General features: G+C 31.7%; 5 protein-coding genes across 7 annotated transcripts; 3 read left to right on the forward strand and 2 right to left on the reverse strand.

The window, feature by feature from the left end:
• Positions 1 to 10256: 10256 nt before the first annotated feature.
• Positions 10257 to 13471, forward strand: LOC133678141 (uncharacterized). The gene is made up of 4 exons (XM_062100353.1): positions 10257 to 11009; positions 11393 to 11473; positions 12892 to 13031; positions 13125 to 13471. The coding sequence occupies exons 1-4, from the start codon at positions 10692 to 10694 to the stop codon at positions 13372 to 13374; spliced, it is 789 nt and encodes a 262-aa protein (XP_061956337.1). The 5' UTR covers positions 10257 to 10691; the 3' UTR covers positions 13375 to 13471.
• A 10685-nt stretch (positions 13472 to 24156) lies between these two features.
• Positions 24157 to 29268, forward strand: LOC133678704 (aldehyde dehydrogenase family 2 member B4, mitochondrial-like). Of its 2 annotated transcripts, XM_062101158.1 has the most exons (12): positions 24157 to 24431; positions 24497 to 24671; positions 25470 to 25604; positions 25748 to 25890; positions 25982 to 26135; positions 26214 to 26443; positions 26858 to 26947; positions 27582 to 27755; positions 27836 to 27973; positions 28372 to 28509; positions 28622 to 28683; positions 28870 to 29268. In XM_062101158.1, the coding sequence occupies exons 2-12, from the start codon at positions 24599 to 24601 to the stop codon at positions 29141 to 29143; spliced, it is 1611 nt and encodes a 536-aa protein (XP_061957142.1). In that variant the 5' UTR covers positions 24157 to 24431; positions 24497 to 24598; the 3' UTR covers positions 29144 to 29268. The 2 variants fall into 2 exon arrangements, with proteins under 2 accessions (XP_061957142.1, XP_061957141.1); XM_062101157.1 differs by having other exon boundaries at positions 24157 to 24671.
• Positions 29269 to 40373: 11105 nt separating this feature from the next.
• On the forward strand, positions 40374 to 42775 carry LOC133678195 (U-box domain-containing protein 19-like). The gene has a single exon (XM_062100431.1). The coding sequence runs from the start codon at positions 40487 to 40489 to the stop codon at positions 42539 to 42541; it is 2055 nt and encodes a 684-aa protein (XP_061956415.1). The 5' UTR covers positions 40374 to 40486; the 3' UTR covers positions 42542 to 42775.
• A 5146-nt stretch (positions 42776 to 47921) lies between these two features.
• Positions 47922 to 52414, reverse strand: LOC133678768 (serine/threonine-protein kinase STY13-like). Of its 2 annotated transcripts, XR_009836040.1 has the most exons (7): positions 51798 to 52414; positions 51375 to 51496; positions 49700 to 49896; positions 49395 to 49569; positions 48933 to 49067; positions 48484 to 48818; positions 47922 to 48188 (listed from the first exon to the last, which is right to left on the reverse strand). XR_009836040.1 is itself a non-coding variant. In XM_062101258.1 (6 exons), the coding sequence occupies exons 1-6, from the start codon at positions 52105 to 52107 to the stop codon at positions 48612 to 48614; spliced, it is 1146 nt and encodes a 381-aa protein (XP_061957242.1). In that variant the 5' UTR covers positions 52108 to 52414; the 3' UTR covers positions 48322 to 48611. The 2 variants fall into 2 exon arrangements, 1 of the variants encoding a protein (XP_061957242.1); XM_062101258.1 differs by lacking the exon at positions 47922 to 48188 and having other exon boundaries at positions 48322 to 48818.
• A 5657-nt stretch (positions 52415 to 58071) lies between these two features.
• On the reverse strand, positions 58072 to 58881 carry LOC133678031 (transcription factor bHLH162-like). The gene is made up of 2 exons (XM_062100180.1): positions 58546 to 58881; positions 58072 to 58414 (listed from the first exon to the last, which is right to left on the reverse strand). The coding sequence occupies exons 1-2, from the start codon at positions 58879 to 58881 to the stop codon at positions 58346 to 58348; spliced, it is 405 nt and encodes a 134-aa protein (XP_061956164.1). The 3' UTR covers positions 58072 to 58345.
• Between the last annotated feature and the right edge of the window lie 13208 nt (positions 58882 to 72089).

Genomic DNA, 72089 nt, shown 5'->3' on the forward strand with positions numbered 1-72089 from the left:
AAAGATAGATACAAAACTGCTTTTACAGTTCCCTTTGGTCAATATGAATGGAATGTCATGCCCTTTGGTCTAAAAAATGCTCCATCTGAATTTCAGCGCATCATGAATGATATTTTCAATGCACATTCAAAATTCTGCATTGTTTACATTGACGATGTGCTTATTTTTTCACATTCCATTGATCAACATTTCAAATATCTACATATTTTCTTTCATACTGCCAAACAAAATGGTCTCGTTGTTTCTAAAGCAAAAATTTCTCTCTTTCAAACTCGTGTCCGATTCCTAGGCCATTATATTTGCCAAGGCACTGTAACACCAATAGAGAGGTCCCTTACCTTTACAAACAAATTTCCTGATAAGATCACCGATAAAACCCAATTGCAAAGGTTTTTAGGCAGTCTTAATTATGTTCTGGATTACTACCCAAATCTTAGCCGTCTAGCAAAACCCTTACATGATAGGTTAAACACAAACCCCCTTCCTTGGTCCGATCTTCATACCAACCTCGTCAAAAAGATTAAGAAACAGGTCCAAACCATTCCCCTCCTCCATCTAGCTAACCCGTTAGCTCCTAAGATAGTTGAGACCGATGCCTCTGACATAGGTTATGGTGGAATTCTCAAACAAGTTCACAATGACAAAGAACAGATCCTCCAATATACATCTGCCCACTGGAATGATTGCCAGAAAAATTACTCTACTATAAAAAAGGAGATTCTTTCAATTGTTCTCTGTATTACAAAATTTCAAAGTGATTTATTAAATCAAAAATTTCTTCTACGTGTTGATTGTAAATCCGCAAAAGAAGTTCTGCAAAAAGATGTCCAAAATCTTGCTTCAAAACAAATTTTTGCCCGATGGCAAGCTATTTTAAGCATTTTTTATTTTGATATTGTGTACATTAAAGGAGATTCAAATTCCATTCCAGATTTCCTAACCCGCGAATTCCTTCAAAACAGGTCTTGATGCCTCCGAAAGCAAAGGCCAAAGACAAGGGGAAAGCCCCTCAAACCCAGCCTCCAAAACCAGAGAACCCCAAACCTTTTACAAAACTCATGTCTTCAGCTATCTCAGCTGCTCAACCAATCAAATCTTGGTATAAGGCAGTTATTGAAGAACAAGAAGCTACAAAACCCCAACAGGACCAAGCAGACGCCGTCCAGCATTGGGTCGACACCATTTCCAAATCCCCAGAATTACTCCTGGCACTACAAAAAGTTTCTCAACAGACCTCCGGTGATTCTGTTTCTCAAACAGGTAGTATTTCTAAACCACTTTCAAAACATCAAGGAGGCATTTCCACTTCAAAACCCCTCCTTTCTTTACAACAAACCAGTTTTCCAAAAACCAAATCCAAATATATTTTCAAAAATGCTTTCCAGAATATTTTAACTATGGAAGAAGGATTTTACCATGAAAACCCTTCCATTGCTGCTTCAAAAATATTCCCTCCAAAATGGCACTATAAACCTTGGAATTTAGCCCAACCACAATCCTATTATGCAACTATCCTTGAAATTACCGATTCTGTCAAATTCAAACACTTCAAATTACATTCTGATCACACTGAACCCGCATACTCTACATGCATTATTCACAAAGTCATCCACCCTAAAGATTGGGGACAACCTCTGTATCAACCTGTCTCCTTCCCCATACAATACCGCACAAGTCCCCAAGACTTCAATACCACCTACACATATTGGGATTACCAATAGGCATGGTTTAATGCCTTCCTCATACAAAATCAAAATCATAGCCATTCTTGGCTCTTCTACTTTCACAATACCATGAATACTACAAATCTCCCCCTCTGGTTCCTTCAATGGTGGGACTTTTATGGTTGTCATGTTGACTACCTTAAAGAACATCCTTTAGTTGAAAATGGTTATCTGCATTTCAAAAACAATTTCCAACCGGCTCCCTCTGAAAGAAAGTTTTCTTCCCTCCTCATCTTCTGTATAAATTTTTTTGTTCCGTGGGTATGTTCATGGTTCTTTGATTATAATTTACAAAATGGACATCCAGTACTTATTCGCAAATTCAAAATCAAGTGGTGGGATTCCTTTGCAGCTGAGTCCAAAAGTTCAAAATTAGCTGTTACGGAATGGTTACACAAACATCAAACAACCCCCATCATTGATCCTCATCCTCAATCAAAGTTCTTAGCTAGAAAGGCCCAAACAGCAGCTCTCCTTGCCTCTGCTAGAACTGAAGAAGAATACCTACAAATAGTACAAGGAATTATACAAAGCCAAGACCCAGAAACGGTCTTGTCCCAATCCAGCTCATCTGGCTCAACATCTCCTGCCATTTCCCTCGGCAATGATAATGAAGATGACTGTTTTGGTATCCTGCCATCTATCAAGCGACATTAATAAAAATATATAATAATAATAATAATAATAATAATAATAATAATAATAAAACTTTCTTAGGCTCATCTGTTCCAGAGCCCTATTTTTGACTCACCTGTTTTGAGTCCTTTTCTATTTTAAGCCTGTTTGTTTTAGGCTTTCTTTTTACAAATATTACCTGTTACTACAAACAACCAATATCAGTGTCGGTAGCAGCAAGACAACAGATGAAGGTCCCATAAAAAACATGGGCATCTTCCTTTCCTGTCACCACATGGGCATCTTCTGTCACCACATGGGCATCTTCCTCTTCTGTCATCACATGGGCATCTTCCTTTTCTGTCTCCAGGCATTTTGGCTTCTTCCATGCCAACTCGTCTATAAAAGGGGACTCCAAATGCTTCAGAAGACAGACTAATCTTTTCCCTAGGAAATTTTATTCTCGCCTAAAAATTTGTAACCCATCTCCATTCTCCTCTGTAACCAATATCTCCTGTCTTAATTTTGTTACAAATTTAAGTAAGATAATCTTATTTTTATCTACGTTTTTGTTATATCTGTTGTTGTTCTTTTATTCTTGTTACATTTAAGTATGCTCTGTGTTTAATCAAGGATCCTGACATTGTTGGTCTTGCCTTGATCATTCACATCAGAAATCTGTTTATATTGTTCTTGTTCTTTTATATAATCAGTATATAGGCTGGAAACCTGTGACCCGATCTTTTAAGATCATTATCAGGTCTAACAACGCCACGTACTGTTTACTATTTATCTTGTTTACTATTTATCTGGTGTGTATATATATATATATATATATATATATATATATATATATATATATAAAGTATATAAAGGATCATTTTATTAAGGTTTCTCTATCCTTTAAATCTAAAAAATAAAATAATGTCTTGCATTTTAATGCATTATATAAAAAGGTAAAAAACCAAAACCCTACTTAAATATTTAGGACTAAAAAAAGCTTTACTGGTTATGATTGAAATCCATGAAAAAGGTATATGGTGCCTACCAATCTAGCATTAAGATGAGATGGATGGCTATGAACCATAGTTTCTATTGCTAGGGATCATAAAAGATTACATGATTTATGCTAAAAAAAATATCCATCTTGCTAGAGACATAGACTAATCTAGCATGTTCTAACAACCAATTTCCATGCCATTGTCAAGCCTTAGCCTTGTAGAGGTTGAAAAATGGATATAATTAGAAAGATATGTCCATGTTATTAAAAAAAATCTATTTTATATTAGTGGAAATGAATTACTTCACTAAATAGGTAGATGTCAAAGCTTATAAGACAATTACTTGAGAAACAATATACAGTTTATTAACATAAAATACTATATATAGGTTTGACCTTCTAGAATCTATTACTACTAATCAACGTGCTACTTTTATAGGATAAAAAATGAAGAACTTTGTAGACCAATTTAGGTTCAAAGTAGGCAACTACTTCTCGCACCCGATATCGTGATGACTTTTAAAACTTTATATGAAAAAGAATAGATATCTGACATCTTGTTCTTAGAGAGGAAAATGTTTAGTATAAGGAGTCACTACCTAATATTGTGGTCACTAGAAACCGTAACTGGTCAACAAATATTCTTTTGTATGAGACTGGTTACGCAAAAAAAAAAGATATCGCACCCCTTAGGCATTCTACCTGAGGTAGGCTGCATTGCTGGTTTGTCTTAAATTGCTAAGAGTTTGTTGTATTATGCTTTTCATGGTTTGCCTATGATATTCCTAACTCTGGCGTTAGTGAATATTCGATTACGAATATTTCCAACTTCGACGTTGATAAATATTACGTAACCAAAATATTCTTGACTCAAGCGCTAGTGAATAAACTAGTAAAATTTGAATTGGAAGCAAAAAAACATTTTTATAATTTTTTTTGAAAAAAAGAACAAACAAATATGTATTACATATTAGATTCACATTTTATAGTATAAGTTTGCAATCTAAATACTCAGTAAAGTCACAAAAAAGCACCAGAGACCCACAAATAAATTCAAAAGGGTCCATAATTTTTTGTTTGGAATTTTTTGATATCTAAAGAGATCTATTTAACTAGATATCAAAATAAAAAGGAGTGAAATCAAAGAGAAAAGATATAAGAGTGTGTTTCGCTATACACACCCTTAGCCCTAAAAAAATTAAGCTTGTTGGGCATGAGGCCCAAGCCTATCCAGGTCTTAATGGTTTTTTTTTTGGAGCTCGATCTAGCCCAGCCATACGGGTTGAGCTTGATCCAATCAGCCTAGTTTGGTCACTGCCCAAGCTAGTGACCCAGCTGACCATTGTCAGTGGGTAACCGTGCATGCATAGTAGAAAGGTAATTAAAATTCAAGGGGAGGGAAATGAGACTTACCTGGTTTGGTCGTTATGGGAGATGAAGACAAAGCTTGAGCGCGATGGTGGTGGGTGGTGGCTAATGGTTGTGCAACTTTCTGAACGACTCTCCTCTGTCATTTCTTACGTTCTTTTATGTTTCTTCTTTCTCTCTGGTCTCTGTTCTAGTCCCTTTGTCTTTTGGTGTATTTTTCTGCCATCTGGTTTTCTCTTCCTTTCTATTCCTTTAGTCTCCCCTCTACTTTTTTATGTTTTTTTTTTTTGTTTTTGGTTGGATTAGCGATCTACTATAGGGGAAAAATTGAAATTCCCTTTGCTGGAGGAAGGCCACAAGTCTATCTGGCTTCTCTGTGTTTTTGTTTTTTTTGTTCATCTTGGTCTCTCTTTATTTTCATTCGCCCTCTGTGTTTTTCTTCATCTGGCCTTTCTCTAGCTTTTATAGGGTGATAGAATGCCCCGGTGGCTCGTCTGATCTCTTCCAGGATAACAATATGAGGATAAACATGGCTCGTTCATTCTTGTTTGAGGAAAACAGGGCACCAACAGTCCTGCCATTATAGGATTGTTGGAGATGAACCATCCTTGCATCAAAGGAGCAACATGTGGGTGAGAGAAACTGAGACCACTAGCAGGTTTGGTTAGAAGATAAATGAGATCCATATTTTGCATCAGATTTGGTGTAGTTTTGGTTAAGTCGGTCTCTCCTGCGATCAGGACGAAGAGGATGAACAATTTGGTTTAAAAACAACATCGTTTTTTTCTACTAAAATGAACATCTTCAATTTGCCCCTTTGAAGTTCTGCCATTTAGCAATCGTTTTTTAAATTTTTCCCTTGGATCAATTGCAATTGGACCCCTGGATTTTAGCGCCATTCATAAACCAGTCCTTGGTTTCCAAATTAATCAATTCAATCCTTAATTGACTCCTCAACTTTTAATTTTTTCAAAATTACCCCTGAAAAAATCAATTAACCCCCTTATAGTATCACCCCTATTCACTTCGATCATTGGACTTTAATTTCATGCAATTTTGACCCAAATTGACCTTAAACTTTGATATTTCTTCAAATAAGCCCATGATTTCATTAATTAAACTAATTCAAAGTTTAATTAAGTCTATAAACTTATCAATTCTTTTAAATTTTAGGCAAATTAACTTTCAAATTTATAATTTCATCCTTATTAATCCACAAACTTTCAATTTGTGTTGTCTTGATTTAATTTTCAAATTATTTTTCATTCATTCATTTTTTATTTTTTTGAAAATCAAAAAATTAAGTTATGACACTACCACTACTAATAAGATATTAAACCTCAATAACCATCTAGGTAGTGGCCCAGTGGTAAGAGCTTGGGACCAAGAGGTTTGCTCCCTCTGTGGTCTCAGGTTCGAGTCATGTGGTTGCTCATATGATGGCCACTAGAGGCTTATATAGTCGTTAACTTCAAGGCCCATAGGATTAGTCGAGGTGCGCGTAAGCTGACCCGGACACCCACATTAAACTAAAAAAAAAGATATTAAACCTCAATATATAAAAAATGGTAGGAAAAAAAAAATCCTAAAACCTCACATCAAGCTTTATCCAAAATTCTAGAGACATATAGAACTTCAAGGAAAATGACCTTGGGAACCTCTCCTTTCACGCTTATCTATGGACACGATGCCATGTTGCTAATATAATAGGTCGTCCAGTTATTGAGAAAAGCATATAACAATGTAACATAAAATAACGTAGAATATTATCAATTACTTATGTTGGAAGATTTAGAAGACTTATACTAGGTTAGGATGAAAGCAATAAATCATCTTCTAGCTCTCCAAAAAAGAAAAAGAAAAAAAGAGAGTGAAATGAGCTTAAAACAAGAAAGTTTTGGAAAAGTTATTTGTAGAAAGAGACTTGGTATGGAAGGTTATTTCACAAAATGATTAAAATAGTTGTGACCAAAATTTTATCTCATTAGCTTTTATTTAATTTTATATAGTTTAAAATATAAAATTAAAATATCAAATATTTATTTTAATAAAAAATATGATTTAGTAGCTTGCGTGAAAACTAGGAAGTATAATACATATTTTTTATTTTATTTTTATTTTTAAAATAATGATAATTATCTATTTTTGAATTTAATTTTAAATTTAATTTAAATTCAAATTTCAAAAACAAGAATGAATTTAATTGAAATTTTATTTCTCACTAACATTGAGATTCTTATACAAAAGAAGAGAGGGCCATTACAAGAAACAAGAAACCCTTGGGTGACGAATATTAAAAATAATAATCAGGAGGACACAACGCAAAGGAGGGGAACTGAACCCTAGATTAGGTGGCTCCCCTTCCCGGCCCCTGGGTTCTTTAGTTTCCTTCTTCTTTCAGCTCCCCAGCCTCTAGGGACCTGGACAGAGAAGAAACTCTGTCTCCCTGCCGTCCCTCTTTCCCTTCTTTCTGGCCTGGAACCACCATGATCATCCGGACCCCAGCCACCTCTTCTTTGCCACGAAAAAAACCACTGACCACGCCTCCATCATCTTTTCTCCACTGTAAGAAAAAAAAGAGGCACACCTTCACTGTTCTCTTCCCCTCATCTTCACCATTTTTCCTTGGCTTGGAACCCTAGAAGGCGGGGCTCCCTCAGCTCATCCCCGTAACCCATACTGAGCAAAACACAAAAAGAAAGGCCATCTTCCTCAACCAGAGCAGACCCCTCCATCCTCACTATCACCGTCCACTGGTTGCTGCCAAAACCAGCAGCCCTCACTCCCCTTTCTTTTTCCTTCGATCAATACTGCCACCATTTTGACCAACCTGTGACAGCCCCTCGCAACAACAACTTCTCCTTACACCAGCCACTCTCTGCAAGACTGCACCCGCTATGAACAGCGCACAAACCAGCAACCTACACTCCTACTCCCAAGCAGCAAGCTTCCTCTCTGAGGACTAGCACTGCGCGCCTCCTCCAGCTCCATCAACATCCAGAAACCACCACTGTGGACCATGAGCATGCACCGGCTATAACAGTAACAACCTTCTCTTCTCAGTAGAGACGGGATAGAGGAAACCAGAGAACAAGACAGGAGGAACACCACTGTGCACAGACTCAGAGAGAGAACATGCGACCCAAGAAAGTGAAAGACGAGAAGAAGCAGAGGAGGGAGGAGGAACAGAGGGATCCAAAGCAAGCCACCGTCTTCGACTTTGCCTCCCTGCACAGGTAACCTCTTCATTTCCCTCTCCTTTGCAATTATAATTACATGGGTATTGTATATATGCAAATTTAATTCAATACTTACTGTCCAGCCAACATATAATTCACAGGTTTCTGCGTGCACGCGTGAAGTGACTCTTTGGTCACTGGGCTGACCAGTGACCAAGCCCGGGTTGGCTGGATCAAGCCCAGTCTATACAGCTGGGCTAGATCCAGCCCTAAAAAAATAAAAAAATTGTTTCTTTTTATTTAAATTTAAATTTTATGGATTTATTCAATGGCACTAGAATTAGAAATATCGTATTTTGTGAATTGCACAATATTTATCAATGCTAGAGTTAGAAATATTTATAGGTATGTATTGACGTCAGAGTCAAGAATATTATAGAATAACCTTAAAAATGAAACAAAGACAAACTCTTAACAATTTAAGACAAAACTAGTAATGCAGTTTACTTCAGGTAGAATGCTTAAGGGTTAATAGTATCTTTCCTTTTGCGTAACTAGTTTTGTATTATAGAATCTCTGTTAACCAGTTAGATTTCTCAGTGACCATAATACTAAGTGATAACTTTTTAAATAAGATTTTTTTTTAAAAAATAAGATGTCAGATATCTATTTTTTTTATGATAAATAATTTTTAATTAATCACTGCAATATTCATGTATGACAAAAATAATTTTTTTAAGTGGTTACCAAACCAGAAAGGCCTATTTAAAAGTGTTTACCATCTAACTAATAAGTGACCCTTCAATGAACAATATATAAAAAAGTATTATCCTTATATATAGTATATCATTAATAATAAAGACTTTGAGGGATACAAGGAAACAATATGGAGGGCGTGACTGGTTGTATAAAACTTAGTTAGCATAATTGATTTTTTGCAAATTTCGAGCAAACTTAATGACCATAATTGGCTTTTTATCAACTTTTAAATAAACTTAGTGACCATAATTGATTCCTTGTCACGTTATGGTGAGGTCAGTGACCACATCTTGGCCCTCTATAACTTTTACATGTTGATTTTTGTTTGTGCTTAAATTTCAATAAACAAGGGCAATATTCTTGACTATAAATGTTTTTAGGATTTCCTTTGATAAAATAATGGCAATTCACTCATGATAATCTAAGATGCAATGGATGTTCTTATGCATACTAAATGTAGTATTTATGTAAGAATAATAGAGAAGAGATGGGTAAATAAGAGTAAATAATTATAAATAATATAAATTAATCAGTATTCTTTAAAGTTACAAAGATTTAAAAGCTTTATATAGCTCATCTTTAAAACATTTCCATTAGCAAGTAGCTACTTTTTCCTTATTCTTAAACCCAGTAAAATTGAAGAATTTTAAATTAAGATAACCTTTAAAATCTATTTCTTGATTTTTTTTTATTGCATTTTAGCCTTAGCATGAACTTAATGATTCTTTTTTATCAAAAGCTAATTTGGTTTCAACTAGGGGTTTTAACTAGACTTTATAATTCGTTTTAATTTATTTTTTATTAGGTTATCACAATCTCATAATCTAAATCATGAGTTTTGAAGATTAATTTAGGTTGACTTAGGTTATTATATTGTATTTTTTTTTTAGATTGAAAATTATGTTTCATAATTTATTTTGATTTGCTTTACATGAGGTTACTCTAGCTTTATGATATGAGTTGCAAGTTTGATAGGGTAATTCGGGTTGACCTGAGTTGTGTTTTCGATTTACTTTCTGTAAGGTTATCTCGGTCTATTAACCCAGATCATGAGTTTAATAGGTTGACTCAAGTTATTTTTTATGTCTTTTTTAATTTGTTTTTTCAATTTTATCCTTTAACATTGAGTTGATTGAAATTAAGTTTTATACTTTGTTTTAATTTATTTTTTATGGTATTATCATGGTCTTATCATCCAAATTATGAATTTAGTAAGTTAACTCTGGTTGACTCAAGTCTTCTTCTTTTTTTTTTTTTTAATTGATTTTTTTTTCAATTTCATCATTTATTATTGTAATGATAGGGAATTGAACTTCATAATTTATTTTGATTTACTTTATATGAGGTCATTATGATCTAATAACTCAGGTCGCTAATTTTATAGGTTAATCCAAGTTAATTCGGTCAATTTAATATATTACCATCTCAGTATTAAAAAAAAAAGATTTCATCTTGAATTCTTCTTAGTTAAACTATGTTTTTAATGGTTGTTCCAGTAGCTTTTGGATCTATCAAATCAACTAAATCAAATTAAATCAATCCCCATATAATTTTTGTTGATTTTTGTTATTTTTTTTATTAGAAAAAACTTAGCAATGCTTGAATATATTTTCATATTAAAAAAAACTTGATTTAATATGTAGCATTCTGCGAACCAACAATCTATTACTCATCAAAATCAAGATATATTTTTTTAAAATATCCCAAAACTTTAATATACATAGTTTGTGTAAAAAACTACCTTAGTTTACAAAGAAATGAAGTTTAAAAGTAACTAATCTAGATAAATAAGTTTTGAAAGGACACTAATTTGGGAAAAAACAGTCGCCGGAGTTTGGAACCAGCATCTTACATTGATAAAAATATTTATCAGTTACCTAATTCAAATCATCATTAATGTGTTGTTAGTTTTAACAACTTGCTAACCAAAAAAAGAAAAGGAAAAAAAAGAAGAAAATAAAGCTCACTAGCTAGCCATGCTGATCATCAAACTGTCCTACCAAGCAATAGGCAATAGCGTACGAACTCAGCGCTCAGTCGTCAACAATGCCAGGCCCCGGACCGCACTTGATGTACACCATGGCTTCGGGTCTGGCCCTTACCACGTTGACCAGCGGCCGGTTCAGCCCTCACCACACCCTCTTTTACACCATCAACGCCTTTTTTGGCCCAGACATCGGCTCCTTCTCCGAGTGGCTAGGCTCCATCCTGGGTTCTTCCTTGCAGCTTTTAGGCTCTTCACTAGCTGACTATATCCACGACCCCTTTTACTATATCTTGATTTTGGGTCTTCCTTTGTGTGTTTTGTACACCTGGGTCTCTAAAATTTTGCTTCAAAGGAAGCTGCTTGATTCAGTTTCTGGGGTAAGACAATAGACTGTTGTATTTTTGAGCTTTTGTTAAGGTTACCGTAGTTGAGCTGAGGAATTTGGATCATTTGGGCTATTTTGGTTTAAGGTTGTTTTAATTGGGTTTGGTTTAAGAGTCCTGATTAATGATCTGAATTGACCAATTAAAATGTGGTGTGATGGGGTTAACCTGTGGTGTTGTTTAGGGGGAAAAAAGGAAATTAATCTTGAAGCTTATTTCTTTTTGTTGTTTGGTTTCTATTGAGTCTGGAAAATTGTTGTAGTCATTAGGAATCACTGCATTTGGTTCACCAATCTATTTCTAATATTGATGTTGCTTTATATTAAGTTACTAGCAGTTGGATTTGTCATCTGTTGGTGATTTTTATTTTTTTGCAGCTGCCCCTTTCAAAGAGGCAATGCTTCTTGTTGGTGTCCGCAGGAAGTTTATCACACTTTTTCCTAGATCACTTGTTTGAGGTAACATCCAATGGTTTATATTATGATTCTCTGCTTAGCATTATTCCTGTGCTTCATGTGTGATGGTGTGGTGATTTTTGAGATTTTGATCAATGGATTCGAGTATGTTTAATGCATTGGAAACGTTTGTGTGATCTTTATAGCGTGAAATACTGCCAAATGATCCATTGAAAGTCTATTGAAATCCTGGAAATATATTAATGTTGTAACTTGACATAGCAAGGGTTGTGGTAAACATTTCAGCACAGCTTAGAGATTTAATTTGTGAAATAAAATCCAATTTTGGTATGCTTATAGTAAATGTTTCCTTCAATAGGAGATAGGAAAGTGAGTGGAGGTTTGATTAGAGAAGAAAGTTAAGAGTATTTACTTCTGGGGGGAAGAAATAATTAAATGATTATACCACTTATTTGTTACACAACATGCCATCTCAACGAGTAAAATGAGTTGCACCTTATTTAAACAGCAGTAGCCAACATCATTTTATGATTGCCATGATCTGTGTCTTCTAAAGCTAGCATGTGAATACAATTGAAAGAAATGAATTGGAATGCTATATTATATTGGTATATAAGTGCATCTTTGCAGCAACAGGTAGCTTGTGTCCTAGTGAAATTAGCAATTTTCTGATGGAAATGACTTCCAGAGCATTTCAAAATGCTACTGCTACTACTTGCATTGTTGTAGGTTGATGGAAGAGTATCATTTTAGATTGTCCAAGCATGTTGTAAATAAATATAGCGTTTCCATCTTAGACCTGAAGATTTTAGTGTATGGCAATGCCCTGACCTTTGGGTAGGCTACAGACCCTACATCTGCATGATTTGGGTTCGTTGACATTATTGTAAAGCAGTTATCATTCTAGTCTTTGATGCAGTTCTGTAGCTGGCTTAAATATGATTTTCTTTCTTCTTTATCTAACCTGGATAATAAAATGGAAGTGAATCTACAGTATAAACTCGCTGATCTGTTCCATACCGTGGCCACCATGCATTAAAATGGCTCCATACAAATTTCAATTCCAGAAACATTAAAACTTAGTGTTGATGCTTGCACTAAATAAAAAGTTCCTGAAAACAAAAACTTTGAATTTAAGTTTGGGAAGAGAAAGACTTCATTTTTGAAGACTGCTGTGGTTAGACTTCTTTACTTTCAAGTCTCTACTTAGAGATTTTTTTTTACATGTTTTCTTAGGAGAACTTCAGTTTCATATATGGGAAACTTTATGACAGAAAGATAATGTATGGTATTTTAGTAGCTATTCCATTTGTGGAAGGCCTAGTAATAACAATCTGTTCTTGAAATTTGCTTTTGTTTTCCTCTCGTATTCATCATGCCTCTGGGTGCCGCACATTCATTTATTTTTTCAGAATCATTTGTGCCACGAGTTGACCACATCTGGCTGTCAAAATGTACAGGAAAATGGACATTCATCAGTGTATACTTGGATATTGAGCACTGGTTGGTGGAAGAATCGAGCACCTGTCAATCCGGACGCTGTTTTTGTTGTTGGATTCTTGTGCACGTGCTTAATTGGTGGCTTTATTTATCTTAACAGGTCTTTATATGTTGAGCCTTACATGTTGATTATAATGTAAGAATTGTTCTGCCCTTAACATGCATGTATTACTCAAAATGTTTTAACTTGCAGGGTGAAGCCTTCAAAGTCAACTAGAATACAATCGTACAAGTCATTGAAACTTGTCTTGATCATTGCGAGCCTCTATTGTGTATGGTGCGGAAGCCAGATATACATGGTGAATCCTCGTCGGCCAGCAGTCGGTGAAGAGGCTGATCTCGGAGTTCTTGTATTTTTAGCCACCTATTTTTTCCTCCCTCATTGGTTTTGTATTATGTCCATGAACCCAAAAGACCATGGCTCGGATCAGCTTCCAGTTTGATAGAATTACCACTACTAAGATGGTAGAAAATCCAGTTCATATACTTATATTTAGTTGCAATGATCGATGCTGAGCATAAAGGATTTTAGTTTAACCACCTGGCATGTGAATCATGGAGTCTGGTTACCTTGACCGTTGCTCTGTTCTCTTGATAGTTAGGCATTATTATTCCAAAAGATTTAATGCCCAAATATTCACACCGTCATTTACTGTATGGTCACATCTATAAAATCTGATTTTTGTTGTTACTTAATTGTCATTATTTAAAAATTAATTTAGTTTAATATGTAATTCTAGATCTTTAATTATCATTCTTTTCACATTTAATAAATATAGCGGAATCAATTGATTAAAAAAAAAAACTTGAATTCATGATGGTAGAACCCTTAGTGTGCAAGATTTATAAAACTATTTTTTTTTATTAATAATGAAGAGAAGTAGAGATAGAGTTTTTAGCTTGTCTATTTTTTTGTAAGTTGTGACTTGATGGTAATGATATACCTATATTTATAAATAGGTTAAGACTCATATCTTAATAAAAGTTCTTAGTTATTTTTCCATTAAGGATAGAGTTTTGAAGGAGTAAAATTTTAAATTTTTTTTATTGTTCTAAATAAAATAATTATTTTGTGTATATATATTATAATTTTAAATAAAATTTTATTGTATATTTGATCACTTAATAAAAGATATTTTTTACATTCTTTCATTTGGCTCATATTTTTATAAAGTTCTTAGTTATTTATCCATCAAGGTTGGAGTTTTTAAGCAATAAAACTTTGAATTTTTTTATTGTTTTAAATAAAATAATTATTATGTGTGTGTGTATATATTATAATTTTAAATAAAATTCTATTGTGTATTTGAGTCACTTAATGGTTTTTTAAAGAAGATATTTTCTACATTTTTTTACTTGGCTCACCATTTAAGCCTTGCGATTATCCATTCTTTTGTAGTTATAGCTAACATTATGTGCCTTTGAAGTCCTTTATGATAAAAAAACAATTTGTTTATGTTGAAAAGTGTCAGCCTTCATAAAAAGAAAGATTGTGACCTGAATATATACCGAAAGTCATTTTATGTCATTGAATCATCAATTCTTTACCAATAAAAGGATAGGCTTAATATGGCATAAGCAAGATGTTTTCCTTTTAAAAGCCAAAATTACCTTTATGACCTTATTGTATTTGAGCCATTCAATGCCAGATTTTGAGGTAACTTTCTTTCTCGCAATCCTAACAAGCATTTGCTCCATATATTAAAGTGCATCCTATCATTGAATGATATATTTTGGATTCTCGACCACAAAAATCTAATTTGCATTAAAATACTTTTAAAATTACATCTTGATGATTTCTTTTCAACAATTAGATTTTAAAAAAATACCATTTCAAATTTGTGGTATGTTCCCAAGACAAGAAAAATAGTTTTTTTAAAAAAGTTCATTGATCGAGTTTAACTTTGGCGAAGATGATATTGATGCATGAAAAGCTCATATGGCCTACCAAGAGAGCAATACCTATAACACAAGGTCAAGGTTGCATAACTAAGAAGTAGTCAAATATATTAATCACACAGACAAAAATTGATTGATATAAAGAGTTAAGTGCAAACCAAGCAAGAGAGATGGTGAAGAAAAGAGGAGACCAATATTTCAAACCAGGTAAAGATGCATTCATATCATCTAACCCAAAGCGTTGCATAATGTTTTTGCAAAAAAATTACAAAAAAGATCCTCGATGGAATCCAAAAAGGCTTTAATGAATCCAAATCAACAAAGAAGTCCTTAAGCCATAATACCAATGACAATTTTGACCCTATACTCAGGAAACACTAGGAAGTCTTGTAGCCAGGTAAGTCATTTCTATACATTGAGGTATGTTACTTCTCTTAACGATCAAATTTTAATATTTTTACATTGAGTAGGTCACCCGGTATAATGAGATCGTTTTTATTTTTTTTCCACGTTGGATAGGTCACCCAAAAGAATGAGACAATTTTTTGGAATTTAAGGTGTCAGATTCTTTTCCTTCCAGCTATATGATTTTTTATGGTATTAGATCTCTGTTGAACTTAAAGGTTTCAGATCCCTTTTGTTTCAAACATCATGTTTCTTTATGAAGTTTACTATATAAAGCCTTTTACAAGACTTTGTATTACAAGCATAGTAAAGAGGGGGCAACTTTCATTATTTTGTTTTTGACCTACTATTTTTTGTTAATTTTTTGAAAAATTAGAAAAAATCTAAAAACTATATCTTTTCAATAATTTTAGTTAATGTTAATCATTTTATTATTTTTTGCATTTTTATTCAATTTTTGTGTGTCAAAAAAAGAATATTGAAATTCATAAGAAATGAAAAATACAAAAAATACAAAGAATTAAAAATAATAAAATAATAAAATATAGCCAGGGTTGAAAATTGGACCAATGATTGAGTATCACATGTAGAATAGAGTTTTGAGGTTTTTTAGGTACTAATTGAGGTTTGAATTAAAGAATATATAGAAGATAAAGGTTTAAATTGGTTTAATTTGGTTAAAATGGAAAGAAAATTAAAGTTCAAAGATGAGTTTGAAATAAATAGCCAAATTGAAAAATCAATGAATGTTGAAATTGGGAGTCAAATCAACTAAAAAATAAAGAATTGAGAAATCAAGAACTAATGTGAGAGCAATAGAGAAAACATAGGGCATGCTTGTAATTCATTTAAAGGCAAAGTTGAAAGAAATTTAGTAATGAAAGGTTGAATTGACCTAGATTAAAAAAATCCAGAGGCCAAGGACTAAATAACAATAGGCGTTAAAATATAAGGACATAGATGAAGTTTGACACGATTTCAATCAAAAAACCTAATTATAATTGTGAGATAAAAACAACGTTGCTTTGCTTTATATAAAACAATGTGTTTTTCTTAAATTAGGGAAGAACAAGCTCTTGAAGTGTCGCGATCACACAAATTAATTACCTTAACTTAAACAAATAAGAGCAAGTAAGGGGTTGATTCCACAAGAAAGATTTAGTTTAGGTCTTTATGCTAAATAACTCAAAGTTATGAGGGGTTTGAGGTTACCTAAGCTATGCTAGGGAAAACAAAATAAAGTAATTAAATAAACCGAAACTTATTAAGAGAAAAACCTTGGCGTCAAATAAACATTCACCGATGGAAATCGAAACTGATTATTGAAATGATACGTCAATTTATATTCTTTATATTCTGAATATTTATCTTTTCTTAATATTAGTCAGTTAATCAATCTAGCAATTTAATTTAATGGCAACCTTAAGAACTAGATAGGTTGAAAAATCTAAACAACATAACTATCTACAGTCCATGTTCGATTTAATTGAATGTTTTCCATAAGATTAACAATATAGATCCGCCATGATTATTAAACTTAGTCACTTCACAAGTTAAATATCACAACTCCAGTTTTGATAGCAAACTTAGCAATAGATTAGTTAGAATAATAACTTAGAGTTCGCTTTAACAACCAAACTATACATTCATAGAAAATAAACATAGAAAATATTCATACTCATCATATAAATTCAAAAGAAAAGATAAATAAATCTCATAGTTTTTTAAATTTGAAGGCTTCTGTATCCTTTCAACCAATAAAAATAACATAACCACATGATTATCGAAAAACTAAGGAAGAGAAAAGATAAAAATATAATTTCGGGTGTAGAAAAAAAGATGAGAGTTTCTTTCTTCTTTCTGGTCACCACCCTTATTTTTCTTTCTCTCTTTCTTTTTATCTGATACAAAACCCTATTCCCCACACTCCTACTAGTCCATTTGTATCCTATAAAAATAGGAGTCATTTCCGAAGTAAACAATTTATTTTTAAGTAGTACAATAACTACTTTCTTATAAAGAAGGATAAATAATTTTGCATAAAATATTCAAGCTTTGACTTTGAACTTAGTGAAGTTAAGTTGCCCAAGTAAAGACCATTTTCATACGAGGAAATAATTTTCATGTCAGTTTCGATGCTTGAGAAGTAATTTGAACTTGTTTATTTACAAAACATGTATTCTAGCAGAATTTATGGGTTGTTTTAGAAAAATCATATCTCTCTTATATAAGCTCCTTTTCTACTTAAATATGGTAGGTTGATAGGTCTTTGAGTTAGGAATCCAAAAAAATTTAGTTTGCATCAAATAGACTTCTTTAACTCAAGATATTTAAGTCAGAATGACCAAATGTCAAAACTAGTAGAATGCAAAACTTGTCTTTGAAGGTTACGATTTCCATGCTCTTTTTTTTTTCTCTTGCAATATATGTGTAGAATGATATGAATGTTATCTTTCTAATTCCACTAGAATCACTTCATTTTAACTTTTACAACTCAAGTTTTGCGTAAAACATCGATCGAAGGTCAAATTTATCAATATTCAACATGAGATGGAATATGGTATGGATTTTATCTCCAAATTACTTTTTTTTTTTCGACTCTTACATCCAAAAGTACTTTTGAAAAACAAATAATATCAATGCATTTTATATATAAAACATGATTAAAATACTAGGTAAATGTGGATAAAACTATCAAATAATATGGTTGTATTATGAAGATGCAAACAAAACAACACCATTTTGTTCATGCATTTGCAGGTTTCTAACCAAGAAAGCATTAGTTGGCTATCATGCGATCTTAGGGCTCAATTTTTGACCTTGATTGATTCTTTTGACAACATAAAAGGGAAGAGATGTGTTATTTAATATTTTGGCTATAATCTTAGTGCAAGAAATCAGAGTTTAACTTTTAGAATCAGCTACAGATTTCGAGCCAAACATACCCCCTCAATCATTCTTTCTTCAAGAACAACAACCCAACCTTTCCATTCTTGTACAAAATCTAATTTTCGAACTTTGTCTTGTACAAAATCTAATTATCAAACTTTGATCCTCTCTCTACAAATCAAGCAAAGAAGGATTGATGAACAACATATAAGATGATTCCCAAGATTATCTTTAAAGATTTGATCCTCATAAGGGTGATGAATTATTTCCTTTCCTAAAAGGATTGATATTCACCTATTAAAAGGCCATTCAACAACATAAACCAAACAAAGAGAAAAAACATAAAAAAAAATAGAGAGGACAGAAAAGAGACCTAAGTAAGAGAGACAAAGAACAAGAAATAAATATACATATAAAGAAGAAGAGAAGAGATAGTACTAGTTTGACAACATCAGAAACACAATGACAACCATAAAGCTTGTTCCCACAAGTCTAGTTCAAGTTAACTATAAAAGGATTAGTTCTACATAACCAAGTTCAATTATCTTTGTATGTTGATATTGTTCCTTGTAATAGATTTTTACATAAAATGTATTTGATTCATCAGTTCCTCCCTTGATCATGATATATGAATACATGAGATTTTAAACTTGATTTCATTAGATTGGTTTTGATGTAATCCAAGAACAATCTTGCATATACTGTTAATGAGACTTTGTAATATATAGATTTAACTCATGTAAAGAACAATAATTTTTTTAAGGGAATAAAATTGGAAACAAAACATAAGAACAAAATGAGTTCAAGTTAATGTGTTTCAATTAGAAGGAAATTTGATCAATAATCTTTTAACTTTTCCCCCTAGTTATAACCATAATACATCGATATATGTATATATTTAATGAACTATTGTTTTCTTATAATAAAATTGTTTTTTTTACACAACCTTTATAACTTGCAGAGTACAAAAATCTATGATGTTTTAATGTTATTGTTAAATTTTCTTTGAAAAAATGTTGGTCAATGATCTCTTCCTTTAACTATTTAGGTTTACTTGCCAAACATATAATTATAGTTGTCATAGTTCACATCACTAGGACAAGTAAAAATTCTAGAGGTAAAAAACTGAAGACAGGTAGAGGTTCGGTAAATTTTTAGAAGTTAATTGATTTGATCTTCAAAGCATGGATAGAGGCTCCGCCTATGTTTATTGGGTATGCTTATAAGTTCACTTGTTTTTCAAAAGAAATTCGGCTAATCTTGTTGAGTCTATTTGTTTGTGGGTTGCTTTATATTCTAATTTTGGATCTTTACATGTTGATATCACTTATTAGTTTTGCTTTCTCGTTTTAATTAGGTATAAATACTCATGATGGGCTTATAAATACTCTATGTGGACTTGCATAGGCCAATAAGTTGATTTGCTTCTTTTAAATTGGTGTGGATTTTGATTAAATGTTAGGTTAATTTTTTCATTTTCTACCGATATTTTAAGCAAACAGGAATTCAATTTTTTAAAAAACATTCTAGGCGTCGATTCATAAGCTAATTTTTTAACCTTAATTTACCTTTTTTTTTCTTGATAAGTCTCTTCTTTTAGGATCAATATTGAATTATTTTATGCATTTTTTTTCCTTAAAGGAACAATGTCAAATTCTTTTACAAATTACTAAATTGACACATCTCCTATTTTTAGGGTCTAACGTCATTTTTTTCTAGAAATAAATTGGTAATAAACTAAAAAAGAAGGTTAAGACAAAAAAGAAGGATAAATTTAGTAGAAAACATATAATAGAGATCAATTTTAACATAGAGACCAAATTTACTTTTTAATAAAAAATTGAATGAGATGATTCTATTTTTGAAACCATTGGGTTTGATGTCCCAAAATTACAGTAATTCAAGGACTAAAATTGTCATTAAATTGTTTTTGAATTTCATTATTTATTTCTTAACGCTTTATCAATGCCTCATTATAATAAAATTGCTTATATACGACCGACCCTCGTTTCTAGTAAATGGATTACTTTTTTTATATTATTATAGAGTTTGATTTTCACATAAACTTTTGACCTTAATACTATATAAATTATTTATAACATATATAGAGTTTAGATTGTAAAGGTAATATAATTTGAATCCCTATTTGTATGTGTCTCTGTCTCATAGTTACATGAGCTCTAACTAATTTATAATACTTTCCAATATAATTCATTAAGGATTCTTGTTCCATACAATACTTGATAATCTAGTTAGTCATGCATTTTTATTTTTATAGTTAGTTGCTTTTTCTTATTAATCATGACTTCTTACTCACATGATCAATCATGACTTTTAATTCTATTGATTAATTGTTTCCTATCTTTTTTCGATTAAGAACTCTTTTTTAGCTTTATCTATCTTGTTATTTAAAAAATAAATATTTTTATTTAGTTAAATATGGATGTTTATTTTTGACATGAACAAATAAAATCTATCAAAAGGATATATTACATACTAAAATAATTTAATGGTGATTAAATTTAATTAAACATTTCATGTTGAATTGTTGGGATTTAATGTTCTAGTAAAGCAGAAAGATACAATATCTAAAATTTAAGGATTATAGATGCTATTAGTTTATACTTATCAAAAGAATTTATGTCTATCAATTATTATATTTATTAATATCACTTTCCATATTTAGCAGATAAAAAATAGAGGTGAGTAAAAAAATTAAAAAACCAATTAAATTGAGAAAACTGAAAAAAAAAACCAAAATTTCCGAACCGTGAAAAAAAAATCGATTAAACAGATTAAAATTTTGAAAAAACCGACCGGTTCGGTTCGGTTCGGTTTCAGTTTTATAAGCCTGAAACCGAGCCAAACCGGAAAAAAACAAGCCAAAATGGTTTGAACCGGTTTTTGTCCTAAAAAACCGAACCGAACCGAAACCGGTCGGTTTGAGCCAGTTTCAGTTTTTCTTTTAAATTTCAGTTTGGTTATTTTTTTATATAAAAACCGAATCGAACCGAAAATGATCACCCCTAATAAAAAAAAAAGTACCATAAAATTGGTTAGCATAACCAAGATATATTTCAAAAAGCATAAATTACTTGACCATACTAATCAACTTTCAGTACTTTTATATATATATAAAGATTTGCATATTACTTTTGCTCTTATCTTACTCTTCAACCCCCAAGTAAATTAAATATAACATGTTTTCTTCTTTATCTTTCTTCCTTGTATCAATTTCCGTTTCACTTCTCCATTATATTCTTTTTTTTTTTTGTGTGTTCGGAGATGAACGTGTGCTTGCGTGTGTTTGTGTATATATTAGATCTTGTAAAGGATTCTCGTCTAATTTAAAGATTATTTAGAGATGTGAACATGATAACCCTAATGATTACAATAGTTGATAGCCTATCACCATCTATGTATTAGATGTCAATATTTAAGCTAATATATATATAGATGATTTGATGTTTACATTAATCTTTTTTATTAGATAGATGCGCTCCCTATTGTTGATTATAAATTCTTCATGTATTTATTTCTTGTCTCTTTTTTGTAATAATAAAAAATTTAGATTATGTGATATGAATATTAGAATAGAAAACATATCCAAATGTTTTGTATCCTAGAACTTTGGAAATCTCTGTATCCTTGTATATATAGGAGTATTTGAAAGTATGGTATTGATTATCTTTTAAAATATTTTTTTTAAAAAATTATATTTGACAATAACATATTTAAACGATCTGAAAACATCAAAAAAATTAATTTGAAACAAAAAAATTAAAAAAATTTTAAATTTTTTAAAAACATTTTTAAAATACAAAAACAAATGAACTCTAAAATGTTCGATTCGATTGGAACATGTACTAAACTCATAACAAATCTACTGATACATGAAAGAATGGCAGTTCATCTATCTATTTTCAGTTTAAGATGAATTGTGGGACTCTGAATCTGGTGGAATTGGTGACTCTAATAATTTTTTATTTTTTTTTGAAAGCTAAGTTCATGTGTTTAGCCAACAAATCAGATGCATGAGGTAACTACTTTATAAAACCTTGGTTGCTCATGCCTAACATCATGTGCTTACCTAACAGATCATTTCCATGAGGTAACTTAGTGAATAAACAACTTCGCAATATCATTGTCTTAATTGCGATATCTTCTCTAACTTATGATAAATTCTTTAAATTAATTTTTTTATTTGATGATAAAATCTTGTGCGTAAAATATTAAAAAATGTAAACTAGCCGAACCCTTTTAAATTTACAAATGAAAAATAGATTTCCGAGGATTAAACCTCAAAAAAAAAAAAAAGATTGAAAGTTTACTAACACTAAACTTTGTTTTCCCTATCAACTCAACCCTCAATGAGCATGCAGAAGTTAATTGTTGGAAGTGAAGTTTTAAAAAAATTTTTATAATTTTTTTATGAATTTATTATAATTTCATGACTCAGGTTATTGGTTTAATAGGTTAACTTGGATGAACTCGGGTCAATTTCTTTTTTTTCTTTTTTAATTGATTTTTTATTTATTTTTATCATTCATCATTTTGTTGATTGAAAATTGAATTTTGTAATTTTTATTTATTTATAATTTATGGTGTTATCCTAATCTTACGATCCAAGATTCGAGTTGGCAAGTGTAGACTCGTGTTAACTTTGGATTATTTTTTAATTGAATATTTTTTTTAACTAGGCTTCATAATTTGTTTTATTTATTTTTTATGAGGTTATCCTGATCTCGTGATCATGTTTGACGAGTTGAACTGAGTAGATGACTCGATTAAATTTTTTATATCATTTTTAATTGATTTTTTTTTTCAATATTATTCTCCAACAACTCAATTTTATTTTATTTTTATTTTAGTTTTTTTTTAATTTCACTCTCGCTCGCATCTATCTCTATCCACGACATTCTTTCTCCATAGAAGTGAAAAACCCTCGAATCAAAAGGCATCGATAAGCAATTGTCTGGTTTCAAATACAAGATGTCTTTTTCTATATCTGTATTAGATCCACTCTTGATATGCTCGTGACATGTTTTCTGATTCAAAGACCAAAATCATGGCAAAACCTATTATTATGCATTAAAAAACAAAAACTCATTAATATAAATGTCTTTTCTTAAGGATTATTTACTCTTTCCCTAACCAAATCATGGCAACTATAGCATTTATGCTTCTTCAAGACTTTCAAGCAAATGGACATGTCTAGTGGTTCCTACTCCATGATAGTTGAGATAATGTTTTTTTTTTTTTTTTTTTTTTTTAATATTCAGCATGATGAGAGGGCCCTTCAGCATAGACCTTTTTTAAAGTGATGCTCCTCCTTTCTGGACTCAGATTATTATTCGTTTGCAAATTGTGATGGACGATTGACATTATTTTATGTTTCATGATTGGAGGAAGTTTTTAGGCTGGAAATGGGAGGGTAAAAGCATAGTAGTTTTTACATATTAATCTATTATCTTGTCATTTTAATATTTTAAAATAAATTATTATCTACCATATCATCATATATTAATATTTTAAAAAAAATCATTCAAAATATATTATATTAAAAAATTTGATCCAACCCTCAAGTACGAGCAAATAATCTAAGAGCTTTGGTTCGTGATTTGTCATTCATATCCTTTGTTGTTGTTCAATTTGTACAGTTTCATTTCTCTGTTTAGGTTGAGTGTTGTTTCCAATTTCACATTGTTTCAGGTTTCCATTTTTATTGTGATTTTTATTTTGATTTATTAATTTGGGTGTTCAAGTTACTTTGTGCTTAACTAATCTTATAAGTATCAAAATTAATAATTATATAAATTTCTAGTAATCTATAAAATTCAAATTAATAACTTTTAACCAGCAAAATCAAAACCTAATTAATTAAATTATACCTCTTAAATTTACATTATTTACATTTTACACCATACAAAACAAACTAGCCAAAATCCAAATTAAAGGAATACAAGCATCCGAATCGGCAATGATGCTGAGGAGGTGACCAGTAGGGTGGCGACAAAAGCAAACCACGTCTCTTTCCAGTTCTAGTTATAGGAAGGACACCAATTTCTGTTTCTTCCTCTCCTTGATATCATACAAATAATGGTGATAGACAGCATATAATTGTTATTATGCTCTGGGGTGAAAGATAGAACGTTTAGAAGGACAGCCAAACATGAACAAGACAAAACCGTAGTGTGTTTATCTAATTGGGAATCTTATGCAAACGTCTGCCTAAACCACAACGCCGAGGTTACTTAGCTAGCTGGCTCAATCTTATGCAAACGTCTGCCTAAACCACAACACCGAGGTTACCTAGCTAGCTGGCTCAATCTTATGCAAACGTCTGCCTAAACCACAACACCGAACACCGAGGTTACCTAGCTAGCTGGCTCCTCTTTCTTTTTTATATACTCTCTAGAGAAACCAGAAAAGAAGTGGTCGTTAGTGTACTGAGGCCTGACTGTGGAAGTAGTAATGGCAGCTCGCAGGATATCTTCCTTGCTCTCTCGTTCTCTTTCTGCTTCTTCTTCGTTTCTTTTGTCTCGAGGTACTGTTATTTCATTTCTGTTCTTTTCTTTTTTCTTGGTTTAGATGATGATATTTTATTGCAAAGGTTTTTTTTTTATGGTGTCCATTTACGGGTGAGTTAATTTTGGAGATACCCTTTGCCTTAGGTTGGTTGCCAAGAGGTTAAGGTGGAGAAGAAATGGAAAACGAAATTTGGGTTCAAAGTGTTTTTCTTTATCTGGATCATGAGTTCTAAGGATATCTGTTCTCATCTTTCTTTTTTCGAGTCTAAAGAAGATTCAGCATGGAACAAAAAGTTTTGGAGATTTTATTCCACAACTCTTTTCATCTACAATTAAAACTGGAAAATGGAGTGTCAAGTCTCTATATATACCTTAAATCAGAAACTTGGGAGAAAAAAAGGAGTTGTTTTTTTCCATTTTTAATTGTTCTTAATTCAACATACTATATCTCTTCGACTACATGATGATTTACAAGCAGTATTTTTCTATCCATGGTGGCTCCCTTTCACTTTGGGGATAAATAGATGCCAACAGTCAAAAGAGGATCCTGAGAGCATATACTGAATAAAGAACACAACTTATTAGTAAAAGGAAAAACTTTGTGCATTTTTTCTCTCTTGGTTACAGAGAGCTGGAATTTCAATAATTAATGCAGGCCCTGCTTTTCATTTTCCTTTCTGTGCATGGGAATGCAATGATACTTTCTAGTTTTTGTTCCAATCATGTTTTTTTTATATATACATTTTTAATTTTTATTGGTTCTCGAGATCTATGGTTGTCAGGATTAGTTTATATGTCTCTGATATGATCCTCAGGAAAAAATCCTAGCAGGGGAAGGAGCATCTACAGGTTTATCACTGCAACGGCACTTGAGGAACCAATCACTCCACCTGTTCAAATTAGCTACACTCAGCATTTCATCAATGGGAAATTCGTTGATGCAGCATCTGGTAGTTCTTGGTTCATTAAACATTAGTGTGTTATTTTCCTTCAGTTTTCATTTGCACTTCTTAATTGGTCTTTTGAAAACTGGTTCCGATCCGTTGAATCAGGCATTGATTCTTGCTGATCTTCTATTTTCTATTGGTTGTAGGCAAAACCTTTCCGGCATACGATCCTCGTACAGGAGAAGTGATTGCTCACGTGGCTGAAGGTGATAATGAAGATGTCAACCGTGCAGTAGCTGCTGCTCGTAAAGCGTTTGATGAGGGACCATGGCCAAAAATGAGTGCTTATGTATCAATTTTTACTTTGCCTCTCTGGTGAATTATAATGTCAATGCTGTCTTGTTTGTAACTAGTTGACTTGCGTTTGGTAATTTTGGCAGGAAAGGTCACTGATAATGTTGCGGTTCGCTGATTTGGTTGATAAACATAGAGATGAGCTTGCAGCTTTAGAGTCATGGAATAGTGGGAAGCCTTATGAACAGTCTGCTAAATCCGAGTTGCCAAGTTTCGCACGTTTATTTCGGTATTATGCTGGTGAGATTTCATGCAATTTTGACTTCTTATTTTGTTGTCTACATGGATTTCTGATTCCTTTTGTCTATAATTATCCAGGTTGGGCAGACAAAATCCATGGACTAACAGTTCCTGCTGACAGTAATCACTATGTTCAAACATTGCATGAACCCATTGGTGTTGCTGGACAGATAATTCCATGGAACTTTCCTCTTATCATGCTTGCTTGGAAAGTTGGGCCTGCATTAGCATGTGGTAATACAATTGTTCTAAAATCAGCAGAACAAACACCTTTGACTGCTCTCCATGCAGCGAAGCTCTTCCAAGAGGTATGATTAATGACAAAAGGTTACATGATAAATATCTGGTATAAGAACTCAATAGAATTATCATGACATATGCTAACAGCAAAGCTATTCAAACAATGAACTTACGAGGTATCATAGAAGTTCATAAAACATCACCAGCTCAAGAAGTAGTGGGATGCTCAATTGGGTTCAAGTATCCAACTTAAGTATGAAAAGGTCAATGCATAAGGAAATAATTGCATTATTCAGCAATGCTTACATTATCTTATGCCTGCAGAAGAACAGTGCAGTTTCCTTAAACTAAATAGCATGCTTAATTCTTTTTTCTAATTCCTGTTACACAATAGTCTTAAGATGGCTGACATGAAACATGTGAAATTTCTATACTTTACCATGGTGTTCGCCTGAAAACTTTTTTTTTTTCTTTTATGGCAGGCTGGTCTTCCTCCAGGTGTTCTGAATGTCGTTTCTGGCTATGGTCCAAGTGCTGGTGCAGCTCTTGCTAGCCACATGAATGTGGACAAGGTATTTTATGAGCTGTTAATATCTTGCCAACTTTCAAGAGAGATTGAATCTCTACTTCATGATAAATTACATTCCACACTCAAGTTGAATCAATGGCATGTGAGCTTGCATTATAGTACAGAATTTTTAGCACTCTGTATAGCATGGCTCAGAGAGTGAAATTTTGTTCCCATTTGTGTTCTTACTGTTGTTTCAACTTTCGTTCACAACTTTCACAGTAACAGTGATACAATGACAATGTCTAGCGCACATGAATTTTTATATGAGAATCATAACCTTCCTTGTGGCTGTTTTTAATTTCCTAGTCTAACTTTCTCTGATAGATGAATTGGCACCTCATGAATCAACTGCATCATAGAATCTGCTTAAGACCCTGCCTTCCTATATAGATAGAATTTAGATGTGCACCTTCAGAACCTATATCTTTTCATATCCAACAAATTTCGTTTCTTCGTCACTGTAAGAGATTACATTTCTAAACGTTTTTGGATTGCCAGTTTTTTCTTTGTCGTAATAAAAGCTTGCATTTCCAATACTTCTGGTTGTTATCATTGGAATCACCTAAAATCCTGTAGAATATGTCATGTAGCATGTTTGTGGAATCACAGTGATTGATACACCGCATTGTTTGCAGATTGCTTTCACTGGATCAACTGAAACTGGTAAAATTATACTTGAACTTGCTGCAAAAAGCAACCTTAAATCAGTTACGTTAGAACTGGGAGGGAAATCACCTTTCATTGTTTGCGAGGATGCTGATGTTGATAAGGCTGTGGAGCTTGCACACCATGCCCTGTTCTTTAATCAGGTTTGTCTAACGAATATGCAAAGAATTGACTTCAATTGATGCATAACCACTAATTAGTTGTGTAAGTTTGCTCGTTGCAGGGACAATGTTGTTGTGCTGGTTCTCGTACATATGTACATGAACGTGTGTACGATGAGTTCATAGAGAAAGCAAAGGCACGTGCTCTAAGACGCGTTGTTGGCGATCCCTTCAAGAAGGGTGTTGAACAAGGTCCTCAGGTATACCGTCTCTTCGTATAAGGTTTGATGATTGAAAGAATTGAGCAATGACTATCTTATAGGAATTTAGTTTCTCCATTACTCTGTTTAAGGTCCATATTAGTTACTGCAACAATTGGTTTAATGAGGAATGTGCTAGTCATTACATTAGACCTAAGAGTTAGAAAAAATCGATCACAATAAGATGACGAGTATGGCCCCTTCTTTTCTATGTGCGAGTGAAACTGCTAGTCTAGCTGAAGCTTATAACTAAATACTCAATGGTAAAACATACACACTGGTACGAGTATATGGAAGTTGTTATGGGATATTCCTCTGTCAATAAATGGTTATTATTTATACACAAATTGTTGAGAGCTATCAATTAATATTGTTCATGGACCCTGAGAAAAATTCAGATCGACTCCGATCAATTTGAGAAGGTCCTCAGGTATATAAGATCTGGTGTTGAAAGCAACGCTACCCTTGAATGTGGAGGTCAAAGATTTGGCTCCAAAGGCTACTTTATCCAGCCTACTGTTTTCTCAAATGTTCAGGTAATATTAACTCCACTTTTATCATTATTTCTCCCACTAGATGTCTCAAAATAACTCTTAATTTTTGCAATGCAATACTAACCTCTCTTTTTTTCTTTTGTTCTTCGAACAGGATGATATGTTGATAGCTCAGGATGAGATCTTTGGCCCTGTGCAGTCCATCTTGAAGTTCAAGTGAGCTATAATGTTACAAACAAATGTTCATTGCATTTCTTTTCAATTTTAAATGCGCGACTATTGCTTTCAAACTGGTCATTCGAGCCATCTCAAAGATAGTCGAATTAGTTGATGCCATATTGAATTTAAATTCAGTGATGGTCTTTATATTCTATGTTTAACGTGTATCTTCTTCTGCACCAGGAATGTTGATGAAGTAATACGAAGATCAAATAGCACCCGCTACGGTCTTGCTGCCGGAATTTTCACCAAGAATGTGGACACTGCCAACACCTTGTCACGAGCACTGAGAGTTGGAACTGTATGGGTCAATTGCTTCGATGTCTTTGACGCAGCAATTCCATTCGGTGGCTATAAAATGAGTGGAATAGGCAGGGAAAAGGGTATCTACAGCCTCAATAACTACTTGCAAGTGAAAGCAGTTGTCACTCCATTAAAGAATCCAGCATGGTTGTAAGCTCGTCAAATCCTTCCAAGATGATTATGGTTTTCCTTTCCTTTGGTAAATAATTATGTAGGGATCGTCTGAAATCATGGGCTAAAGTTAAACTTTCTTAATAATACAAGCTTCTTTTTACTCAATTACTCAAAATCGGTTCAGCCATGTCAATTTATAATTCACTCGTTCAAGGTCAAGTATATTGTGGCAAACATATTCATGAACATAAGGTAATTATTTCCCATATTCTACAGTTTCTTGGCTGCATTTGATCGGCTAGCTTCTTTGAAAATATCTATCACCTCTAAGCGAGCCTATCAATCACCTCCATCACAAGCGAATCGCAGGATGAAAACAGTCCATAATTCTGCTTGTAGAAAGAACAGAAAAACAAAAGTTGGAAGATACACCCAAGAGTTATCCCGGAACAGCCAACACCCAACCTGCATTGAATCTCCTCGTAGCAGATTTATAATCATGAATTCAAGTGTTAGCTATCCCTGTCAATCCTGTCAACATTGTAAACCTTCATCAATTTTACTCTAAGAAAACGTGCTTGTTTTGAGCTTAGGTTTCAACATTCAAGATGTTTATAAATAAGGTTGATGTGTTGGATAATTAGTTGATTTTTTAATTCATGCAATTTGATCCATTTTTTATAAGCTCAAAGGGTTGGTAATAGGTAGCCGGTGATGTTTGGTAAATTATGTAACCGGTAGCTAGTTCATCTTGAGCCTTGTCAGATGCTTAGGAATAAGACTAATGAACATGCATTGGGTCCAAAAAAAACACTTAGAGAGTGTTGGGCTCGGGCTCATTAGAGGAGAGAAATGGATTCAGGCACGCTATCTGGACCCAAGTATGTTGGGCTTTGGGCACGCTCCGAAGCCCAAGCACGTTGATGGGGTGTTGGGCGCGCGCCCTGCATTGACTCGAGCTTCTTGCCTGAGCCCAGGCTCCTTAGGTGTTGGCCTCCTATTGTACTTTAAGCTCGAGATTGGTAGCCCGAGCCCACTCTTCATGGGCCTCCTATTGTACTTTGAGTTCGCTGTACTTTGGTAGCCCGAGCCCACTCTTCATGGGCTCCTATTGTACTTTGAGTTCCCTATACCAAGCCCAAGCCCAGAAGGTGTTCTTGTTGGGTCTATTTTAAAAGAATATTTTAGGGTTTTAGTTCCATTTTATTTTGATGTATCACATATAAACCAAAAAATGCTGAAATATTCTACTACGGCATTACATAATCTATTCCTTGGGTTCAACTGGTTGGCCAGGAACATACCTATCACCTAAGAAAGCATACCCTTAACCATAGTTATTAAACTTGATAGTTGGACCAGTTTGGATAAGCCAAAATACCTGGATGAATAAAAACCCGGCAAAACCCGGTTGATTCATGACCTGAGCGACCCGACAAAACCCAATTGAGACTTATTTCTTTTTAAATATGTTTTTTTCTCCTACCTAGAGACCTTTCTTTTTATATATTTTTAGTTGGTTATTAACCATTTTTAAAGTTCACTATATAAATACTAGAAGAATGTTTTATTTTTTTAATGTGGGGTTTGAAGCCTTTTGGTATATATACTCTATATTTACAAGAAAAAAGTTATGTTTTTTCAATGTGGGATAAAAAACCTTTTGAAATAATATTTTAAACTTCATTATTTATAACATGTATAACTTATATTCACATGGATTGTTTCTTAATTTTTTCATATGAAATATTAAATTTTTTACTTTTTTTTAAATTTTTTCAAGTTGATTCAGGTTGACTTAAGATAATCTATATAACCCGAAACTCGACTCCTTACACACTATGCCCTTAAGAATCAAAGAATCAAACCTTAGAGTGAGACAGCACATCCATCATTCAGCAAGTCTTGTTTTACATGATAGTGTGTAAGGACCCAAATGCAGACAAATAAGCCATAGAAAGCATTAGGGTCGTTTGGGAATACGATCGAAACTGTACTTTTAAAAAATTTTGAATTTTTTATTTGTTTAAAATTAATAGTTTTTAGTATTTTTTTAATTATTTTGATGCACTAATATATATAAAAAATTTTAAATAAAAAAATATTACTTTTATATATTTTTAAATAAAATATACTTTAAAAATTAATTACAACAATACTTCCGAACAAAAAACTGATAGTTAACCATCTAGGTGATAGCCAAGTGGTAATAACTTGGGATCAAGAGGTTTGTTCCTTCTGTGATCTCAGGTTCGAATCCTGTGGTTGCTTATATGATGGTCATTAGAGACTTACATGATTGTTAACTTCAGAACCCATAAAATTAATTAAAATACACACAAAATCATCCACACATTCATATTAAACTAAAAAAAAAATACTGATAGTTGAGAGTTCTTGCCGCCTCATCAGCAAAAATTATTCGAGATAACAGACATGAGGCAGCATAATTGTCGAATCTTTCTCGCTTATTCCAGAATTCACCGGTTATCATGTGACTTGTACGGTTCTGATCGGTCCACCTCACAACTCACTCTTTGGAGAGGGTACTATCCCTTAAAATGCCACGAGGTTGCCACATAGGCAGATGCATAAAGTCACTTCGTTTGACCTGCCCTGATAAGATAGAATGATATTATTGTTGATAGGTGGACGAATTGCAGTCATCTCTGTGTAGCAACACGACGACAAGACAATGAAAAAATTAAAATTAAAATTTTATAATTTATTTTGATTTAATTTTTATAAAAATAATAATAAATATAATAATATTGATAATAATATTAAATTAAAGGAAGGTAAGTGGTAATAGTAATTACAATAATAGCAATGTAATATCATACAATTTTAAAAAAATTAGGAGCACAACATTTCAACAAAATAAAAGAATTCTTAAAAAAAAAAGCATAAAATAGAAAACCACAATGATAATAAATGATACCTTAATAACCAATTAACTATTTTATTTTTATTTTTGTTTTTGTTTCTTAGAAAATCCAATCCTCTCCTCTTATTAGTTCCTTGGGAAGAAAGATAAATAAATTGAAAATCAAGCTAATTAAACGCTAATTGGTCTCATCAACACAGTTAGTTGGTTCTGATCTCTTATATATAAAAAAAAAAGGTTTGAATTTCCACCTTTTTTTATATTCGTAAGAGTCTTGATTTTGTGATGATTTTCAATCTAATTATTATTTTAACCTAATTTATAGAGAGCATGTAACACAGAAGAGGCTGCTTTCTTTCTTTCTGGGTCCATTTGAAAGTTTGACTGGGAATTGAAGAGTGCATGCATGTACCCATTACCCTCCACGTTCATAATCGATGCTGATATATATATATATATATATATATATATATATATATATATATATATATATATATATATATATATATTATTAAAAAAGACTAAATTATTGTGATGTAGGGAGAGCTAGCGCGTAATATTAGTCATGAAATGGTTGGTCCACGTTCAAGCCATGCCTTTCATTAGTCAACATCAAGCGTTGTTTACCATCATAATATTAATAACTCTTTTATTTTATATTTTAATTAATTTTTTTTTGATATTTTTAAATTATTTTAATGTATTACTATTAAAAATAATCAATTCAACATATTTTCAAATAAAAAAACATTTTAATATCAACCTAAAGCAACAACAATTAATAGCAAAGTTTGTGTCCACAAATGAGAACGAATGCGTAGTGGGTATAAGTCATGCAGGAGACATGAATCGTTACCAAGACGACTTTGGAAGTTCATTAGATTCAAAGATTTTTCTCCTGGAGAATTCTAGAAAATTATCTGTCCCCGGTAAATTAATATATATTTACCTATATATTAAAGATTAATCTTACATATTCCGTAATGAAATAATTGTCTGATTTTTTCAAAGAAATAAAGTTTATTATAAGTTTATTAATATTAGTGTTCGAGTTAATTTACATATAACTCGATTCATTATATATCTTTTAAAATTAATAATAATATAAATTTTTAATAATTTTAATTAAAAAAACTCGATGTTATAATTACTGAAAAAAAAAATATAACACCTACCTACTTAAATTACCAGTTTGAATTCAAATATAGTGCAATTTTAAGCGAATGGAAGAGGGCGTACCCATAGCGAGGAGAAATTGGTCTTGGAAACAACCAGGTAGAAAACCAAGTAGCAGAAAAGACAACGAGGCGAGTCCTCATTTCCCTTGATAACATCCTTCACTTCACTTCTCTTGCGTTTTCTTAAAGTTTTCAAATTTCACTTTCAATAATGGACATTTCATTCTTTAAGGTAAGGTGAGCTCTTTCTAGCTTGTCTTCTTTACCAAATATTCATGGATCTTCTATTCAAGCCATGATTTCTTTAATGAACTGATTATGAACTAGTTTGTTCTTGTTTAGTCTCTTTATTATATCTTATGATGGCATCTTTCAAGTCTGCTATAGCTTCTAAATCAAGGATGGTGTGATCTTGCTAGAGCGTCTAAAGTATTTCAAGCTCATTAAATTCCATATTAAACATTTCAAAAATAAAAATTAACCTATTTTTTCATACCCTCCATGTTGTTGTATCAGTGTCACAATCTTTAGATTTACCGATGGAATTTTTTGTCGGTATTTGTACTATCATTCCGTTGGTAATTAATTTACCAACGAAATCACCGACGGACCTGCTCCGTCGGTGAATCTTTTGTTGGTAATTTTTTTTTTCGTCGGTAAATCCATTGGTAATAAAAAAAATATTATTACCGATGGATGTACTGATGGAAAAGGCGCGCAAAAAAAAATTATCCGCTTCATTCCGTCGGTATTTCCCTCGGAAAAATACCATATGTAATTCCGTCAGTAATTATTTAAAAATATTTTTTAAAAATCCATTTTACAAAACTTTAAAATAATTAAATTAATATAAATCAACACTCTATAATACTGAAAATGCTAGGAAAAAAGAAGAAGAAAATCATATGAAAAAAAAAATCCTGCAACAATATTCATACAATTATTAAGAACAAAAACAATTAAAAATAAAATAAAATAACAAATGTAGTGAAAAAAAACAAGAAAAAATAAAAATCGTACCTTAATGTGGTTGCAAGTGAAGCTAAGAAGAGAAAAAAATAATTCGTAAAGTATATTAATTAAAAAAATTGAGAAGAAAAAAGGAGAAAGGAGAAGAATACATACCGGAGCATGAAGGAGAAGAGAAGGAGTTGAGGAGAGAAGAGAAGAGAAAGAAATAGATATTGATGTGTTTTACATATGGAGAAGAAGAAGAAGAAAGGAGCGTCATCTGTTATGAAATTATGGATTCTAGGCTTTTTATTAGGGCATTTTACTGACGGATAATTAAATATTAATATTTCTAATCATTCCGTCGGTGATTTCGTCTGTAATATTTAATTTAAATTTTCAATTTAATCAAAAAATTTTAGAAACCGCCAAATATCACCGACGACTTTTCAATCAGTCGGTGATTTCGTCTGTAATATTTAATTTAAAATTTTAATTTAATCAAAATTTTTCAGAAAACAGCCAAAGAATACTGATAACTTTTCAATCTGACGGAATTTTTCGTTGGTGATTCCCTTTGTAATTGACATGATGAACAATGTTCACAATTTACCAATGATTTACCGACGGAATAAATTCGTCGGTAATTCCGTTAGTAAAAATAACACGTCATCATTTTTTTGCCTTGTTTTAATTGTTATTTTTCCCACTGTAATTCCCTCGGTAAATACTGAGGGAACATTTCCGTCGGTAAAATTTGTCGGCAAACAAAAATATTCCCTCAGTATTTCTGTTTGTATTTATCGATTTTCTGGTAGTGTATTAAAACCTTAAACTTTGTGTCATACACTATATTTAAGATGAACTTACAACTTATGAACCACTAACATGACTCTAGGTCACCATCATCAATCTCCTTAAAACATCAAAATTCTCAGCACAGATAAAAATAAGAAAACTAGAAAAGAAGGAAGGTCCAACCTTTGGTGAATAAGAAAGCTAACTTAATTAAGGATTGATACCTTGGTCTTAGATTTGAACTAACTTGTTCCAACCATTGTGCTATAAAAAGATAAAAACATATGATACTATTGTGGTGATTTATTCTTTTTTGCTATTTTTTTCAATCGTCATAACCCTCATGTTAGTTATTGGCACCGTAACATTGGGGATTGTTATAGTTTTTTTTTTAATTGTTTTTTCACTATTATTACCTAAAACTAAAACCAAAACCCCAACAATAGATGAAATAAGCTTAATGTCAATAATGATAACATGAAAATGTGAACATATTAACAAGAATTGGGATTAATAGCCTGTACTATAGCTAGACTCAACGTTCTTCCTTTTTTTTTTCCAGTTATTTGATAGAATATTAGAAGGTTTACCCTTTCATTCTTATTCAAGTTTATGGCAAGCCTATGTTTATCGTGACAGCTCGGACTATACCATCCTAGGGATTCAAAGGAATAAATGAATAAGTAATATATGTGATAATACCAAAATAGTTTTAAAGCCAAAGATAACCAAGAACTAATCAATACTTTAGGATGTAGAATCACCTCAATGTTGTCTTCTTCTTCATCCTTATTAAAAGAACTAGAAGACATTTCCATGCCTTTTATTCTATTTTTGGCTCATAAATGATCTCCTAATGTTCACTACTTTTACCGTTAGACTTGAAATTGCCTTTAATTTTTTCTTCAGATTTTGATTTCTTTTTCATTTTTTTTCTTTTTAACTAGTTCAATCTCTTCCATGAAAACCTCTTTGATACCCTAATCAATATTTCCTACCTCAAACATTTCTTCGATGCTTAAAACTTTTGCCTTGGTAGTCTTCACTTGTCTTCCCTTATCTTCCTTTTATTCGTGGAAGCTACTTTGCTAGATGTAGTTTTTTTTTCTTTCTAAAATGTATATAAAAAAGAAAAATTAACCTTGTTGATTTAAATTCACATAATTTTTTCCTAAAAAAGACAGAGAAAGAAAGAAAAAGCATAAACTTTAGTCAACAAAAAATTACTTTGGGCTTGGTAACTTTGCGAATAAAAAAGATATTTTTCTAACACTGTGGTTTTTCCCTTTTGTATAAAGTTTGCACTTTAGTAAAAAAAAAAAATTCTTCAATATTTTTCTTTCCTTCCCCTATTAGGAAGCTCACCATGATTTTCTTCTAAATTACAAAACACATATAAAAGGGACATTAGATAAGACAAAAATAGTTTAGAAAAATTGATAATGTGGAAATTAGAAAACTTACTAAAATTTTAAGGACTTGAGGGCTAGTGATAATTACATTTTCAGAAGATTGTGCAAAGCTTGAAATTAGAAGATTGTCCTATTATTATTTTAAAATATAAAAAGATGTTTATCTAAAAGCAAAGTTTAGCATTTGACAAATATAATGGATAATTCATTTAAATCTTTTTTAAAATTGGTAAAATTTCGAGACACATCATTCGAATGCCATGGGGGCAATACCTTCTCTTAAAACTCAAAATTTCCTTTTCCTCTCTTAATAAACCATAAAAGGCGAGGTCTTGTTTCCAACCTTCTTTTTTACCCCTAATATTACATTTTACACGTCTAACAAACTTTATAAAGAAAAATCTTACATAAAAAATGCCCAAAATGAAACCAAATGATTTCATAACATAAATTATGATGAATAATATGTATTCAGGTCATAATCCCCTTGCTTTTCCTCTAAGGTTCTAAATAAGGCTATAATTTATCAATATGAGCATATTTAGATTGGAGATGAAGAAATATCATCTTCAATATATCATTCATAAGTGAAAATTTATCCTTTATTATTCCTTTGAGTCTTAAATAATTTTTTGGATAATAAGTCAAACTAGCATTATCTCTCACACTAGGGGTGTATTATAAAAGTTTTTGAATAATTAATGAAATCTTTTAAATAAAAAAAACAAGAAAGAACGGGAAAGAGATGAAAAGTGATACTAAAAAAGAGTAAGAATACGTTTGGGAAAATTCAATTTTTTTTGGCTAAAATTTAATATGTTTTGTATGTTTTAGATCGTTTTGATGTGTTGATGTAAAAAATAATTTTAAAAAAATAAAAAAAATCATTGGCATGCATTTCGGCACAAAAAGTTATTTGAAAAGCAACCGCAACCACACTGCTAAATACTCTCTAAGAAAATGATTAACAAGTGAAAAAAAAAGGCCCTCCAAGGTGTTTCTAATGATTGTGCAAAGTCTAGAATTCAAGATAAAAGGTTAATAACAAAGAGTTGAGGTTGTTATAAGATCAATCATTAAAATATAAAAATTAAAGAGGCAAACTTAGAAGATCTCAATACATAATAAGTGATTATATGTCTTTACATCATTAAACACCTTTTAAGCCTTATATATCCTATTCTTTCGTGAACAAAAACCTCATACTATATTACATGTCTTTGAAAGCCATTTCTAATCAAAACATTTTGCTTGTTTTTATAAGTTTTTAGCCTAAAAAAAGAAGTATTGTTAAGTAAAAATCATGAGTTGTTTATGCATTGATATTATTCTTAGATTCTCACCAATAAATGGACAAGATCAACAAAGCATGAAGCAAAAAAACTCGCCTTCTCAATTAGCTTTTCATTGTTAGAAAGTTCATCTAAGCCATTTATTTTTCAAGGCAGTCAAAATCTTAAGATAAATGTTTTTTTTTTCACAATCCAAACCAACACGCATTTCATCATATACTAGCAAAAACATTCAAATTGTCTCATATAACTTAAATGACATGTTTTGGGATTTTGAAAACAGAAATCTAAATGCCTATTTGATGATAAATACTTTCAAGTTTACTTCTCGTTAATTTCATTTCAATAATTGTACTACATGAACACTATCATTAAAATCTATATTTTGGTCCAAAAAAATCATTTTCAAACCTCTAACACATTGTATTATTTATTTCAAATTATTTTTAATGTGTCACTGATTTTTGAATTGTGATGAATATTCTTTGTTTGTTGGATAAGTGAGTGAATTTTTTCTTGTTGTTTTTTATTTGACATGTCATTGATTTATATTTTTCATAGCCTAAAATCAACCAAGCTATTATAAATTCTATTTAGATTTATCCTCATATTTAGTATTAAAGGTAATCGATTTTGTATTGTAAATATTGATGTAGTGTATATATTCATATTTCTTGCTTTTGATGCTTTATATTTTTCTTGTAACTTAAAATTAGCTCAAAAATTGTAAATCTTAATTATATTTTTTCTCAGACACCACATTAATGGTAAAACAAATTTCTATGTTTTTTTGCATCCATGCCTTTTTTTTTTGTTGATTTTTTTTTTCTTGTAAATCAAAATCTGCTAATAAATTATAAATTATAATTAGATTTTTTTTTCGATGATGAATTAAGGGTAAATGAGATGATTTTAGATCCATGATTATATTTTCATGTTTTGCCTTTTGATTCGATAAATAAATTTGAGTTGAATCAATGTGAATCTCACATAAGCCCATTAAGAGCAAGAAGTGACTTTTGAGTCCATTTTGAACATACACAGGAGATAATGGGCCAAAGCGCAATTGACCATAACTTTCCTCTCGTATCCAAAGCCTGTATGCAAAAAGTGAGGATTGGGCCTTATTGTTAGGCTTGGATTTCAAATTATTATCTTAAGCCTTAGTATCCTTTACCTTTGACAATACAAGCACACATATCACTTTAGATAAATTATTAGCATGTAAACATAATATATATATATTTTTATCATTAAAACAAACATGAAGTAGTTTATCTTACGTAAAATGTTATAAGATGATTTTAAATTTTTTTTAAAAAATAATCAGTCTTTTATCTAGAATCATTATAGACCAATTAGGATTTTTAATTACTCTAAAATTAAATAACGATTTCTTTTTATATTTTAATCTTTTTTATTTTTAGTTCAAGAGGATGTCCCATGCCACACATAATTTCTTCTAATATGTGATTAGATCACACAGATAACAGTTGTTTGGTGAGAATAATTAATTATTTTAAACCAATCACTCCTCTCATTGCTTATATATATAATAATAATCACAACAATGGAGAGGGTGGTGTCAACCTTCCTGGGTAACTGTAGTTAACCACCCTTGCATGTGTAGTATAGGCCTTGGAACCGACACCATGTTTGTATATACTCCACAGCTTCTTGTCTTCTGTTTACAAGCTCCAAATTATTGATTCATAAAACGTTTTTTTTAAAAAAAAAAACTCGAAACAGCGTTGGATACATCCAAATTATCCACAATATTTATTCCAAAATTGATTCATAATGTATCTAACTTTATGTTTTCTTTTCTATTTAAAACATCAAAATATTATTTGGCCAACTCATACCCATTAAGATTTAAGTTTTAAGTTGGTTAATGGATTGAAGGAATATAATATGTTGACAATATGATTTAAGTCGTATTCGGAAAAACTAAAATTGTTTTTGTTTAAAATTAAATTTTATTATTTTTAGATCGTTTTGATATGCTAATGTTAAAATAATTTTTTTAAAATAAAAAAATATTATGTTAATATATTTCTGAACAAAAAATACTTTAAACTGCAACCGCTACTATATTTCTAAATATCTATTTTTTTTTTTTAAGATAATAATGATATTGATAATAGAACAACACTTTCTTACTTCTAGGTTAAGCTCTGAAAAATCGATTCAACTCCAACGGTCTTAATTAGAAGAAGTCTCTCCGAATGAACTCCCATATGAAAATTGTAACAAAAACTAAGTGTTTTTCAACAATGACATCAAAGACACCATTCTTTTCCTAGATTTAGCTCCGAATAATCTATTCAACTCCAACGGTCTTAATATGAAGAAGTCTCCTTCCTGCTTCCGAGAGGACAGCATTTTTCCTTAAAAAATAAGTCATAATAATAATATCTCAAGCCATCTCACCTGCATATACATTGTTTTGAATAATCTGACTCCCCGTTCTCGAAGCAACACGTCGTCCGATCATTGGGCCACGTTTCAAGGAGTCGGCTGGTAGGACCCACTTGCATCCCCTCACTCTAACAAGTCCGTACACCAACAGCCCTATCCAAATAAATAACAAGGATCCAAGAAGTAGCACTTGCCCAACGCCATCTATCCACGTGTTCTCGCATTTTTTAATGTCAAATCTAGCCGTCAGCTCAAGTGCCTTAGACGCTTGCTTTTTCACCACGTGTCCAGGAAGACTTTCTTAGGTACTCCACCCTCCTATATATACGGACAAACCGAATCCTCCCTCTTTCAACCCAAAGAAAATCACACTACACCCGAAGCGAAACAGAACAGAACAAAACCAGAGTAAAGACAGAGAGGGTCCTCTGTTTTTCACTTGAAATGATTCTAAAGTTTGACCAAACTGATCGCCGGATTCTCACATTCCCGGCGGTTCATCCCTGTGAAGGAATCTCCCCGGCAACCCTTCTCAGTTCTTTGATCGATCTCTCTCAAAACATATGCAATTACCAATCAAAGTTGTTTGCTACACAAAGGAAAAATGCCCGTGAAACCATTCGACAAATCGGCCTTCTTCTTCTATTTTTCGAGGAAATAAGGGACCGTAGATTGGTTCTTTCTGATTCGGCCCTTCTTTGCTTCTCTGAGCTCCACCATGCCTTTCAGAAAGTCCAGTTCTTGTTGGAAGATTGTACGCGTGATGGTGCAAGGTTATGGATTCTAATGAAGTGTCAACTAGTTGCTACGCATTTTCGAGCACCAATTCGAGCAATTGCGACAGCTCTTGATGTTTTGCCATTGAATTTGATTGATGTCGGTGGTGAAGTGAAGGAGTTGGTTGGATTAATAGCAAAGCAAGCACGTAAGGGTAAATTTGAGCCTGACCCTGTAGATGAATGGGCCTCGAAACAAGTGTTTTCGGTATTGGATCATTTTCAGATGGGAGTTGAGCCTGATTCCAGCTTAATGAAACGGGTTCTTGATAATCTTGAGATTAGGAACTGGAGTGATTGTAACAAGGAAATCAAGTTTTTGGAAGAACAAATTGGTTTTCAGTGCTCCGATTGTGATGAAAGAGAGGTTCCATTTCTAAGCAGCTTGTTGGGGTTAATGAGCTACTGCAGGGGAGTGATTTTTGAGACATGGAATAATCGCAACAACGATCAAAGCGATGCCAGGCACAGCATCGAGGCCCTTAGTTGCATAAATCGTGAAGATTTTCGATGCCCGATTTCACTTGAGCTGATGACTGATCCAGTAACTGTATCGACTGGGCAGACTTACGATCGGTCTTCGATTGAAAGATGGCTCAAAGCTGGAAATATGACCTGTCCCAAAACAGGTGAGAGGCTTACAAGCACAGAGTTAGTTCCCAACACTACTCTTCGAAAGCTGATCCAGCAGTTCTGCGCCGAGGTAGGCATTTGTGCGTCCAAATCAGGAAGCCGAAGTCGAGACGTAGCCAGGACTATCTCTCCAGGTAGTCCTGCTGCAGCAGAGGCAATGAAATTTCTTTCAGGGTTTCTTGCAAGAAGGCTGGTTTCCGGTTCAAGTGAGCAGAAAACAAAGGCTGCTTATGAAATTCGGTTACTTGCAAAATCAAACATTTTTAATAGATCTTGTTTGATTGAAGCAGGCACAATCTTACCTCTCATAAACCTTTTATCCTCTTCTTTAGACCATTACACACAAGAGACTGCTCTTTCAGCTCTGCTGAAGCTCTCGAAGCATACTTGTGGTAAGAAAGAGATAATTGAGAGTGGTGGATTGAAGCCAATTCTAGCAGTTCTTAAAAGAGGCCTGAGTTTGGAAGCAAAGCAAATGGCAGCCGCCACAATTTTTTACCTTGCTTCAGTGAAGTCATATGGGAAATTGATAGGAGAGACACCTGAAGTAGTTCCAGCTCTCGTGGAACTGATCAAGGATGGGACCACTTGTGGCAAAAAGAATGGAGTCGTGGCAATTTTCGGGCTGCTTCTACACCCAGCGAATCATCAAAGGGTGCTTGCATCCGGTTCTGTTCCATTGCTGATGGATATGCTGTCATCCTCAAATAACATTGAACTTATAGCAGATTCACTAGCAGTTTTAGCAATCATAGCTGAAAGTGTTGATGGGACATTAGCAATCCTGCAAACTTCGGCTTTATCTACAATCCCAAGGATCCTGCGTTCTCTGCCGTCTAGAACTGCGAGGGAGTATTGCGTTACTGTTCTGCTAAGTTCGTGCAAAAACGGTGGTGCAGAAGCGATTGCGATTTTGGCAAAGGACCGTAATCTCATGAGTTCCCTATATTCACTTCTAACAGATGGGACTTCTCATGGTAGCAGTAAGGCTCGTGCTCTGATAAGAATTCTCCATAAATTTCATGAAACAAGCTCCTCAGGAATGACCGCTTCAGCAGTTCCATGTGAACGACCGGTTCATGTTCGGTAATTTTTATTCATCCTACCTTCTATTCCTTTTTGTCCTTGTAAATACATTATACATACATTACAGATTGATGATGATTTTTTTCCCTTGGAGTATAATGCAATTAGCACAGTTTTTGTAAGAGCTAATTGCTATATCCGCTGTATATTATTCACTAATTATTTACCAGATCCCTGTGTACTTCGGTTCTTTTCTGTAATACTAAATAAGATGGTATAACGATTTGTATTCTCTTTACTTCAAAGACAAATTTGATGAAAGTTGCGGACGGAATGTCAGAACCTGACAGCTCTTAACATGGGATTTGCGTTACAAACCGATCTTCCAGTACTTGCAAATGTTATCTTATTCATTTTTTAATACATCAGAATTACGGCAATTAACTCTCTCAAAAAACATTATCATCATCAAGTCATGTAAAAACTTAACTGAGAAATGAGTTTAAGCCTGTTCATCCTGTAGGTATACTCCAATGTTTAAATAATTCATTAAGTTTGCTTGATTAAATGACAAGCAAGCAAAAAATCAAAAGGATGAAATAAAGAAGATATGCTAAATGTAGTGTTTATATCAAATTCTCCATTTCTCTCTCAAAACCTACCGAGAATATAATCTTGAAATATACCTATAAAAGTAAACTTCTTTTATAATAATTAACCATAACTAAAGGAGATTAGGCTAATCTACAGTAATTGCCTGATCTCCTTAGTTAAATTTTTTTTTGTTTGATTTAATTTGTTAATATTAAATTTTTTTCTATTGAGTTATCACTTTTATGATATGGATCTCAGGTTTGACGAGTTAACGCAGTTGATTCAGATTTATTTTTTTTCTTACAATTTCATTTTTTAAGATTGAGAATTAAATTTTATAATTTGTTTTATTTATTTTTTATTAGATTATCGTGATCTCATGAAGAAATTTTATTATACCCCTCCTCGCAAAACACTATTTATTGAAATAGTGTTTTGTTTGGTTTTTTTTCCTTTATTTTTTTATTTTTCAATTAATTTTTTTTAAATTTTATTTTTTAATATTAATTTTTTTTCTCTTTAGTCATCACATTTTCATGACATGGCCTTACAGCCAAACCCACATCCAAGTCTCTTAGGCTTGATGTTGCAGCAAGACCTACTTAAACCTGTGTCATGCAAGTTTAATATTATTATTAATATTAAAAAAATATTATTATTGGTATGAATAATATTGCTAATATAATGATTATTTTATTATTTTTATTTTTATTGGTAATGCAAGTTTCATTATTTTTATTATAATGAATATTGCTAATATAATAATTGATAATTTAAAAAAAATTATTAATATTGAAAAATAACCATATATTTGATTTGGAGGGTAAAATTAAAAACTATAATAACTTGAGTCAAACATGTTTAATATTATTATTAATATTATTATTGTCATTATTATTAATATAATTATTAAAAAAATTAAAAAATATTATTACTATTGAAAAAAAAACCATGGAATTGATTTGAAAGATAAAATTAAAAATAATTATTGTTGTTGTTGTTGTTGTCATTGTTGTTATTCTTATTATTATGATTATTAGTGTTATTCTTATTTTTAATATTGTTATTATTTTTATTATTATTAATCTTTTTAAAAAAATTACTACTTTTAAAGAAAAACCATAAATTTGATTTGAAGGGATTAAAAACTAAAAGAACTTAAGTCAGACAAGTTATTGTTATTGTTATTATTATTATTATTATTATTATTATTATTAGGGGAACCAGACCCCAAAAACTTGGATCTGGTTAAGGCGCGAGATCCAAGTTTATAATCATTAGTATTATTCTTATTGTTATCATTACTGTTATAACCCAATTTTGACCCATTGGCTTTTGATTTAATTTTATAGGGGTAAAATGTAAAATTAAAAGATCAAAGATTTTTTTTGATAAAAAATGATTTGTCAGCTTGCACGGAGACTAGGGACTATAATGTGCTTTTTCCATTCTATCCTTATCTTCAAGATAATGATAGTTGTCTATTTTCAAATTCGATTCTTAATCAAATTTAAACTTTAAAAAAAGAGAATGAGTTTGATTGAGACTTTATTTCTTGCAAACGATGAAACTTTTACACTATAAATATAGATCTCAGTGTATACAAAAAGGGAAATTCAAAGAAAAAAGAGGGAGAGAGAGACCCAGGTGAGCCAAACAAAAGCCAAAGAAAATTTAATTACATAGGTACTGTGGAAAAGAAGAAAACTAAGCAAGCTTCATTCTCATTTAAAGAGAGTAGCAAAGAATACAAAAGAAGAAAATGTTGCCCTGCACCACTTGGTTCTTATTCAAAGGTTCTACAAACCAGGTAAGCTTTCATTCTCCTCATTTTGGCATTTTAATTACATAAGAGCTGTAGCAAGCATGTGTGAACAGCTCACGCATGCTTGCTCTTTGGATTAGCTGGGTCATTAGCTTGGGCTAGTGACCGGGTTGGTTTGGCTGGGTTGGACTTGACCCAGCCCCCTTTTAAAAAAAAAAAATTAGGTCGAGTCTAGCTTTAGGCCTAGCCAATCCAAATTGTGTTTATTAAAGGTGTGTTTGGTAAAACACACCCTTATACCTTGACCATAATTTTTATGCTCACTCTAGTTGATATTTGGCCAAACGAGTCCCTTTTTTATATCAAAAAATTTCAAAAATATTTTGGGATCTTTGTTGTTTTATTTGTGGGCGAGCACTTTGATTTATTTTTTTTATTTGCGTTTTGTATTTTTTTTTAGTTATATTCTCAATCTGTAGACTATTACTGTTAAATGCAAATATGTCGTGCAATGCCTTTTTTTATTTCCATCTAAAAAGGGCAAATAATAATAAAGGATAAACAAGAAAAAAAATGGCATAGAAAATTTCTTCTTCAAATTCATTTTTTTTATGAAATTATTCACTGACACCAGAGTTAAGAGTATTGTATTTTTTGGATTTGCGTGATATTTTAGACAAAGAAAAAAGAGAACAAATTCTTAGCAATGTAGCTTGTCTCAGGTAGGACGTTTAAGGGACGATAATATCTTTCCTTTAGCATAACCAGTCCCGTACTATAGAATCTCTATTGATTAGTTAGGGTTCATAGTAACCATAATACTAGGTGGCGACTCCTTGAACTAGACATTTTCCCCTAAAAGAACAAGATACCAGATATCTGTTCTTTTTTCCAATCAAGATTATTTTTTAATCGGTCGTCGCGATGTCCAGGTGTGACAATTATCATTATCATTAATAACGTTTTTAAAAAAATATTATTACTATCAATGAAAAACCATAAACTTGATTTCAAGGAATAAAACACTATAAGAACTTGGTTAGATAAGTTTAATATTATTATTAATATTAAAAATAGTATTATTTATATTAAAAATATTACTATTGGTATTATAATTAATATTATAAATATTACTCTTGGATCAGACATTGCAGCCAGACATAAGGCAAGAGGTTTAGCTTTGTAGATAGATTTAATGCTCTTGAATATTAGTATTTTTTTGATATTTTTTATGGCAAAAACAATTAGCCTGCAGCGTAGTGCGGGCCACCCCCACTAGTAATTTCTATTATAGATCCGGTACATATACAAATTTTATTTGTATATATTTGATCTTAAAATATCCATGTTTAATATAAATAGTGAGGAACATACTACATCATCAATATTCAAATTATTTATAGCACCGTAGACTAGGTCATATCAATGAAACAATAATCATTAAGTTACATAAAGAAGGATATATGATCCTTTTTATTATAATCGTATGAAATTTATAAAGTTTGTTTATTAGGTAAAATGATCAAAACACTTTTTACTGAAAGAGTGAAAGATCTAATGAATTGTATATCGACCAATAACAATTCGTGTCAAAGGTGGATATACATGTTTCATCATTGATGACTATATCGGATATGGTCATGTGTATTTGATGAAAGCTTGAATCATTTGAAATGTTTAAAGAATTCAGACATGAAGTTGAAAAACAAATTAGAAAAAGTATTAATATACTCTAATCGGATCGAAGTGGTGAATACTTCAACAAGAATTTTCAAGATTGTCTCACAATAACCTCCTAAAACACCACAATATAATGAAGTTTTTAAATGAAAAAATTGTATTCTGTTGGATATGATATGATCCATGATGAATTGTACAAACTTTCCTCTTCTTTATAGGACTATATCATATAAACCACTGTTTACCTTTTAAAAAAGGTTCCATTAAAATTTATTGATAAGAATCAATATGAGATATGGAATGGTAGGAGACCAATCATATTATTGGATATTGTTGTTGCTGGAATTTTTTCTTCAAACTATGTCAGGTATTTATGATAATTTATTATTAGTTGCTAATGTATTCGTATGCTAATATTAACTTTTCTAGTGTGAACATCTCTTTTAATTTGAAGCACCTAAATTTGATTATGTATTTTATATATTGCATTAATTTGGATTTTCATAGCCTTCATTTGACAAAAATTTATTTGCACATTAAAAATACCAAGATGTGAAGCATATATATATATATATATATATATATATATATATATATATATATATTTCAAAGGTTCTTAAGGAGAGTTAAACTATATAAAAAAAAATATTAATTTACTAATTTTATTAAAATGCCTTATAACAAACTAAACAGAAAATTTTAAACATTTTAATTATAAAGCCTATAAACCAAACCCAATAAAAAAATTTAAAAACCCAATATAATATAAGCTTATTTTATAAAAATCCAAAAAGCTCATATCTCATGGGATTAGGCTTTCTAGTTTTATAACAAAAAAACTAAATTTTACTTAAGCAAACCGGTTTAATTTGAACCAGACTTCTATTTGGTTCAAAAATAAGTTATTCAATTCGATTGGTTCTGTAGTCCAAACCAAACCAAACTGTCAACAGCCCTAATTGTGGGCTTAATGTGATCTCACAAGGATGGATGGCTGTGGCTTTATCATACTTGAAAAAAGAAACAAAAAGTCATTAGAAAGTTTAGTTTGATTTCCTTATCGTAACCTTTGATTTCTAACCAGATTAATCTTCGACTAGCACTACGAAGGGCCTTGCTTTTATTTCTTTTGCCATATTACGGGAAAAAAATCAGTTTTTTATTATCGTTTTATTAACTAGTCTCCCTTCAGCTTTTCTATTTGCTCCACAGTTCCTCGGCGTAATTAGCTCACCCGAGTTTAATGTTAGATTGGAGTCTAGCTCCAAATTTTAATGATAGATCTGTTGATTTTTCCCAAATTTTATCATCAAAAAATGATCAAAACCTCTCCCCTTTCGACAAAAAATTGCGGGTCTGCCTAAAAAATAAAATAAAAAACAGAGCTCCAGTCCAGCCGTGATGGTTTCTTATCAAAAGCACTACTTGAGCTATTAGTTCTGTGGCCATGGAAACAACACAAAAAGAGATAAGTTGGTAGACAGGAGGTGGTTTAGCATCTTGACCTGTAACCAGAGTCTCCTAGCATACTAAGCAATCATAATTTCAACCAAAACTAATTAAAAGATTTCGATAGGTCAATTATCTGTCTTGATGCACCAACACCACCAACTGGAAGTGTGCATACACACACCATGTCCTTTCCCTATTAACACGCCCTTCTATTTTTACCCTAAAAAAGAAAAGAGCATAGAAATTTTAGATGTCATCTCGTTTCATTGCCAAGCAGGGAGAGGATCTTTGAAAAATATAAGAACAGTAAAATATTTAACGTAAGGGACACACCAAGGGAATAGAAGGAGCAGTACCAATCAACTGAGTTCTAGCAATTATATTAGCTGGTAGCTATATAGACCTTATGCATGAAGTAATCAAGCCAGTCTAGCATGCGAGGCAATTTGAAAAAATACACATCTTAAAACCACCCCAAAAAATATTACAAGAATAGAGCAGCTAAATAACTTTACCTCGACAAAGTTGGATGTGACAGCCCCTCACCCTATATCCAACATGTATCATATATCTCCTTTGTCTTCAAGGTTTATGTTGGACCGTCAAAAACCTTGAAACAAACTATCACAATTGTTCATATCCTTCAAGGGCCTCGATTCCTGCGGAAGCAAAAACAACCCCCTTGTTGATCAGGAGGGATCATGCCTCCGCCTTTTGTTACGTCAATGGCCTCCAACATGGAGACAACCTCATCCATCTCAGGGCGCTTGTCAGGGTTAGCATCCCAGCAACGCTTCATTACATTTGCTAGAGAGTTTGGGCAACACCTTGGAATCTCTGGTCTTAGATTCTACAGTTGCAACATGGGAGAAACATTAAACAATGGATTATTTCCTTTTATTTATTTAAGCAAAACCTTGGGTGGCATTGCCAGAAATGAATGAGATAGGAGAATGTGTCAGACCTGGCGGACCACAGCTGAAGTTACTTCTGCAAAACTAAGATCAGGATAAGGCATGTCACAGCAATATATCTCCCATAAACAGATGCCGAAACTGTACACATCACATTTCCTGTTATATGGATTGCCATTGAGAACCTGTAACCAGCCACATAATGAGACACCGATCCCAACCATATACTGAGACACTGATCTTTAACCTATCAATGTTTCTTTTCAGTCAACTAAGAAAAACAAGTTCTCAATGTTGAATTACTCGAGTTATGTCAAAGCCATATCTTTCAATCATTTACACAAAATGGGACAACATGAAAATTGGTGAGAACAAGGTGGTTTTTAGATGGAAACTATGCCTTTGCCAGTGACACATCCCCTTCATAATAAACATCCTAACACTTATCAAAAATGATTCTACTGATTGTGTTTTCAGTGAGTCATGAGATAAATTGAAGGTAAACTCTTCACCTCAGGAGCCATGTATCCGAGTGTTCCTGTCTCCCCAGTCATATCATTAGGATTTGACGCCTCAATACGAGCAACACCAAAGTCAGCAATTTTTACAGTCCGTGTCTTATCCAATAGCATGTTTTCAGTCTTTACATCTCTGTGAACGATTTTCTGAGAATGAAGGTAATTTAACCTACACCAAACAGTCAATTTGTATTCATATCACTTGTTAGCCTGAGAAATAAGTAATCACTCTTGAACTGCCTGGATATAATTAGCAAAAAGAAATGAAATAAAAAGAAAAAAGAGGATAATGCTAATACCCTCTTGCAAGATCAAGTGCCAGCTCAACGACAACTTTAAAAGCTAGCTTTCTTCTCCTGTTTTTTATAAGGTATGATTTCAAGGCACCCCCAGGAAGATACTCCACAACAACACAACATATATTATTTGGCATCCCAATTTGACCATTCGCAGTTTGTATTTGTAGCTCTGCTGAGCCCATTGTTGCCCCTATAAACTGCACTACAAAGACCAAATTCAGTATAAATAAGTTAACACCAGGAAGCTATACTATCATGTCTAAGCCACTTGAATTAAAATGGTCAAGGTCTGGAATGTTCATAATTTCAAATAACAGATAAACTGATGTTATCAATCAGCAACAAGTCTTTATATAACATATCTAAAGCAATTGAAAAGAGTTGATTATTGGATTTTGGTGATATAACATCATCAAAGCCAAGGGAAAGCCAAGGTATCAAGAAAGAGCGGGATCAACTTGGACAACAGGAAAAAGACAGTAATTTAATTTATGGAGCAAGGTGCATTGAACTTGAAACAAATTTTATTCTTTGGATTAGGCAAAGACATACCAAACGCAATCTTACAAATGAGTTGCAGAAACAAATCGAAGCATATTGATGCTAACCTAGAAAATAGGAGCATGAGTGATGGAGGACCTAATAATGATTTTTGGAATTTCAGTTTGGAAAGAGAATCAGTGAGTTAAGTTATTTTCTTATTTGTTTGACTCGTAATCCATCACATGTTTTGGAGTTGGCCATCTGATGATAATTTAAGCCAGGTACAATTTCTCTATAATTTCTACACACCTCTTCTCTCATCACTTCTTTCTACTCTTCTACCCTTTCTCCTCTGAATTAGCGTGTGAAAAAAAAACTTTTCAAGGTGTCAAAGAATCCCAACCAGTTTTATGATTGAAGATCTAAAGCAATCAATTCATTTTTTCACTACTCACTTGCAAAGTAGAGTTGAACAAATACCACAATTTAGCCAAACGCATAAAAAATTCTCTATATCCTCACACAACAAATGCTCCGGCAAAACGACACAAGGAGCAACCTACTGAAACTCAACTGCCGACTAAAGTATATACACAGGCAGTATGAAATATAGCACCCGAGTCCTCCACTGAAGCAACGGATAAACAATGAGCAAATAGGACAATACAAACACAATTTTCATGTTTTCTTACCACATTAAAAAAGGTCAATGAAAAACCAGAATTTAGAAAAAGAAAGAACGAAAGAACGTGAACCACAAATCTTCTTAACTGGCTAAAACTGATGAGGAAATCCTCAACAGTTACTAAATTCATTCAACCACTATTCTTTCTATCCCTTTCTTAAGGAAACAAGTAACATGTGCGAAGAGCTTATGATAGCCACCATTAGGCTGAGGACCAGATCATGGCCCTCGGACCAACTCTAACCAACTGCCCAACCCAGCAAAAACAAGGAAAAGAAAATAAAGAAAGAAACCAGTAGCTGAATCCGATAATGCAATAGCCAACATATGAATAGATAGAAGTAAAAAAAATCAAAATCACAACCTTCACAATAAAGGCAAGATATATGGAAGTCCTCCAAACAGTTAGAACGTAAATTAAGGAAATGGCTATCTCAAACATATATATCAGATTTATAGATGATCACAAACATATAAAAAAGAAAATTTTGAAAAGTTGAAGGCGACCTTAGTAACATTTGGATGATCAAGCTTATGCCAAACAGCAACTTCTTGAGTAAAAGCTGCCCTTAGTGCCGCAATCTCAGCTTCTGTCCTTTGACCCTCTTCACCCCAGTCAAGCAGTTTAACTGATAATGCACAAAGACAGAACTTTTGTTAGTAAAACAAGAACAAGTGATACTTCTAGTGGTTAGATCCATATTCCAATACCTCTGCATTAACCAACAAGTGGGATCACATGAACTTTTAGAAATAAGCAATTTCAATTCAAACCCGTGTAGAAATCACAGATTGCAAAAGAATTAACCATCACCTCCTTCAAAACTAATGATCAGTCGAGAGTTACCGCAAATAAAAAATTTAATCTTTTCCATAAGACAAAAGGAAGACACAAACAAAGAAAAGTAGAACAACAAGAGGGGAACTGACCGGCGACATCCTGGCCATCGTAGACGCCACGGTGGACAGTGCCAAAAGTACCACGAGCGATTACAGTCTTGATGGAGAGCTTAGAAGGGTCGATCTCCCATTCCTGCCTCTGCTTCTTGAAAGGGGCGGTTCTAGTGGTGGAAGGCGTAGGTGTGGGATTAGCAGTAACAACAACATCACCATCATCATCATCTCTCTTGTTCTTGTTTTCAAGAGTCAATACTCTATTGAGATGCCTCTCCAATTGTTCATCTAGACTTTTGAGATCAATCTGATCTGCTCTCACAAACCCATCACTGCTTTCCTTCATTTTTTTGCCCAAAAAAGAAAGACTTCTGCTTTCTTTCCTTTCGCTTTCTCTCTCTAAGAAAAACCGAGTGGCAGTCTTGTACTTTAGGTTAAAAACAGATAAGAACGTAGGGAGTATTTATTGTTCTTGTGTCCAGCTACAATAAGCCATGTGGGCACATGCCATTGCCTCCTCTACTCTACATAACGTGGTGCTGTTGTTGTTTCTTCGAATTCTCAATCTGACCCAGTATTATTGCCTTGCCTTCTTTCTCTTCGCTTCTCCACTCATTTTATTGATTTATTAGCATTAGTACTGGTCTCCCCCACCCCTCCCTCCCTCTGTTGTGTGCTCTCCTCTTTTCCTCCCCCATTAATTACTGCTTTGAGACCAATTTGACTTCATGGTTCCGTGAAATTCCAGTACCCTTTATAAATTGTTTTGATTAATCAGTGTATTTTCTGCACTATATTTTTAAAAAATATTTATGTCAATATTTTAATGATTTTTTCAAGTAAAATACAAGCCACTCACTTATAAGTTGCGTGTCATTTCATCTCAAGGAAGGTTTTGACTTCTGTTTTATATATTTTTTTCTGTGTTTGTATTCGCATACTATGAACTAACCAAACCCACATAAATGATAAAACACTATACCTATGAGCAGGTCTCCATCAGCACACGAGTTTTCTTTAACCAAGAGTCATTGTCTAGTTCTTCTTCTACATTATTGAAATATTTATAAAATCTTCAAGGCCCCTTTTCTTTATATGTATTATCTGTGTTTCTTCTGTTGTCCAATGATTAAACATTACAATAGGAGAGATTTGAGTCGTAATGTTTATCTTTTTATAAAATTGCAGACCAAATAATTAAAACTTGTTCTTGTTCCATAAAAACTTCACTCCAAAATAACTTGCCTCCCTAGCTTAGGGGGTTCTACGATCTTTAACTGCAGAAGAGTAGAAGGGTTCCATCATAAGATGATGCCATGGGATTTTGATAAAATTCTAAGTACTTGATAAGTCATCCAACTATAAAAAAAAATTGCAATTAAGTCCCCAATATTTCATTTGTGTTTTCGGTCTCCATGAGCATGTATCTCATTTCAAATTAAACATATTAAATTGATAAATTATTAGCTACTAAACCGATAAATTTAGACCTTTTTTAAAAAAATTATATATACTTTATACCCTCACCTCAAGGCTTACAAGTGATCAAAGAGGTTTCCCTTCTTTTTTGATTTCTTAAGTTCAAATCTTGAAATTAACACTTGATTAATACCCTTAAATACATTATTTAGATCCATTTAGAAAATACATTTTTAAGATTATTTGATGAGGGAACATAGTTTACCTCAATGAATAAGTTGGTCTGACAATATATGTGATAGGGAAAAAAAAAGCACGTGTAATTTATAAGAATAAAATATTTTTGAGTTATATACCTTAATTTATTTATTTTTCAAAGGAAAAGTTACAAAAATAATATACTGTAATTCAATCAAACATCATGTTCCATCTTCCTCTTGGATCAATTTGAAAAAACAAATAAGAGGGATCATAATGTAAATCAAGATAAGTTTTTTAGGTGATAGGGTCATTTTCATAAATCAAGTTATTATTCTAAGTAGATATTTTTGTATATATTATACCAAAAGCTCAATGACGCGGGGAAATAATTGTAAATCAAAAGACATTTTATTGTGAATTGTAATAGTAGTTTCACTTTTAATTTCTCATTTTTTCACGAGCAGATAAATATTTCTTTGGCTTTCTTCCACAAGAGTATTGAGGTTTTTCAAATTTCCAAGTATAGTCAAATAACACTTTTAGTCTTAGAAAAGACAAAAAAAAAAAAACCTTTTGCATTTTAGGGGTATTTTGGTATTTTTACATGGATATTTTGTGTATTTAAGAGGACCATAGGGGGTGTTTTAGTATTTTTCACGATGTATTTGTTATTTTTTAATCAAAAAGTTGTGAGAGCGTGTTCCTCACACCTCATTGAGTGGGCGGTGCTCATGACAGTAAGGAGGCGCGTATGATGCTTTTCGGTGGCCAAATTTGATCATCTGTCGTGTAACTAAATGCACAACCGTGTTCTTTTTCCCATGGTATAGCGCATGTAGACAGATAATGCTTGAATTGCTGCCGGTGATCGATTGTTTGTTTTTTCTTTCTTTCTTTTCTCTCTCCTAACAACTAAAGTGCATAATTGTCTATTTGTTTATTGTTTATCAAATTAGACATGTTTGTCATACTCAAGCGCGGGTCTGGCAAACCCAGGCACGGGCAAGCATGTTTCTAGACCCAAGCGCGGGTCTGGTAGACCCAGACACGCGGGTCTAACATGGTTCTCACATGGTTTCCAGACCCAGACGCACGGGTCTAGCATGAATGTCAAGCCCAGGCGCATGGGCTTGTATGGTTGCTAGACCCAAGTGCCTAGGTCAAAAAATTTAAAATTTCTCAAAAGCATGATTGGACTACAAAAACAAACACTGGTTTATTCAAGTATTATTTTGATTCATATACAATAGAACTTAACTGCAAACTCTTTTTTATTTGTGAAACTTATTTTATAAATTTGTTATATTTGAAGAGCAAAGAATGAAAAAATTTTAAGTTCTAAGTGATTTTTTTCAAGTCTTCAAAAATAAACTTCTCTTTTTTATATACATTATGGATGAAAATTTTAATTTTATTTTTCCAACCAAGTGTTGGACAGTTTTTAAAAAGTTCATGCTTTTTTAAATATAAGATGTTATTGCATGATCTAATTGTCAAAATTTATTATAATGAGAGTTTATTCTACATTATAACTATTAGTATATATAAAAATTTGAAATATATGATCATAAGATAAAACTTTTGAACTTTTGAATTGATAAATTATGTTATAGGAAATAAAATATTGTATACATAAAAGATTTATTGTCCTTTTGATTATATTAATTTGTGCAATTTTGTAGATGATATCTTCACTAGAATTACAGATCAATGAAAAAAAATGAGTGAATTTTAGAGATACGTGTGATTAATATCCCACAATAGAAGAAAGAAATATAGAAAAGATAAAAATATATTTGGTTAAAAAGATAAAAATATAAATATAAAATAATTTTTTTAGAACAATTATAAGTGAATTCCTATATTTTTCAAAAAAAGATGCATGAGTCTGGCATGATTGTCAGATCCAGGCTACTTGGGTATGAGAACCACGCCATACCCAAACTACATGGGCATGACAACCATGTCATATCCAAGTAGCCTGGGTCTGGCAATAACATTAGACCAAATAGGAGGGTCCGACAAATCCAAGGTGCCGGACACAAGATACTTGGGTCTAGCAACCATTCTATATCCAAGAGCCTTGGGTCTGTCATGGTTCCCAAGCCTAGACATTTGGGTCAAAAATAAAATTAAAAAATATTCAAAAATAACAGTGTAAAAGTGAATCTAAATCTACATTTTAAAATTTTAAGGATTAATTAACTGGTTTTATTGAAGAAGGGAATAAGTTAGAATTAACGCTCCTAAGCTCACTTTTTATTGTTTAAGCATAGTTATCAAATCTGGCTTGACCCGATAGGTCAACTTGGGACTTAGATGATTCGGTAGAACCCGATAGAGACCTGGTTTTTTTTTTCTCAAATGTGTTTTTCCACTACCCAGATACCTTTCTTTTTTCATCATTTTCAGTTGGTTACTAACCCATATCAAAGTTCATTATATAAATACTAGAAAAGTGTTTTCTTTTTTCAATATGAGATTTGAAGCCCATTAATAAATATGTGTACACACACACACACACACACACACACACACACACACACACACACACACACATATATATATATATATATATATATATATATATATTCTACGTTCACAAGAAAAAAGTTGTATTTTTTCAATATGGGATAAAAAATCTTTTTGGTTTAAATACTTCAACTTAATAGAATAAGATCATATCTTTTCAATATGGGATTAAAAAACCTTTTGAAATAATCTTTTAGCTTATATCTGTACGGATTGTTTCTTATTTTTTTCAAATAAAATATTAAAACCTCAAATATTTTTCAATCTTTCCGAGTTGACCCGGGTCGACTCGGGTCAACCCGTGTGACCCGGGACCTAGCCCCTTGGTCAGGTCAACCCTCAGGCTAAGTTTGATAACTATGGTTTGGCATGATTGGGTTTATCATATTTGTCATGCCTAGACGCATGGGTTTGGCATGGTTGTTAGGCCCAAACGCCTGGGTCTAGCATGTTTGTCACGCCGTGTCAGACCTAAGACGAGTGAGTTTGGCTTGACTGCTAGATCTAAGGCATTGAACAGGCCATGCTAGATGCAAGTCGTGTGGGTTGACATGGCTATTAAACCCAAGATGTTTGGGTCTGGCAAAAAGTTAAGTGGAAGTTTAAAAATTAACCCACTTGGTTAGGTTTAAAACACTATTAAAACATTCTACATACTTTTAATAATTTTTTACATTTAAAAATTGATATTAACCCACTACGAAGCGTGAGCCAATATAATAGTATAAACTAAGCCTCCTCAATTAATGGAAAAATGTTTTTTTGTTCTTAGGATTCTTTACACTTTCATCCCTTAATTCTTTATCTTCTTATTCGATCATTTTAAATTGCTTTGATTTACTATTAGTATTAGTGATTTATTTTTCATATGAGTGTATAGGGATCTCAAGGTGTCGATCAAGGAAATATTTTATCGCTTGATTGATTCTCTGTTTGGTGAAATAAAATTTAATTTTGTTGATTTAAAATAATTAGAGTTTTCCAATCTGAATTTGAAACTTAAAGAAATGTTTGGTCACTTTTTTTTCCAAGTTTAGGGACCGTTTTGCATGGTTAGAGGGGGAGCTCATGTCTCTTTTGTTTTGGGTTTTTTTTTTTCAATTTCATCATTCAACATTTGTTTAATTGAGAATTGTTTTTCATATTTGTCTTCTATTGGGTTAGTCTCAGCATCATGAATTGGGTCATAGGTTTTAAAAATTAGTTCGAGTTAACTTTGGTTTATTTTTAGGTCTTTTTTTGAAATTGAGTTTTTTTTTCTATATTCATCCTTCAAAATTTTGTTAGTTAGGGATTAAGTTTCATGATTTTTTTCACTTTCATTTCGATGAGGTTGTTTCAATCTCATGTCTCGGGTTACAAACTTAGTAGAGTAACCTAGGTTGACTCGAGACTTTTTTTTCTTATTTTTTAAATTAATGTTTTTTAGTTTCGCACTTTCAATATTGGGTTATTTGAGATTTAAGCTTTATAGTTTTATTCAATTTGATTTTTAAAGGGTTGTCTTGGTCTCATGATCAAGTTTTGAATTTGGTAGATCAACTCGAGTGGACTCAGGTCAATTTTTTTTTCATTTTTTTAATTTGATTTTTTTTTCAATTTCATCATTCAATATTTGATTTGATAGAAATTGAGTTTCATAATTTATTTATTTTTTTTCTTTGGGGTTATCACATTCTCATTTAATTTTTGTTTTGTTATCAAATAAGATCATTAAGACTTTTTAAAAATATTGGAAGGATATATTTTTGTAATATTGGCAAGCATTTGTTTTTTTAGTTGATCATTATTGATTTGAGTTGAGTATGCCTCGCTTGTTCTCGAGGCTATTAGTTTATTTTTTTTTATTCGATCTTATTGAATCTAGCTTATCTCCACAAATACAAAATGTTTTACAGTATTTATGGATTTATTTTATGTTGAGATTTATGTATTGGGTTTCTTTTTGAGTTTTGTAAATATTACATATTTTGAGTTTGAGTATTTATATTTCATGCTATGCTGTTTTATAAAATTATGACTTTAAATAAGTATGTTACGAGGCTTAGCACGGCGGAGCGCCTCCTAGTATCCTCCTAGTATCCTGTTTGCATTGTCAATCATGGACTCGAAAATCGAGTGGTGGCATCATCAGTTCCATCGAGGTATTAGCCATAAATATCAAACATAATATATAATCGCATTGCGTTAAGATATTAGATTTACAAGGAAACTAATTAATGAAATGGATTAGACTCCATTACACCCTTCGGTTTATAGTGCCGTTACACTTAATTGTATTTAATTATTTTATTACATTCTTAATTACAAATATCTCACATATTGCATTGCATTTAGAGGCAAATATTGACATCAATTATATTTTTAAGCATCTCCATTTGATGGACACCTTTATGTTTCAGATGCTGATATGCCATCCCACATATAAACACTTAGCAAATCAGTTCCTGCAATCTCTCACATACCCTTGAAGTCTCCACACCAACTCTGGAAATTCTAACCTGATGGATTTACCAAGCAAATAACAATTGAAGCATGAGATACTTATACGTACATGCAATATTCACTAGCAGTAAATTTGGGTTAAAATTAAATATGGTGAGCGAGATAAGTTGCATCGATCAATAATCACCTGGGCATGAATTGTATGGAAAACCTTGTCTCCAACAGTTGAATAGCTAGCACTGATAACTTCAACTCCTTCATCACTAAGAACATTGATAACTTCATAAAACATGAAGTTCTTGTTCAACCCACTAATCAACACCACTTCTATGGTTGACCCAAAATCTCTTAGTTCAACCACTGGCAATCTCAAGCCAATCATCATACTAGTCATGGCACTGCTGCTTGTTCGAGTTGTTGTGATTGCTTGTTCTTCTTTTACCCTCTTCAGTCCCTCTACTCTTTCTCTCAGTTGCTTTATGTAGCAGGCAGCAAGCTCAAGTTGATCTTGTTGTGATAGCATGTCCTGATATATGTCACAAAAAACAAAACCAAAATTTAGGTTGTCAAAATTATTGTTCACAGTATACATGGAACTGAACTAGTACGTTCAAGAATTGATTCAACATAAATATACAAATTATAATTACTTAACAAAATACCCAAAAAATGTTGGAATCAAAACTTAGCATACAGCTGATTTCTACACCATGTAAAATTATATATATATATTGTAGCTGAATCTAGATTAAACATCTTGGTAAAAATCCACACTGGTTTATGGGTACTGCATCGATCGATTAACATGTTGACATGCAAAAAAGGAATAACCACGAAAAAAATTCTTCTTTCAGTTTAGAAACTTACACAGATGTCTAAAGTAATCCAATATTCTAATTTGAGGTTTCACCAAGAATTTTGAAAAACATCTTCATGCCTAAATTATCCAATGGCGTCGTAGATAATTAATGCAGCAAGAGGCATTGCATGGTTTGCTTTTGAGGAAGAGAGAAGATGCCTTCTTTGTTGGGATTATTTGATTACGGGAAAAAGTTTTTTTTTTTTTTTATAACCATCGAAAGCATATTAAGAAGACTATGAAGTTAATAGTAAAAGAAAAATACAAGAAATATAAGAAAAGAAAAATATTAATTTATTATAACAAATAATAAAAAGGCTATTTAATATTTTTTATTACATTATAATTTATGCTATCAGGAAATTTTAAAAAGTTATTTTATGTATAAATAAAGTTTGAATCCTGAATATATAATTAAATAGAAAAGGTATTGGTATCAATCAGTCAAGATCACTTGCTAACAGCTATCTACTAGCTAGAAAGAACAATGGCTTGCGCTTCCTTTTCCAAGCTTCAATTCAATGTCCAGTCCTCGATCGAGTGTTCCCTGATTATGCTATTAGAACATATGCGAGTAAATTATTGACAGCAGAGATTTCTTTTCTTTTCCTTTTGAGATAAATTTCAAAAGCAGTATTTACTACTATATTTCGCAAGAACAAGTTGATAACAGTACACAAGAGAACAAGACCACAGAAAGCCTTCCAAATTTATGCTAGCACATAAAACACAGCAATTATTGTACCAACTATTTATTGGCAAGATAAGCATTGATATACTTTGAATTTTCATCCCAAAATGTAAGCTACAGAACGTGAGGCCCTCAGCTTCTTATCTGCATTTTTTTTTTGCCATTATTGAATGAAATATATATTTTCAAAAATTAATTAGACTATATATATATTTTTTAATTAATTATCGTTTGGTGTTAGGGTTTTTGCAAAGAATCTCTTCTATTATTATTTATTACTACCCTTACCTGCAAATGCATTTGTAAATATGTTAATTAATATTCCACATGCATCTTTTAACACTTTCAAATTGTTTTTTTTTATTTGGAGAAGAAGGAAGAAAATAATATGATTTCATGTATTTCTATCATACGTAACTTCTTCACAAACCAAAAATGGCTTGGATGGTTTGAGAAGATGATGAGGAATTAGAGAAGCAAGCTTGAAGCATATAAATCTTTTAACACTTTCAAATTGTTTTTTTTTATTATTATTATTTGGAGAAGAAGGAAGAAAATAATATGATTTCATGTATTTATATCATACCTAACTTCTTCATAAACCAAAAATACCTTGGAGGGTTTGAAAAGATGAGGAGGGAGTAGAGAAGCAAGCTTGAAGCATATAAATCTTTTAACACTTTCAAATTGTTTTTTTTTTATTATTATTATTTGGAGAAGAAGGAAGAAAATAATATGATTTCATGTATTTATATCATACCTAACTTCTTCATAAACCAAAAATACCTTGGAGGGTTTGAAAAGATGAGGAGGCAGTAAAGAAGCAAGCTTCAAGCATAAATCTTTCATGTGAATCCTCCGATTTCTCTCCACTGTTTTTCTGTCAAGCCTGGATGACTCACTGTTTCTCTTCTTCATCTTAACTCTCAAAACAAAACAAGAACAAGAAGAAGAAAAAGAAGAAGAAATCCTTTCCTTAATTTGTTTTATACTAACAAAACCCTGACTGGCCAATTCTTGGAAACAAAGATAGGAAAATGGAAGGAAACAGATGGGATGTCAAAGACTAGCTTGGGATTCAAAGGGTAAGGAGTGATACACAGGTGCATGCACCAAATATATAGAGAGTGAGAAGGAGGAGACTCCTTCGTTCACATTGCAAGAGAATATTGAATGAAAAGCTTTGATAGATATCGGGAAAACGTCATCAGTTTTAAAATGTCAAAGGAACAGAGAGCTGGCCCAAAGAAAGATAGAAATGGAATACAAGGACAATTATGGAGATTAGAATCTAATTAGTATTGTTATTGTCTTTGATCAACATGGCGTGCATTTAGCTGATGACACGTAGCCTCTCCGACCAAATACTTTAGCCTTCACCGGCCACTAATTGTACCTTAGACGCCCTAATTAGTGGTGAATAGTTAGGTGACCACAATTTGCTGTAAGTCGGATATTTTTTGGAAAAATATAAATCAATATATAAGTTTTTTAAGTTTTTTTTAATAAATTATAAATGAAAAAACCTATGCATGCATTTAATTAAATACATAAAAAATCATCTATGTCAATAATTACAAAAAAAAAAACAAAGTGTTAATGTGTCTATTCAATTCACCTTGCTGCAGGGCGAATAACTTTTTCTAACGCAAAAAAATTAATGTTTAGATGTTATTAACATGTTTTTGGTATCGAGTAAAAAAATATAACTGTAAATCAAAAGGTTAATATTTACATATAATAAAATATAACAAATATCATATACATTAGCAAGAATATATAAAATCTCAAGCTATTTTTTAATGTAACATAAGAATGGAACAATATTGCTACTATTATAGCGAAACATCATTTTCTTAGTCTTTGTTTAATAATTTCTCAAAAACAAAATGTAAAGAAAACAAATTACAAAAGAATAAGGATAAGAACAAAAAAAAATTATAAATAGGCCAAGAGTAGAGTGATAAATATTTAAAGTGTAAAAAATAAAAAAAATATTTTTTTCCAAAAAAAAGTGTAAGGAAAAAAAAGGAAAAAAAAATATTACAAAAAAATGATGATAAGAAAAAAATTGGTGATATATAGGCCAAGTGTAAAATGATAAAAATATTCAGTATAAAGAGGAAAAAAATATAAGAAAAAATGAGGATTATAAAAGCAATTTAATCTTGGAATTATATAAGATGATCCTTAATAATCAATAAAAAAAAATAAAAAACACCTAAATAAAGCTGAAAGGCATGTAAATATTCAAAGATTAAAAAAGGATGAGCATATTGTACAATGATGATGATGATGCTCAAACCAAATGAAAAACACAAACAAGTAATTCAAGCCTAATATTGGGCGACATGACAAAATCATTTTACAAGATAAATTCTAAGATCTAAGAGGCTATCATGAAGAAAAAAAAGAATCCCTAGGAATGAGTGCTAGTGATTCTTAATCCTAAAAACCTTTAAACACCTCTTGAGCCTGTAAATAGCATTCTTTTTATAACCAAGAGCCACAACCTCTAGTACATGTGTGATAAAGTCTTTTTTAATCAAAGCATGCAATCTGGGTTCATAAGCAATGCTATCTCGTGCAAAATGAGATTTTCAAAAGATTATGATTATGCTTTACTATTTATATAAGTAAAATAAAAGCTTCAAAGATTTTTTTTTCTTCTGAAACTCTCGATTTGAAACTCGAGCCCCTTTGACCACAAAAATCATGAAAATAGAAGGTCACCTCACATTTTTATCAAGGGAAAAATATGCATCAAAATCTAAGATTTAACCTTCATGAAACCCTATCTATATGAGTCGCTTGAATTTTACAAATCAAATTTGCTTTAAACTTGCATCGAAAAGATATTGCATTTGGAAATAACTTTGAAACTTCTAAGAATTTTTTGTGATATCAATCTTTTGTGAGAACCAAACATTTTCTGTTAAACATCATCCTTGAAAAAACCCAAGCAAACACAAAAATATAAAATACTTGGGTGTATGATCAGGTTGGGAGCAATTCAAGAAACCTAACAGGACTGACTATATAACTACTTTTATAAGAAGACAAAAATAGAAAGCAAACTATTTAAATCCTCTGATGTCTTTTCAGAACTCAAGATATGGCTAGAAAAAGTTATCATATTTAAATCCTCCGATGTCTTTTCAGAACTCAAGATCCAGTTTGGTCCTTCCATCTCTTATTTGTGCATGTAGATTTTTTTTTATTTTTTTTGTATAAAAAAGGGGATAATTATAGGGGAACCTGAAATTAAGTTGTGATAGAAAATCTATATAAAAACTAAGTCTAATGAGCTTAATTTTATTACGGACTTAATTGGTGAAAAATTAAGGTTAGAAGTATACTTTGGGCATAATTGAGAAGATTGAAATTTTGGAGGACTAAACTTAATTTTGACAATCTTAATTGGATGAAATCAGTGGTAAATTTGCAAAAAAAGAAAGTTTATAGGTCAATTAAGGGCCAAATTGAAGAAATTCAATACCAAACCAAGGACTTATCTTCAAATCAAAGTTTAAGGTTTAATTGGGGACTAAATTGAATAAATTAAAAACCAAGGGCTACTTTGAAAAAGGGATCATACTTGATGGGTTTCAATTGATTTTTAGCAAGGGCATAATTGCATAAAATTAATCAGTTTTGTCCTAATTAAAGATATTTGAGCTTAAATTGAAACAATAGGGACTAATTTGAAATTTACCAAATTTCCAATTAGAAAACCCTAATTTTTAGGGTTTAAGCAAATGACATGTTACCTTTTTTAATAAAAAAAACCGTGTGACACATCATTTATCTCTGTTTTATTATCTCATTCTGCCAAGAAGGCTAATCAAAATGCCACCTTCAAATGCATAAACGTGGCATCTTCAACTACCTTAAGGGCTCCAATTATCACCATTCAAAAGAGAAGTTTACCCTCTACAAGATGGTGTCGCCTTTTGTTTATGTTTGTACCCCCACCTACAATTAAGAAGCCTCAACTTCTTGTTTGATTCAGTAAATTTAAAAGTGTGGCACCTAACTTTGAATCGATGGTTGGAAAGCTCCAGGCCACCAAATCAAGCATGATTTGATCACGTATGGTTTGTTTGACTCCAATGATCTCCCATTTGCCATGATTATTTCATGGAAAGTGCACTCTCAATAAGCCATTTTTTGTCAGGTTTCATATATGAGGTGCCTAACTTTTTCTAGAAGTTCCAAAAGTTTGTTAGACATCTAGAAAAAGGGAAAAATAATAAAAAGGGAGAATAATAGTCTCCTAATAGATCATTGGCAAAAAATGGAAACAATTCCTCATGACCTAGTTTTGAAAAAACACCTTTCAAACCCATGTATTTTTAATATCAGGTTTATATCTTATAGTGTAATTCTACAGTCCAATAATAAATGAAGTTCCTAAAAAATATTTTTTTATGTTTTATGAAATAAATGAAGTTTCTTTTTGAATTTTTAAAATTCCAAAGAAAAATCAGGTATTTTTAATACCAGATCCATATCTTACAATATAAGTCTTTGATATTAAATGAAGTTCTTAAAAAAACATACTTTTATGTTTTATGAAATACAGGAAATTTCTTTTTAAAATTTTGAAATTCCAGAGAAAAATTAGGTATTTTTAATACTAGGTATATATTTTACAATGTAAGTCTATAATTTAATATTAGGCAAAAGCTATTGGAAAAATATGCAAGGGGTCTACATGTAATTTTAAAATTGTCCCTGGAATTTTTTAAAATTTCTTAAAATTTGCAAAGGCCTGTTTGGCTAGATCCCAAAATAAAAACAAATTAAAATACATGAAAAGACGTTGGCATGTTTGTCAAACGCATCTTTAGGCTAAAATGAGAGGCCTTAAAAATGCTTTAAGAGCATTTTTGTCAAACACGTGCTAAGTAGCCAAACAAAGCCTTATGTCTTAAGGAAAAATATGGTGTGCCAAACACACTCTTATATTTGGTTGGCTTTGGCCCAGCCATATGGTTGGGTCTGTTAGGCCCAAGGCCTTAGGTCATGTATATGGGTTAGGCTCAAGCCCACCTAACCTGATTTTTTAGGACGACAAACGACCTCACATGCTTTTCTCTTCTTATTTTATGATATGGGATGGACCAAGCCTAGCCATACGAGCTACACTGAAACAAGGGTTCGACCCTTTCTTCTATCATTGACCTAACCCAGTGAGTTGTAATCTCATTTTAAACCATGCAAAACATCATGTAATGAACCAGAGGGGAAAAATAAGCTTACTTGGGTGAGAGGTTCTTGTTGACTGTCTGGTGGTGGCACCTTCGAGGTTATTGGTGGCTCATAATGGTCGTTGGAGGAGGAGAAAGGTGGCTGAGTGGGCAGATGAAAAAAAACAATGGATTTTGCCTCTTTTCTCTCACAATTTTCTCTTTTGTAGCAATTTTAAGGCTTTTAAAGAACAATTTTTTTTGCTTAGGTTTGAGTGTAATGGCAAGTCACAAGAGTGATATTTTTTTCTTGTATGGTGAAAGTATGAGAGAGAAGGAAGGCTTAAAAAGTGACATGATAGCTATCATTTTTTGTTGACCTCGGGTGGAGATTGAAGAAAATAAGAAGTGGTCAGACGACAAGTCATCTGGTTTTTTTTTTTACTTGGTGTTAACCAAAACAATGCTCTTTTGAACCAAAAGACATCGTTTTGGTCAAAACATAGCCAAAATACACGCTTTCATTTAAATAAAACGATGTATTTTTGGTGTTTTGGCTTTAATCAAGTAATTAATTTCCTTTTTAATTTCAGTCTCTAATCTTCTAATTTATACAATTAGGTCTGTAATTGAACTGTGATTTCAATAATTATTTCAATTTCATCATTGAAAAACTTCAAAACACCCCCTAATTTAAATGTATTTTTCAACTTGGTCATTGGTCTTGGGTATTTTCAATTTCATCCCTAATTGACATTCAAACTTTTAATTTCTTCAATTTCACCCTTTTTAATTGAATTAGGTCCCTGAATTCACACGTTTTTTGCAAAAAGCTTCTTGGTTCTAAATTTCTTCCATTTGACCTTTAATTGACTCTCAAAATTTGATTTTTTTTCAAATTTATCCTTGATTTTACCCAATTTAATTTACAAAAATGAAATCTGGTCTTCTAAAATTTCAATCTTCTCATTTAAGCCTAATTAAGCTTCCAAACTTAATTTTTCACCAATTAAGTTCCTTATAAAATTAATTTGGCCCATTTGAAGTATAATTACGTCTTTGTACCTAATTAAATCTTTTAATTTGATTCAATTTAATTCTTAAACTTAATTAAACTTTTAATTATGCCCATGATTATTATGGTTGAACATATAACCTTTAGAAATCAATAAAACAAAGTTCTTCGCCTCTACATTATTATAAAACCAATTATTGAATTCATTGCTCTGTTTATCTATTTAATCAACAATTAGCATGAAATACTTTAGTATTTATAAATTCTTTTATAAAATGCTCTTCTAATATCCAACCTATATTACTTTCCAAGAATGGACAACATAAAAAAAACCTCATTTTCACAAAGAATTTGCTATAATACAATACAAAACCACATCATCAAGCAATGGACCTATATTGAAAGTATCCCAACAAATTTTTCTTATATGGCCCTTAACTTTTCTATTATATTATATTATATTAAAGACAATAAATTTTTTTAATTCAGTTTGATTTTAGATTTTTAGAGTAATTAGAGAGTGTTTTAGGGTTGAAAATGACTTTATAGAAGTTTATAGGGTGTTTTAAGTTAAAACAAGTTAGAATTTTAGTTTTTGAAGTCTAAGACTTAAGCCCTAGTTTTTTAGTTATCGAAGGTGGTCAGAATTTGAATTGTTGTCTTCCAAGATAGATGATATCATCTGTTTTATTAAATAAAAACATTTTTTTAAAAAAAGGAAATTAATGCACGAATAAGCCTAGTCTTCTAAGTTATGCATGCCTTACCCTTTTTTTTTAGACTAGGGGCGCAAAATTTCCTTGCCCAAGAGCGACCTTTTTTCTTAAATGGCCCTTAACTTTTTTATTTTATTTTATTGTATATAATAAAATTCTCTTTCAATAGATTTATTGAAAAGATATTTAAAGAATTATCCAATATTTAACATTGGGTTGGTTGACAATTAGGCTTCTTGAATTTTTTTTATTTGCTTTCTTTGGGCTTATTCTAGTTTCATAACCTGGATCCTATGTATGACAGGTTGATCAGATTGCCTCAGATTTTGTTTTTCATCCTTTGTTTTTATTGATTTTTTTTTCTTTAATTATATCGTTCAATATTGGTTTGGTGGGGGATTGTGCTTGGTAATATTTTCTAATTTTCTTTCCATATGGTTATGTAATTGTCATGATCTCAGTCGTGGGTTTAGTGGGGGATTGAGCTTGGTAATATTTCCTAATTTTCTTTCCATATGTTTGGTAGATTAACTCGAGTTGACTTTGATAATTTTTTGACTTTTTTTAAAAAAAAATTAAATGTTTTTTTAGTTTCCTCCTTCAATATTTTATTGATTGAGACTTCAACTTCATGATTTGTTTTGATTTTCTCTCTAAAAAGTTAACACAATCTTATTACCCGGGTCATTGATTTGGTAGGTTATCCAATGTTAGCATTGGTTGATCTAATATGTCAATGTCTTAGTATTTTTTAAAAAATATTGTCCAATATATCATTTTATTAATATTTAAAAAAGTTTCATCAAATGTGTATCTAATTTTGAATTCATGATAAAAGAAAACCTTGCAAGAAAATGTGTTAACAACGCCTAAGCACTGTTTTTGTTAAAAAAAATAATTTGATGACCCACAACATAACACGGGTCAATGTTCTAGTTTGAATTAAAAATATATAATTTATATCTATAATCTTATTAATTGTATTTTTTTTATGAATCCATATTTTTAATTGTTAGTGCATAATCAATGTAGTGCATGCGCGTGTGTGTATATATATATATCTCACATGTGCTACATTAATTATCTTAAGCCGTAAAGTCCGAGTCAATTTAATATGTTATCGTCTTAATATAAAAAAATAAGGTCATATTAAATGTTTTTTAAAGTCATCCGAGTGATCTTGGAATCTACCAAGTCGACTAGGTCATATCGAGACAACTTCTACACAGTTTAATTTTAAACTCGAGTTAGTTAAGAAGTCAAGTTATAAGGTTTTAAAGTTTACCCGTTATACTTGGTTATAAATTTTCCTGTTGCAAATAGCCATCGAGGTTAAAACCTTAGGTGAGATTATAAGAGGTAAATTCTAAATACTACTAAGAGAAGTAATTTTTAGTCTAGGTTTAGAAACATGGTCTAGGTCAAAAACAGAAACAAAAGTATTTATTATAGACAACTAGTTTATAGGGCCAAACTATATTGTAGTTCGAATAAAAAATATTTACTGTAACATAAAATATCAAGGTAGTAGAGAACTATTTAGTATTATTATTAAACTCGGCCCAACAATAAACCTTGAAACCTCCTTATTCGACTTCTTAGTTAGTCCAATTTTAAAATTAAATAATGCAGAAATTGGTCTGACATGACCTAATTAACTTGGTTAGTTCAAAAATAACCTTGTTTTTTGTAATAAAAAAAATTGAAGAATAAAATTAAGAATAAACCTTGTAGGAATATAAATAAAAAGATAAAATAAAAGGAAAATTAATGGAGGGAAATAGGGGAAAAATTGATTGAATTGAAAAAAGAAAGAAAGAAAAGTTTTTCAAGTTCTTTAAACGTATAAGGAACACGTTGGTGTTCCCATTGCAATGTAGTTGTCAATTAATGACAATTAAAGCTACTTGGTGATGGTTATTGAGCAACATCCTTGTTGCTTCCCATTGGCCAAAGTTAGATTTCTGGATACTTTATTCACACTTGTAATTCAGAGAAAGAAAAGAAGAAGAAAAATAGGTTAGGCCCCCACCTATGTTTCGGTTTTTAGAGCTGTTGATTCATAGAAACTGTCTCGTGGTCAATGACGGAGCCAAAGTTTCTTAGATGAGGGGGAAAATTACTCACAAATATTATATAACTTTTTAATATGATTTTTCTTTGAACTTAATTGAGTTATATAACTTGAAGTTTTGAATGATTCTTCATCCTCAAAGGATTTACGCTTGAAATACTTGTCTAGTGACATATTAATTTAATTGATGAACCTACTGATTTTTTTAATTATCATTAATGTCTACATAATAATTAACACAACTACATAATAATTCGCTGTTAAACAAAAGTCAGTTGAGTTACACAATAATTCTAAATCTTCCATATAAAATTCATAGCAAAATACACATCAATTCATCAAAACTCATTTCAATTCATATCTATATGCATATAATAAGTATGTTGATTATACTTAATCACTTCTATACATTTAAATTATTTCTAGACACACACAAAAAAATTGTATAAACTCTCTAAGTCAAATATGTGAAACAAGTTTTAATACTATACTCTAGTTTCAAATAAGAGAAAATACTGAGATAGAAAAAATATAACTTATGAGATTTAAACTCATGCCCTCTCCTAATTCCAAACATCTCATTAACAATTAATTACAAACAAATTTGTGATATAAAATGACAATCAATATATGTACATTGTAAATTAAGAGACCTCAATTAAATAATTAATCCATGATTATAGTGAATTAAGAGACCTCAGTTAAATAATTTCAATAATTACTCTGTCAGTACAAGATATGTCAAGAATAGTGGTTTTGTATGAACATTAATTTATTCATTTATAATAAGAAAAGAAACACTTAATTGATTAAATTAGTAAATTCAAACATTTATTTTGAACACATTCATATCAAAACCCCTAAATTATCATAAACCCTAATATTTTTAATAACTAATTATAAAAGAATAAAACTAAAATTAAACAATAAAATAAATTGAAAAGATGAAAGAAATTTACCTAAAATGTAAAGCAAAAGAAATTACTTACTTCTCTGGACTTGAAGAGAAATTTATATAAGAGAAAGAGGCAGGCAACCGAGGCTCGAAAGAAAATATGACTCTTTATTTATAAGAAACAATTTGGGTAAATGAGCTGGATATATATATAACTTTTCACTTTTCTTTACCTATATTAAACCCTCACCAAAATTATTATATTAATATCCTAATATAAAAAATATTTTAAAAAAAATTAAGGGGGCATTTGCCCCTTTTTGTCCTCATGTGGCTCTGCTGCTGCCCATGGTCCACTGGTTGTGTGGTCCTGCTCGTTGAATTTGAACACTGTTACATATTCGATCAACGGATTTAAACATAAGACACATCGAAAATTAGTATGATAATTCAAATCTTGAGTATGACAATTAGTATTAGCATTTCTTTCTTGTTTTTTTTTTTAAAAAACATTTCTTTCTTTAATTATGATAATTCAAATCTTGAGTAAAGTTCATGTTTTTCATTTCTCTTTTATTAAAACTATTTTTTTCATTTAAACTACATATTTTAACATCAAAATTGAAAGAACTCGATTTTCCATTATGAAACAGACCCCTTTTTGGTATTGCATTCTAATTAGAGGTTGGACAAAATTTTAAAAAATATTGTTTAAAATTAATTTTTTTATGTTTTTTTATCGTTTTAATACGTTGATATCAAAAATAATTTTTTAAATAAAAAATATTATTTTAATGCATTTTCAAGTGAAAAACACTTTGAAAAATAATCATTACTATACTTCTAAAGACATCCAGAATATGACCAGTCTATTTGTAGTGTGATTCTGACCTTATATTTATATTTATATCTATATCTATATCTATATCAACACACACAAAAAAGCCTATTTGTAGTATGGTTTTGACATTATATTTATATCTATATCCACACACACAAAACAACCTATTTGTAGTGTGGTTCCGACCTTATATTTATATCTATATCTATATCGACACACACAAAAAAGCTTATTTGTAGTGTGGTTTTGACTTTATATTTATATCTATATCCACACACACAAAACAACCTATTTGTAGTGTGGTTCCGACCATATATTTATATTTATATCTATATCTATATCTATATCGACACACAAAACAACCTACTTTGTAGCGTGAACTTACAAGCAAAGATTTTTTCTCTTCTTTTCAAGTCTAGAAACACATATGGATAAACACCATAATTTTTCACCTACAATTTTTGCATTTCTTTCTTCTCTTTTTTTATTATTATAAGTTGTTTTTTTTCCATGGATCTACTTCTTTTGTTTGCGGTTCGCAAAGTTTTTAAGAGATGAGTTTTGATTTTTGTCTGCTTTTTTATTTTCATTTGTTCATGTTGATGGGTTTTTCAATTCTCTGTGTAGGTTTTTTGCATCTACAAACTCTTTCGTGTTTTATCTTTCCATACTTTTTTTTGTTTGGTTTTGGTTGTTTATTTGTTTCTTACTTGGAGATACTGATTTGTTTCCCTTTTTACTTTGTTACAGGTTGCTTTGACCTTCGAAGCCATTGATTCACCTAGCCTTCCAGGTTACGAAACCAAGGTGGTTGTGAGGATATGTCTTGCTGATGGTATTGACATGTTCCTAGCATTGTTGGTGATGGATGGTTCTTGCATGATAGATTAATTGTATGGGAATTCGTTGGAACCCTTGTTTATATCTATATCCACACACACAAAACAACCTATTTGTATAGTGTGGTTCCAACCTTATATTTATATCTATATATCCACACACACAAAACAACCTATTTATAGTATGGTTCCAACCTTATATCTATATCTACATCCCCACACATATACACACAAAACTGCCTAGTTATAGTGTAGTTCCGGAACATGCGTCTTATTAGCTATGAGTCGTGCGATGTTCATCCAATTGCATATGTCCTGGATCTCATTTTCAAGCGGGCGTGATCCTATTCCAGTTGCAAGCTAGCCGATGAGATGCAATGAAGACATTTCTGTCTACTCTGGGGGGTACTTTGCTTTTAAATCACTGAGAAAAAGGGGGGGAAAGAGAGCCTAAATCATCACATTTTAACCCCACTAGGAGAAGCCACCTATTCGAGGCAATCGATAAGAGCTTTCGAGAATAAGATTAAAAAAAATAATTAATATCACAATTCTAAATACCTCTTAAAATCTAAAACTCAAAATAACCGGAATCCAAATTTTATGGTA

The sequence above is a fragment of the Populus nigra genome, chromosome 18 (assembly GCF_951802175.1).
Source record: "Populus nigra chromosome 18, ddPopNigr1.1, whole genome shotgun sequence".
Lineage (NCBI taxonomy): Eukaryota > Viridiplantae > Streptophyta > Magnoliopsida > Malpighiales > Salicaceae > Populus > Populus nigra.

Bases quoted from the DNA above. Each gene is read 5' to 3' on its own strand.
- LOC133678704 (XM_062101157.1), top strand. From the start codon at position 24,599: ATGGCAGCTCGCAGGATATCTTCCTTGCTCTCTCGTTCTCTTTCTGCT. The intron at 26,948-27,581 runs GTATTTTATGAG...CATTGTTTGCAG, and splicing joins GCCACATGAATGTGGACAAG to ATTGCTTTCACTGGATCAAC. The intron at 27,756-27,835 runs GTTTGTCTAACG...TGCTCGTTGCAG, and splicing joins ATGCCCTGTTCTTTAATCAG to GGACAATGTTGTTGTGCTGG.
- LOC133678141 (XM_062100353.1), top strand. From the start codon at position 10,692: ATGCCAGGCCCCGGACCGCACTTGATGTACACCATGGCTTCGGGTCTG. The intron at 11,010-11,392 runs GTAAGACAATAG...ATTTTTTTGCAG, and splicing joins TGCTTGATTCAGTTTCTGGG to CTGCCCCTTTCAAAGAGGCA. The intron at 11,474-12,891 runs GTAACATCCAAT...CAAAATGTACAG, and splicing joins TCCTAGATCACTTGTTTGAG to GAAAATGGACATTCATCAGT.
- LOC133678195 (XM_062100431.1), top strand. From the start codon at position 40,487: ATGATTCTAAAGTTTGACCAAACTGATCGCCGGATTCTCACATTCCCG.
- LOC133678768 (XM_062101258.1), bottom strand. From the start codon at position 52,107: ATGAAGGAAAGCAGTGATGGGTTTGTGAGAGCAGATCAGATTGATCTC. The intron at 49,897-51,374 runs GTCGCCTTCAAC...TTTGTAGTGCAG, and splicing joins ATCATCCAAATGTTACTAAG to TTTATAGGGGCAACAATGGG. The intron at 48,819-48,932 runs GTCTGACACATT...TTGCAACTGTAG, and splicing joins CTTCAGCTGTGGTCCGCCAG to AATCTAAGACCAGAGATTCC.
- LOC133678031 (XM_062100180.1), bottom strand. From the start codon at position 58,881: ATGCTATCACAACAAGATCAACTTGAGCTTGCTGCCTGCTACATAAAG. The intron at 58,415-58,545 runs GTGATTATTGAT...TAAATCCATCAG, and splicing joins TCCATACAATTCATGCCCAG to GTTAGAATTTCCAGAGTTGG.